Source organism: Ascidiella aspersa, chromosome 9, assembly GCF_963924565.1.
Source record: "Ascidiella aspersa chromosome 9, kaAscAspe10.2, whole genome shotgun sequence".
NCBI classification, from domain to species: domain Eukaryota; kingdom Metazoa; phylum Chordata; class Ascidiacea; order Phlebobranchia; family Ascidiidae; genus Ascidiella; species Ascidiella aspersa.
Genome location: NC_139455.1, coordinates 5,306,754 through 5,372,803, shown reverse-complemented (window position 1 = coordinate 5,372,803; position 66,050 = coordinate 5,306,754). Strand labels below are relative to the sequence as shown.

The 66,050-nt window shown below is 36.2% G+C and overlaps 3 protein-coding genes across 3 annotated transcripts; 2 read left to right on the top strand and 1 right to left on the bottom strand.

Moving 5' to 3' along the window:
• Nucleotides 1–5,938: 5,938 nt before the first annotated feature.
• On the bottom strand, nt 5,939–33,861 carry LOC146132036 (rab GTPase-activating protein 1-like). The gene is made up of 22 exons (XM_083397560.1): nt 33,594–33,861; nt 32,229–32,319; nt 30,990–31,079; nt 29,588–29,843; nt 28,950–29,124; nt 28,461–28,558; nt 27,584–27,712; nt 26,986–27,123; nt 25,620–25,798; nt 24,712–24,878; nt 21,748–21,910; nt 19,950–20,200; nt 18,681–18,869; nt 17,907–18,032; nt 16,455–16,598; nt 15,254–15,424; nt 13,221–13,313; nt 11,809–11,919; nt 9,896–10,021; nt 8,646–8,804; nt 7,430–7,600; nt 5,939–6,346 (listed from the first exon to the last, which is right to left on the bottom strand). The coding sequence occupies exons 1-22, from the start codon at nt 33,678–33,680 to the stop codon at nt 6,110–6,112; spliced, it is 3,351 nt and encodes a 1,116-aa protein (XP_083253686.1). The 5' UTR covers nt 33,681–33,861; the 3' UTR covers nt 5,939–6,109.
• An 11,824-nt stretch (nt 33,862–45,685) lies between these two features.
• Nucleotides 45,686–51,457, top strand: LOC146132035 (dual specificity protein kinase shkC-like). Its single transcript, XM_083397186.1, has 6 exons — nt 45,686–45,690; nt 46,785–46,968; nt 49,414–49,562; nt 50,000–50,449; nt 50,712–50,956; nt 51,276–51,457. The coding sequence occupies exons 1-6, from the start codon at nt 45,686–45,688 to the stop codon at nt 51,455–51,457; spliced, it is 1,215 nt and encodes a 404-aa protein (XP_083253312.1).
• Nucleotides 51,458–55,192: 3,735 nt separating this feature from the next.
• Nucleotides 55,193–64,152, top strand: LOC146132034 (peptidyl-prolyl cis-trans isomerase FKBP10-like). The gene is made up of 12 exons (XM_083396649.1): nt 55,193–55,302; nt 55,384–55,499; nt 56,333–56,478; nt 56,807–56,886; nt 57,206–57,315; nt 58,221–58,366; nt 58,702–58,891; nt 59,759–59,904; nt 60,636–60,849; nt 62,044–62,183; nt 62,551–62,726; nt 63,545–64,152. Exons 1-12 carry the CDS (start codon nt 55,216–55,218, stop codon nt 63,734–63,736), a joined length of 1,743 nt encoding a protein of 580 aa, XP_083252775.1. The 5' UTR covers nt 55,193–55,215; the 3' UTR covers nt 63,737–64,152.
• The last annotated feature ends 1,898 nt before the right edge of the window (nt 64,153–66,050 follow it).

Genomic DNA, 66,050 nt, shown 5'->3' with positions numbered 1-66,050 from the left:
CTGCCAATAAGCGTTTGCAAAACTAGACAACAATACGATGGAGTACAGTTGGAAGTTTCGCAATGACCCTATTTATTTTTAAGTTACTCAATAAAGAGTGGGGACACAGGAGAATAAATAATATAATAAAGCAAACTTCAGGAATGTATAGTCCTTAATTCCTTATTCCACCCCAACCCAAAGTTTGCTGGATTCTACAATTCACTTGCCCCCATAGCCCAAAATTAAGCGCTGGTTTATGTTAACGCCAGATGAAACATAATCTACTTTCAAAAGCTAGACTTTGTTATATTTACTGATTAAACCATCGTTAAATTAATTATTTAAGGGTAGACTATTTAGCTTCGTCATAATATAATTTTAAAACTGGGTGGCAGCGCGTTATAACTACGCTATGTTACCGACGGCTGACGACTTCAACAAGCATTAGCAAACCAACAAAACAAATTAACAGCAATATCAAACGCCCATCAACAGCAATCATAAAAAGCACTGAAAAGGCGATCACCTGCTAGCCTGAGGACGCTTCAAATACTAATCAATTAGCGGCGCTGCACAGCACTGATAACTGCCAGCAAAACGCGTGGTTCAAATTCGAGCAATAACGCTACTGCTGTTGCCGCTTAGTTGCCTTTATTAGCCTAAGCAGGCGTTTTTTTTTTGACCGGTACATTTTTTCGCTAGATTCAAACACAAGTTTTCAAGCCCGCCGTTACGCACCGATAAGCAAGGCGCACTTCGCCGAAAAATGCGAATTTTCTTTTTTCGAACTTTTTGTCTTTGTTTTTTGTCGGTTTTGGCACGCGCTTGTTGCTTTAAAAACCGCGGCTCCTTTTTTTGAACTTCTAAAAACAATTTAAAATTGGTTGAACAAAGCGTGCCGTTATGCAAACACAATTAAAAGCACCAAGATGGGAGAGTTATAATTACCAGCTAAAAGTTTTTTTAGTTTTATACGAAAATTTTCTCTTAGACTTGTAATATTGTCACTCTGTTTTTCCTTAATCGCGTAGTTTTTTATTTAAAAATAGTATTAATTTATCAATTATTCCCGATAAAAGTTCGGTTTTCAAGAGCATGTTTCACTGTGGCTTATTTGTTAAGCGAATAAACCCATTTCATGTTGCTGCATTTTGTTCTATTTTACTTTCTCGAGAAATTACTGACCAGTGATGCTTACCTTATTGTATAAGAGGGTTTTTGAGTACTCCATTATTACCGGTCAAATTTGGAGTTCAAAAAAATGACAGGTGTATTATTGCGTCTGTTGCAGTTTACTGTCTTTTTGCCACATCGAAAGGACCTATATATTTTGTAAACCTAGAACTGCGCGTGGCGCTGAAATTACGCCTTGCGTTATGTGATTTGTGTGTTTTATTATAGGTGATTATTTAAGTTCAACAAATGTAGGTTCTTACAAAACAAGTTGGTGCGCAACGTTGGTAAAAAACACGCAAGAAAGCTAATAACCAGTGTTTTTAATCAAAAAAGTCGCACTGACGGGTAATGGAGGTTCGAACCCCATCTTTAGTTAGTTTTGCATAGTTTTGTCGTCAATACAGACATACATTCTGTCTAGAAATATGATCATTTCACCAATTTGAATAATGACTTAGATCAACTCTGGTTTAGGTTCAAAATACAAAGACTGGGGTCGGGTGTAAGTTTTCAAAAATGAAACTGGGCTAGCGAGAACATAAAATATTTGTATAGCCACTGTTTAAGACAACTGGTCAAGCCAAATTGCATGCCGAACAGTTGGTCAAAAAGAAAAATTCGATGCCAATTTTCCCAGAAGCCAGGCAAGTGTCGAGTTTCGCCCCAAAGCGGCAAGCACAACACAACTTGAAACACATGCGATTGACACCGGCTTGGTCTGCAGCGATTTGACCGTGAGAATGGCACGCGATTTTGTCAAATATTTGCTCTGGTCAACCTCCGAGAGGTGTTGTGCGCGTGCTGCGAAAACTGTGCGCTCTTTGGAGCATAATGTTTGGAGGTTGGAGTAAGACGGGGTAAGAATATCAAAGCCCAGAAAGAAGTATAATTCAGGAATAAGGAGATATTCGGAACGTTCAAAATGCTACCGACTTTTGTATGGGCTTTGGTATTCATTATACGTTTAACTACAACCTCCAGTCATTGGCTTATAAATTATTCGAAACGTTCAAAATGCTTCCCACTTCTCTATGGGCTTAGATACTCCTACTGTGCGCTCGTAAGCCGCAAAATATTGACCGTTCAATTATTTTGGTGATTGGATTACGGTTCCCTAAATTATGATGTACTGTACTCGATGTAATTTTCCGTACAAAAAACAAACGAAAAATCTTGGTATATGGTTTGTCTTATTTATATAGAAGTATATAGTTGTTTTTGTTTTAGCAAATCCATACGCAGCTAAAGCTAAATGCTTATAATCTTCAAAGGCGCTTACAGTTGTTTAATTTGACATTTTATATTTTAATCTTGTCTGTATTTGTAAAAGATCATTCTAATACCTTACGAACATAAAAACGTTCCAGCACAACTCCACCAACAAAATCTAGTTTGTTTTACGTAATTTTAAAATATAATTTTAGTGCAAACGCTTTTAATTGAAATACCTAGCGAACAATCTCCTTATACTAAGCGAACTACTACTATAAACAACTGACTACCTTTTCAACTGCTAAACTAAACACTTCCCTGGAACTTTTACGTAGCGTACTACGGATAAACTATCGCTTTCACTTTTTCCAGGGTACTATTTAAAGGGCGCCCACACTGTACATTTACGTAACCATTTCTATACAAGGGAATGCAATAATGGAGGGGAAGATATTATGGGGGTGCTGAAAATATCACGCACATTTTACTGAAGCTTTTAATTTAACACAAATCCGGCAAATATTATTGCTTGTAAATCAATGGATTTTTTCGTAGCTCAAAAACCGCCATGTATCGTACAAAATCAGCCAGATTACTTACAAAATTAGTCCTTTTCATTAAAGAAAGAAACCATAAAAATGTCAACCCTTTTTCTTGAATGGCATTGGTCAATTTTTTTTTTGAATGGCATTGGTCAATTTTTTGTTTAGTTTTAGTTTTTTGACCAGTGAAAAATATGACCCCCACCTGAGCCAGTGAAGTTACGCGCCCGAATGCAATTACTACAAGCTGGTGTATTGCGCCACGCCTTTGTTGCAAAGCGTTCAACGCTTTAGATGGGAGGGGGTGAATAATAACAACCATCACGAGGCAACGACGCGGAACTTGCAATTGTAATGCGACGAGGCCGAACGAAATTAGCGGATTTGCAAATTAAAACGCGACAACAGCGCTCGCGAGATTTACCGAAATTGGAACAGTAATCGACCTTGGACGCTTATTAGACTTTCAGCGCTCGATTAAGAGGCTTTGCTTGTTGCAATTTTAAGAATACAAAACAATTGTAACTCGCGTGGGGCGGGATACGGTCGATGCCAATTAAAAGGGAGGCGCCGCGTTGACGTTGTTGTAGGGTTTTCGGCGATTAACTGCGATTCCGGGGTTTTAAGTCGATCTCGCTTTTGCCAAATCGATTAAAAGTATCCGCTGGGAATCGATTAAACGGCTTAGGGATCACACTTAGCTTTCCAACCGCGTGATTGCTATTTTTCTTACCTTGGAAACTAACTGTAATAGTTTTCACTTGGTTAAAAATGCGGAGTTGACGATATAATTTGCTCAGTGCGACTCTTACTGTTTTATTGCTTTTTATTTTGCTGTCTAGAAAGGCAGCTTTGTCAAAAATAATGATGAAAAACTAATGGTAGTATAACTTTACGCCTTATAACCCCGTTTGGCATATTATTTGCACGTTCGAGGGAACCAAAAGTGTTTGCTTGATTTTTGGCATGCAAACAACGGGTTTTAATTTCGTTTAGGTGAGGTTAGGGCGATCACCCTAAAAGTTTGATCAATGTGCTGTAAGCCTACTAGCACTAACTAAAATGCTAGCAAGACCTCGTTCGAAATGATAGAAATATTGCTTGATCAGACCCGTGTTAAACGAATACGTGTTTATGTCCATTTTAAACCATACAGTTATTTCTTTCGTTTTTCCATAAGGCCATTATAATGTTGTTGACTCGTACAGCTCAGACGTTCAGTAATTACTGATACATACAAATTTACCTGTAAGCACTCCAAGGCGACATTGTAGATGTATATATATTTGACGTTAAGCGACTATGGGGAAAATATGGTTTCACAGAAGTATCGTAAGTAACATTAACAACAACAACAATAGCAACAACAGCCACCACAGCGACAACATATCGGACTACACAAAAAAAACATGACGTCACCAGCAGCGGTTGTCCGCCACGCATGACGTAACAATCAGAAGATGGCGTAGACGCAAAAATCACCACGGCAATATTGGGAATGAAGATTTCAGTGGCGCTTTTTACATAAAAAGAAAGAAGGGTTGCGATTGCACTTTCTTGCACGAATAGAGTATAGTAGCAGTAAAGTTCAAACATATATAGTAACACGGAAGTTTAAAATCGCTCACGTACACATATTTTATATGGGAACTCATTTCAAATGAAGAACATGGCGAAATTTTTTTTGCAACGAGCGGGTATGACCTGTTATATTTCTTTGGCCAGATTTAGTTTACGTTACATTTTTTGTGAAAATTGAGAGAATAGTGAATAACCGTTGAACCTTAAATGTAAATGTACCGACGTTTGGATAAACTAACAATACTTTTTTCACAAAAAACAACGCCAAGACAACATAGCAGCGTGAAAATGAAAACACGAGTAATTCTAGACAAAAATGCCGGCGACATATGTCAAAATGAACCCCATTACATGCTTATAACGAAAAAAAAGGTATATTAAAAACTCGTCAATTGCGACATTCATGTGGTAAGTACATTAGTGGAGCTTCGTATTTAAAACATCTCTTTTGGGAACAAATACTGACAGCGGAAAAAAAAGAGTTCATTTTTGCTTCAAACATTCGACAGAAGGAACAAAACAATCCATCACATTTACAACACAACTAAAAAGAATCGGTCGCTTTACGTGTTCAAGAGAGCTCAATCGGTCGAGTAACGAGTAGCGAGTACGCCGTTATGTAAAATTTTGCGAGTTCATGTCGGGAAATGTTGATTTTAGGTCACAATCAGAAAACTTCAACGTAACGTAAAAAAAATTAAGCAAGTAGTCCAAAATACTCGTAACCAAAATGAAATCTTGCTTCGCTTAAAAATTGCTATGGATTTTTAACTTGTTTATCAACATTAATTTTATCGTAGAATTTGGTTAAACTAAATTAGATTTTGAAAGAAACCCAATTTTAATATATCCCAGTTAGAAAACTAAATGTTGGATATGGGGCGAACAAAAACATAAGCCTAAATGTTAAATGATCAACTATTCAAATCATATTTTAAGAAAGCAACTCAGAAACCGGGTGCTTCGCCTTGACTTTAAACGCAGAAAAATAGTACATAGGCTTCATTTACTTTTTTGTCACTAGCTATAAACAGACAGAAAAAGCTTCATCAGCGTATGAGAACCAAGAAAAGTGAGCTTCATGCAGAACCAACGGCTTCGAATCTGTATCTTTCGTGGTGAAAGTGAAAAGAACAAGTGCCAAGAGTAGTAAAAAACACCTAAGCTGAAAAACACACGACAGGTCAAACGGGGGCTATGAGAGGTGAAGTCAATATTCAATGGGCGAAGAAACGTGCACCGAATCGAAAATTCCCCAAAATAAGCGAAGATGTTAAATTATACAGTTAAAACTAGCACGCTTTGAAATGCTTGCTTATGATTAAAGTATTTTTTCCAATTTTTTTGTCATTTGGGAACTTTTTTGAAGCGTTGCGAAAACAAAGAAAGTTAAAATCAGAAAGGAATGCCCTTCCCCCCCAAAAAAAAAATGATGACGAAAAACTTTTGCCAAAGTATGACGTCACGTAGTTACACCGCGCGAGAAATCACGAAACAATAAAATTATCCAAAAAAAACAAAAAACAATCGTCTCGTATCCATGCGTCCACGCAGCGACAAACCGCCGACTGAAAAAACAAAACAAGATGACGCAAAAGCTTATCTGACGCCATTGTTTACGTCACGGTCTGACGCTTGCCGCTGAAGGGGGGCAGCTCGGTGGCGGAGGGGCTCCGTGACGTCACGAAGGGCGCAGAGTGGGACGAGGGTGAGATTAGGGGAGGGGTCTGGTGAACTGGGGTGGCACCGGGGTCATTCTTGCGAGTGGTAAGAGTGGAGATGGTTTTCTGGAACCAGGTGTTCTTGCTTGCTTGCAGCTCCTTCGACATGGACGCTATCTGGTGTTCGACGTCCTGAAATTGCAAAAATAGTTATTTAATTTTTTTCTGGGGTTTTATTTGGGTGCAGAAAGAAACTATTGGCACATTAACTGAAGATGATACAAGTTCGTATCGAAACGTCCTAATCAAGAAGATGGGGTCCTGAAATGGGAAAATATTTTTTTGAGGACTAGGGTGGTTGGGTTTTGGGTTTTTCAGGAATATAGGATTGGAGCATTAAATATTGGTATAGTCCGATTATACGATAATATCGATGCCAATCCGACACCTAACTAATATAAGAGTTCCAGCCAAGGTTGGTGGTTCAAACCAATATTTCTACTTTAAGAAGGTAAATAATTGAAACAATTTTTACTGTCAGCAGAGTTCTGCTTGTGGATCACTGTTTCACAATAAAACTCAAACTTTAAAAGCCCGAGTGAAACCAGGATCAGACATTGTTAAAAAATGTATGTTTCGCCTATACTGGCATCGTCACATCCCTATTCAAATAGATTTCCTGTGAAATATTTCTGCTAGCTTTACTTTCGGTTTTTAAACTCTTTTATTTTTTTAAACTAGGTAATGTTTGTATAGAGTATTTTTTTTTATTATTATTAGCCTTTATAATAATGCATAGCTTATAATGGTTACAGATTTGTTAAAAAAAAAAGAAACAATTGGCATACTAAAGCTCTATTTTGGTACAGATTGTGTCTTTGGGAAACAATTATATATTTTCAGGGCATATTGGTTAAAGGTTGCAGGTAAAGGAAAATTGATTGTCATTTTTAGCGAAACTGTGCTGGTGGTAACTTTTTAAAAAAATAAAAACATGCGTTTTTAAAATGTCTGAGAAATAAAAACTATAGGATAAAAAAATTGGCAACTATTAAAGAACCATGAAATAATTGCAATTTAGGTTAATATGAAGAAAGTTGGAAAATACCTAAGAAAACGTAAAATAGTCGTTTATCAAGCTATCTTTAAAATATGTCGGCTAAAAAAAAGGGAAAAAAACAACAAAAAACACATTTTTATACGACATCAAGGGAATAGCTTTTAGGCGAGTAATAACTCGTTATTCGACCAATTCTAGTTCAAATCACCACTCACCTGCACTTTGCACTCAGACTCGACGAGTTTAAGCTTGGTCTGGGCGAGTTCCAACTCGAGGTCTCGAATCTGCTTCTGGAAGCGTTCTTTCTCCTCACGTGACCGGCGTTCCGCCTCGCTGACTTCGGTCACGTGGTTCGTTTCGGGAGCGTTCGCGGTTTGGTTCGCGTTCTGCGAAGCAACGATTCGAGAAGTAAGGACACTAAGAATGTATCAGAGAAATGCGGTGGCATTCCCTAATTAACCAAATGTTTATGAGGCAGTTTACTGGGTGAAGCAAAAGGAATAATTTATTATGTTTAATTTTTGTGTGGTGTTGAGCTTTTACTATATTTAAAATAGGTAGAATGTCAAAGCAAAGGTTAAAGGTTTAAGGAAACGTTCCGCCTTTCATAAGTGAGGTTTTGGATATATTTCACATTAACTGATGATTATACAAGTGCATTTGGAAACGTCTTTGTCACGTTGATGTCGGTTTAGTCGACCCTTTTTTGAATATAAGATTCATTGGCAAGCTACATTACAGGTATTTGCACAGCGTTCCTAAAATAGGTAGGAATAGAGCACTTTTATGACAGCCGAGAAACCTACCTAATTTATTTACCTTAAACCTGAAACAGAGACGTTCTGTAAAGGGGTACTTTTGCTGTCAGATAAAATACATAAAAGGTGAGACTTTAACGCAGAAAGGAAAACTGTTTAGTTAAATAATGCATTTACATAATATTAGCAACAGCGCGAAACGGCAAAAATAATAAACATCGCGGTGAGTGACGAAGCCTTTCCTAAAGTTTAGTAAGTAAAAAGGTTCGACAATTCGAACGTTGATCCGCGAACTAGATTGTAATTTTACAATACTTGCAATACTAAGTATGTTTGTTTCGTCAATCCGATATTTAAGAATGTTGGAATACAGAAAAAAAATTAAATTGTCGAATTATGTGAAGGATTGAAAATGCATGTAACAATAACTGATGATGATACGTGTGTATCGAAACGTCTTGATCAAGAAGATGTCCATTTGGAAATTCATTTTTAAGCTACATTACAGATTCGTGTGTAACTACCTATATGCTACATATTACACGAAACAATGCGTTTTTCCTAAAGCAAAACCGCTGCGTCGAAACAATTAATGCAAAAAATAGATTTATAATTTAAGAGAAAAATTATGTGTCAAACGCAAAAATATTTTCGTCCAGAATAAAAAACACACCTTTCGCACTCTCTCGAGCTCCCCCTTGTGGAGACTCTGCAGGTCCTCGATGCGCTGACTGAGCTGGGAGCATATGGTCTTGTAATCCGCGATGATCTTCGTCTTGGCAACAATGTCCTCCTCCTGGCGTGCCATCTCACGACGACACATTTCTTTCACCTGAACACAAATACACATATAAATATATATATATTTCTTAAGCTGGATAACTTTTATTTTCTTAGATCTTTTATATGAGACAAATTTTTCATTTAAAAAACGGGTAATTTTTTATGCGGTTTCGGAAACCTTTAACAATGTAACAGACATTTTTTTTCGTTTTGCGCGTATTTCTCGTTTTCTACTTGTGCTTGGCATACCATTTAAGGAATTCCTTCTATCGAGATGAACATATACCGAAAGTAAAGGGCATTATTTAACGTGAAGTGTTTGCCAACTTAAACAATTAAGGTTATCCAGCCTCCCAGAAGTATTTCTTTTACATCTGTGCCATGAGACTATAATTTGGCTTATAAGTATGACTGTTAAATCGACCCTCACAGTTTTATACTCTTAACCAGTGCCGACAATATTGCATTTTAAAGCGTAAAATAATTTCCAAAGTGCGACACGCTTTACCAGCAAACAGGTTTAGTCGAACGTCAAAAAGATATGGAGAGGCCCAAAATTGCCAGGCGTCCAATTCCAATCGGTCTTCAACTTAAACTAGTTTGCTCGGTTAAGGGCTCAAAAATCTGGGAGGTACTGGTTTAAACTTTGACTTTGAAACAACTTTCAACATCGTCTTCAAACATGTATACCACGCAAAATCTTGCTTAACGCCTTACAAAATTGTCAATAGAAAAATGGTAATGTACAAGACACTCCTAAAAGAAACAATGCATAAATTACGATGTTTTCCACATTCTTATTCCCAGACTGGGCACGAATGAAAATAGGTATAAATGAATGCGGGGCATTTTTAAGCGACCGACATTGCTCAGTAGTAGGTGCCCTCCCTTGTTCTGCGTTTTGCTAATCCTTTGCTTTAAAGCCGCGATGTGTCATAAACTGGTAATTACCCTACGGAATGACAGCAATTTTGTTTTTCAACAAAATAACGTTGTACCTTTAAAACGGCACACTTTCAATAAAAAAGCCAAATTCCTGCCAAGTCAAAGCATTCTTTTACTTTTAAGTTCGAAAATAGATCCCACACTTTAGGCGGCCACGGTCGACTGGCAACAAATCCGCTTTATGACGTCACAAACCTGCTTCGTCTCGACAATGAGGCGCTGGTTTTCGTCGGTGAGATCCGCCACACTTTGCCTCGTGGCACGCAGGTCCTCGACTGCCGTTTGAAGGTCGCACTGAAGGTCATCGGCGTGCTGCATCGTCTGTGCATATGGGCGGGGTTAGGGCTAAGGATGACCGATAATATCGGATCGGCGCAAAAAACTCGCCCGATGCTAGGGCGGGTATCGGTGCCGACTCGGCACCAAATTGTAGGCATTTTATCCTTGTTTTGGCGTAACTAGTATTCTGTTTTTATCAAAATAAAGTTTTATTTTTTGATATTTTAACTTTTGTGGTTCTTTTTGGATCCTTTTATCCTTATGTATTTCAAATATTTTGTATTTTCAAATGTATGTTTTCAGAAAAATTAAATATAAAACAACCAACCATCAACTATAGCTGGAGATTTCTAACACTAAAGTTAACATTACCCAAATAACATGGAACTTTTTTCTTTTTAAATTTTAATACTTTAAAACAACGTGATTTTGCATCGTATAGGACCGCGGTACTTTCTGTCCAAATATTTTCGGGAATCGGTATGGGAATAAAATAGCAGGACATGGGCTCTTAAACAGGAGTACATATAGGTCAAGAGTGACAAATAAATACATTTTAGGGCTACACGCCCAAAAAACAAAGCACAATGCTAAGAAAAGTGTGGAAATGGATTTGATCCTTGTAACTGCGAGCACTAATTCTTAACTATGTCTCATTTGTAAAGTATGCGTTTGCAAATGTAGTTTTCGAAAGTCCCTTAAAACTAATTAAGAAACGCCGATCAAAATAAATATATAAAGGCGTGATGAATAGAGTAAATATTATACTTTTGATGTGTTTAATCAATCCGGTACAGTTCATTTTAAATTTTTTTTAAGGGATACGCCTCTCACACGAGGTTTATAGAAAGATTATGTAGCAAAAACAATTGAAAACACCCTAGGAAAAACAAATTGAAGTGAAGGGGTGACAGTTACAGGGTGAGTGTTGATTGACGGGGGCTGTGGGATTAAGACGAATGGGGACTTGACACGCGCCCCACGCCAGTGTTGGGTAATGGGTGAGTGATATGGGGTGACCAACTGATTAATGTGTTTGGGCTTTTAGGGCTTTAGGAAAGAACATTGACTTCACGTAACTGTGAATCGTTTGAATACTTTCTAAACAGCGCTTTACATAAGAGCTTGGTTTGTTATAGTGGAAGCAAAATTGCTAACAGGCCATTTTTGGAGTTTTATTGTAATTTTGAACTACAAACTATCTACAGCGTGGTTGAATTGCAAAATGTCAACGTACACGAAAGGGGTAAATGAGACATGGACCTGTTTTAGACGGGGTTTCAATTAAATCAAACTACAGCAGGGCCTAAATTGTTGGATGGAACTTGTTGTCGCACTTCGAGCCCTCTGCGTGGTACGAAGGCTGGTGATCCGAGATCAAAATGACGACAATGCTTTAGTAATTTTGGAAGTTATTCGGTAAAAGTGGGATTTCTGACGATTTCTGTTAAATCATGACTGTAATTCCTAGATTAATTGTTAGCACCGACATCGCCTGAGTATCGACATTGTAGCGATACCACCCCTTGATATCGGGAATCGTCTCTGATCCGATTAATTGATAATTATCTATCAGACATTACTAATTACAGGTTTAAAAAAAGTAACAAAAATAAAAAAAGACATATATTAGCCTTATTTAGTATTATAGTGCCACAATATTCTTATTGTAAAATACATAGGTTTTGGTAGATTTTGTTCAGTTGTATGCTTCATTTTTCACGCAAAGAGCGCCCACTCGCCGGCCAGCATATAAAGAGCCACACATACCTATACAACCTTTCAAAAACTTATAGAGTAAACATAAGAAGTACGAAACCGACGCCTACCCTCTCCAGTTGTGTGCTTAGTGTAAGTTTTGTTGTGTTCATCTCCTGAGCAAGATCATCGTTTTCCATCTCAAGTCTCATGTTCGCCTCCATCAAATGCTTGTTTTCACGCTGATCATACGAATAACAAATTTAAGCACAAAAAGCAACAAAACTTCTTTCATGCCTTTAAAATTAAGCCAAGTTTATTATTTGAACGTGGTACGTATTTAAACAAAAATCGAACAAAACGGTAATTAATAAGCAATCTCTACGTTGAAAATAAATAAAGAGTTATTCGAAACGTTCAAGATGATACCTACTTCTGTATGGGCTTTGATAATCTTATTACGTCTTACTACAACCTCCAACCATTATGTTCCAATAAGCAATTAGTCATTTCAACGCACTTTATTTTTAAAAATTGAGATTTTTCTAGTTGAGTCTATGGAAGACAAGCAAATTTCAACAACTTCATTCTAAAACCTTGCACAAGCCATAATACATATTAAGGATCTACTGATATACACTTCAAGCTGATGTTTTATTAAGTGGTCTAAAAGTTAACTTAACAGTTCCCAGCGTACATTAGGTATTTCCTATAAGTCAAAAACTCAAAAATTGAAATGATGTATACTTAAAACGCCCATTAGCCATTCGGCCATTGAAACTGACCACTCCGAATACAACTACAACGGCATTTTTAATAAAATCACTATATATCTAGTCAAACATTACGTTTCATAAAACTCACTAAATTCAGACAAATAAGTAAAAAGAACGATACTGATTTGTAATATATCAACCAACAACTACACCATATAAATTTAAGACCTCTAATAGTAACACGTTATACCGGACAACAACTAAAACAGTACGCCTACAAAATATGTACAACTGTTTACTGCGTACACATGTACACGCGAGACAGTTAGAGTTTAATGTAAAACATATTGTAAAGCGGTAGTGACATCATACACTTTTGTACAGCGCTCAACATTTGTTTTTCTGTGCATCGTGGTATGCCTGACTTCCTAGAACTATTTTCGACAGTGTCAATGGCGTGCAATGATTCACTTTGAACAACACAGGCCTACGTCGTTTAATCTTTGGAAACAAAATTTAACTCAACTTGTAAAAAGTGTGTCTGTTTTACAGTTACACGCGCTTAACATTTACGCTGCTCAAGGTATCTAAGTTTTAGTTGGGTTGGGTTGACATTTATTTACGTCACTTTTTGCTGTTTTGTTAAGATTTTTACCAACAAAGCGGTGTTAAAAAGTGATGAAGTACGACGATTGGAAAATATACTAAAACTAAGCAAATTAAAAAATATTTCTAATAAAATCTTCAATTTTTCACACAAAAAACACCTTTTACAAGAAAAAGGAGCATCACAGCCCAATCAAGTTTTAATAAGCAAGTATTCTTACCTCAATCCTCACCACAGGGTCTTCCCCTAAAGCGAGGCGTTCCTTTACCAGCTGATAATCCTTTTCGTATCTCAGCAGCTTTTTGGAGGTAACCTATACAACACAAGTGTCCATCACATAATGAAAGAAAGAAGACCTTTATAAAGCTGCACTGGCCAACAATGACATTTAAGGTGAATTTAAATGGCAATCAAGGACAGAAAAGGTTACACTGTACTGTGTTAATGCAAATCACATCCATATACAAGCCATTTGCGATGTACCATGAAGTTACATATTGTTATTTGGACCTCTCAGTAATCGCACTGGCCAGCGGCAAATGTACACAATAATATAAGCTACAAAATCTCTGGAAAACTATCAAAAGTGTGCGGCCTAGGCCCTAGAGCAGTGGTTCCCAAACATTTTTGGCTCGCGGCACACTAAAAAAATCTTTAACTATTTCACGGCACACCTTTAACAGAACAACAATAGAGTCATTATACAATCGCCCTTAACACACGTCAATCTATATGTAACTGTCTTAATATTATGAATTTTGTTATGTATAGGGCGTATTTAAGTCTAAAATGCTTGCGTGTGTGCCTATTTGTACTACAATTACTTTCTTTTTTCGAAATTACAAAAAGTTTCGCGGCACACTTGACAATTTCTTGAGGCACACAGTTTGGGAATCACTGAGAGAGTCGCATTTAATGCCTATAGAATTGACAGAACAAAGCACTAGCGGCGCAGTAACGTAAAAAAATACTCTTTTACTACTCTCGTTTTTCTATAATTCTTTCCCCAATTATTCAAAATTCAAGCAACTATGGGACCTATAAACACAAACATACAAGCATTTTGCGAGAAACACCGGTCTAACTAAAATAGAGCTCGTCTTGCTCGCTAAGTGCGCCGCCAGGTTTTTAGAGGTTTAGAGGTGCACCGTGAGATAAAAAAGATTAAGAAATACTATTTTAGTCTGTTAGCAAGCCGTGATTTGTACGTGGTTAAAATAATAAATGCTAACCATAGGATAGAGAAAGGTTGCTTAACAGAGACGTTTTGTGGTTGCCAAATTACGGCAACACCAAATAGAAAATGTTGTCTGTATTTCGCAAGCGTTTCGACCTCGTATTCCACATGTTAGTTACATTTCCAAGTCGAAAACTTCAGCAATCGAAATATGTGAGGCAGTATTATAAGGTAGTTAAATGTTTATTTGCTTTTCCTATTAATTACTTACATTTTCCTGCTGTTTAAGACCTACCTTTTTCATTCTCTTTTTCCATTTTTTCCAAGACTGTAGCCAGTAGCAGTTAAAAGTATATTTGTGACTTCTTTCGTGACAAACTACTTCTTACACATTAAATAGTATTATACATAATATCAAAGTACTTAGTCCGTCAATCAGCAGGGTGCGGGGGTAATATTCCAAGAGGCGGGAGTTCGAATCTCACGAATTTGGCTATATAAGCTTAATGTGTGGGACAGTTAAACCGACATGCAAAGAGTGCCAGCACGAAGCTCAGAAAGTTTACCTCAAATTTGAAGGTTTATTAAAAATATGACTCGTGACTTAGATTTAAAACTGTGACAGCTGAAGCTTTTAGCTTAGCAGCAAATACCCACAGGCAATGCAAGTCACAAAAGATTCGTGATAGGCAATTTTTCGTTACAGCAAACGAGCATCTCTATTCTCTATACAGGCGAGAGTTCAAGTTGAACTTATTAGTTTTAAATTTTAACTTGTAACTTTAAGTAAGTTGTCGGTCGTTCTTAATCTAGCCAAACTACTAAAAAGATTGATACAGGTCAGCGAATAAGGGTAAGCAAGTTCAAATTTACTGCGTATGCTTGCTATGCAGTCTGTGAATCAACAGAGGATGCAAATTCCCGCGGGCGCGAGTTCGAACCTCACTCCAAGCACCAGAAACCCCACAAGGCCGATTGGCGGACTCGATACACCGATATTAAATATAATAGCATTAAATGCATGTACCTGGCAACGAGCGATCTAAGTAGAAGCAAAGCGACAAGACACCACCCACCTTGGTGTGAACCGCCGTCTGTATGAGTAGTCTGGTCTGGTCGTCGCTGCGGTATTTCTTGGGCAGTTGCACTCGGAAGTACTTTAGAACGCCTTCAAAATCGAGGGTCAGGAGCTCCTGTCGACAGCAGAAGAGAAGGGCCAGGGCGACGCGGAACACGACCAGCTCCCCCTGGGCGCGACACACGGACAAACATAGATACAAATATTAGTTCAGGTGTTAACAAGAATACATGCGAGCTATAGAGGAACAAAAATGGCGTGTAAGTTGTCGGGTACTAAGTTTCAATATAAATATTTTTTGATTAAAAAGCTACGTAACAATGTTTCGAATGTCTACAGAAGTTTTTAATCATACGTCAACATTTTTTTATTTCGGTCATTTTCATTTGGAAAACTGCTGAGTTGGAAAGGTGTAGTTTTAAAATCCCCTGTCCGTAATGACTGCTTTCAGTAACTAAAATAGACACGCGTATATTAGTCCCAAGTTGTTTGTTGCATGAATGATACTGTGTCGTAATTATAAACTTACTTGTCTTGCTAAATGTCTCGCAAGTTAAATCAAACCAAAACCGAAAAACGTTTTGGACGTTTGGCAAACACGGAAGTAATTGGTAAGGCAACAAACTAGACGGCTTTAAAACTACTTAGTGTGCAGTTTGTTTCCTATAGTTGTGATGTAAACTTGAGGTCAATAACGTTAGCATGTGTCTGGTTTGTAAACAACTTCACACTTACAGCAATGCGCTATAAGTATTGTAAATAAGCAAGGTACAATGCAGACTGCAGAGTACGCAAATTAACATTGGATTTTTAACTATGATTTGACATCCAACGCAGCGATTTCTACTTTAAACGGTAATTTATCAACAACAACAAAAACAACAGTAGGTTAACAACTAGAGGTAATTAAACTTTAAAAATTAAAAAAATAACATTAGGGTAAATTTGGGCCTAATCGAAGTTACCTCAACGTGCTTGAAAATTAGCGGAATTTTTAAGAGTTTGTTTAAATTTTAAATAGCAAAGACTCCTTGTAAACACCCAGTACAGCATCGCTAAATAAACAGAATTAATAGTTGAGTTATGTATTAGGTTCTACCAATTCAAACAATGGTCAACCGTGAAACGCAAATCGTTTCTGCGCCGAAAATGTCTCCAAGCGACAAAACCGGTTCAAACCGGATCAGGGCAGTATTTACCTCGCTGAGGAAGATGTCGACGACCTGGAAAACCATGCTTAGCGGGAACTTGGCGGTGAAGAGGGTTAGGAACCACTGGCTGGAGAACATGTGAACTTCGATGGCGAGCTGCTTGAAGTGGTCGTAAAGGCTCGGCATCAGATCCTGTCGGCGGAGAAAAATATTTTAAAAAAATCCTAAAATTAGTGGCCAGTGCTGTCAAAAGACTTTAGTGAACTTTAAGTGGGCGGATAAATCATCGTGGAAAAATGTAAGTTAGTAGGCGAAAGGTGAATAGATGGAATATGGGATAAACTGTGTGATATAAACTATAAAAATGAGTGGGATGAAAATATAAAAATGAGGATACTTAGGCGTAGATGATGGTTAGGATAAATGGGCGCCTGTTGAAAAATGTAATAACATAAGGATGGGGCTTAGGTGTAAGATGGTAGGTATAAACAAACAAGAAGTTGAAAATTAGTGAGGAGTCGGAAAAACGGATGAAGGTCAAAAATGTGGTGGGAATAGTAGAATTAATAAGGGTTGGGTTTGAAGAGTTATAATGTGTAGGATAAAATGGCTTCGATTGGAAAATGGGGAAATCGGAGATGGGATATACAGATTAGAGCGAAGGGTGAAAAACGGTAAGATATATAATTGGGTTCTGGGATTTAAAACTGAAAAATGCGAAAAGATGAGATAAAAAAGGCAAAAGAGTGAGGTAAGTAGATAAGGGTGGAAAATGTTGAAATAGTTGGATGAAAATAAAATACGGGTGGAAAATGTTAAAGGCTGTAATAAAGAGAGGCACAGGGAACTTAAGGTGGAGAATTTATAAAGGGTGCAAAATGTTAACAGTGAAGTAAGTAGATAAATGGTGGAAAATGTTAAAATAGTAGGATGAATATACGGGAGGTAAAACGCTGTAATAAATATAGAGGTACAGGGAATTTAAGGTGGAAAATTTATAAAGGTGAAAATTTTGATTAAGTAAGGCGAGATCATTAAATAAGACCGACTCATTAAGCCAGTGTTTCGCAACCTTTTTTGGCTTGAGGCACCCTACAGAAATTATAAATAGTTTGCGGCACCCTTGCTAGTATTTTTGCTGAGTGGTTAACTGTAACTTTACAATAAACAAGATTGAAACAGCACATTAACTGTACAACAAGGGTGAAAAAATCTTTGTAATTTTTTCCACTTTTATCGTACTCCAAAAATTGTATCAAGAAGCTCTCCAATAGAGCTAACATTGGAATTCTAAATAATTTTAAATATCTCTCGGCAATCTTGAGCGTTAAAAATGGCACCCTAGAGTGTCGCGGCAGCCTGGTTGAGTACCACTGCATTAAGCCAACGCTATACCTAAGGTTGCCGTTTCGAGACCAAGCTTGACAGACACTTCCCATATAACAGTAGATAACTGGTCATATTGCCTAAGCCTCGTCAAAGCTATATGACGTCACTCGCCTCTATTGCGCGCTCCAGCTGGTAAAACTTGACGTGCAAGGCCTCGAAGCCGTTCTTGAACAAATCGCGCATCTTGTAGTCGTACATGATCTTGATTAGGACGCAGAAGGCTTGCTCTTCGGGCATCTGAAGCAAGAGATGGTTTGGAAATTGCAAAAGGGACGTTTTTTTTGCGAAAAATGACCAGGGAAGTATATATGTTGGATTTTTAATGAAATGTCGAAAAGCGAGTTACGCTAAAAATCTAAAGGTGATACCTAAAAAAAATATTCGATTTTGTATTTTTTTTAATGTATGACTGATTTTACTAAAAGCAAGTTACGCTTAAAAAAACGAAGGGCATTTATTTAAAAACTATTCCTTTTTGAATGATTTTTAAAGTATGACAAAAAGCGAGTTACGCTAAAAAATCTAAGGGTATTTATTAAAAAAATATTCAATTTGTTATGGCAGAATATATTTTCTTTCCTGTGTTTTTGTTACGTTAAAAGAAAAAAACTGAAACCTAAAATTCAAAAATAGAAAAAAAATCGATTGAGATGGCAATAAAATACAAAAGACAGAAATATTTGGCAGAAAAACCGGGACCATCTCTCTTCAAAACTTCCAGCAACAACTTATGCCATTTAGAAATGTAAAAAAAGCTTCCGAGAAGGCCACAATTTTTTGCATTTTTTGAGTAAAATCCGAGAAATTGTAGCGCACTTACTTAGAAAAGCTAAAAAAAAATCGTAAGTCACTTATACGACATACCGCCTTGTAACGGCCACTCACGTGCAACAGAAGTGCAGCTGCTAGAAAAGACAGGCCCTGGCAGTATCCGACCTCCTGGTCGTACACCGAGTAGGCCTTTGAGATACGGTAGAGCGAATCCTGGCCGAGTCCTCCCTGTGTCTTGAAGAAGTCGTGTGCGGGAAAGGTCCGGTGGATGTCGCGCTGGATGATGCTCTCCTGGGGCGAGTCCTGGAGAAAGAACAATGGGAGGTGAGCGGCAGGATTTAAAGGAGGATTATTTATGCCAGGAAGTGGCTAAGTTTTTAGCTTGCGAGGTGTATGTCATACAGCTGTAGTGATGTACCTGTACGATAATATTGGATCAGATCAGAGCCGATACCCGATGCTAAATGGTATTATCGGTCCTTATCCATTACTAGCGCAATATCGGTGCCGATCCGATATGAAATATATCAATGTTCGGTGTTGGCAGATTAAAGGGAGATGCTTTGTAAGGGGTGGGCAAACTTTCCAGCTGGCGAGATTTATGTCATGTTCAGCTGCAATGATGTACGATAATATCGGTTTAGAGCCGATACTGCCCAGTGATAGTATCGGTCCTTATCCTGCACAAATTTATGAAAAAAAAAGACTTTTTAAATAAAATTTGTAGGTTTTTAAAGACAGACCTCAATTGGATAATGTAAAAACAAAACAGTATAAATGCCATGGTTAAAACAGTTTTCGATCCGACATGAAATGAGCGTTACAGCAATGTTTTCTCCAAGTTTTAAATGACGCATACCCGTCCTATACTAGGATAATGCCACTGCCACTCCGCTTTGAAATTAATGTTTCAGCTATTAAGTGCGATTTTAGACACTTCGCCTGCCAACAACTACGGTGCAATGTAAATTTGAAACGTTATCTCCCTATGAAAAACGTTTGTTAGTTTTGATAACTGTTTAATATTATACGGTAAATGAAACCATCCCTTTATTGCGAGCAAATTAAAATATATATATATATGGACCATACACGCGCGCCATACCATTATGAAACATTTTCACCCGTATAGGCAACAAAAAAGATTCTAAAATATAATATAAACTTTATAAGAACTGTATTATTGGCTTCCATACATGCAAATGTCAAAAAACGAATAAAATATGTCTACATTTTTTCCTAGACCATTTCAGTCGAAAATAATTGCTGAACAGCTGCAAATAAAGTTGTCCTAAAATTTAGTTATTTATGAAGTTTTAAAAAATCCACGCAAAAATTTTTTCAATCCACGCAAATATTCAAAGCAATTCGCTCAAAACCAACCTTAACGATCAGGTTCCTGTACTTTTCCAACATGGCGTCGCTGTCCTGGCACCCGGCCAGCAGCTGCCAGACCTCCCCCCTCAGGGCGTCAGGGACCCCCTTGGGCTGGCGCACCAGGGACCGCAGGCCGGTCGGGCGCCGGGTGAGGTCTGCGTGCCAACGGGCAAGGGCGTCGCCCCAGTCGGAGAGCACACGCTGCGAACACTCCTTGCTTACTTCGCCCGAACCACTTAAAAGGGGCTCGTCGGTGTCTGCGCGTGTAGGAAAGGTAAAGTTAATGCTAGTGATTGGGATGTCCGATAATATCGGATCGGAGCCGATACCCCCGATGCAAAGTGGTAGTATTTGTACTCGTCCGATACTAGGCTGGTATCAGTATCGGTGCATTGATCAATTTTGCTAAATTGGCCATAGTAATTAAGTCATTTGGTACAGAATCGGGTGTGATCGCGATACTTTTAGCCCAAAATATCGGGTATCGGATATCGGTATCGGATTCAGAATATTGGTAAAAAATAAGAACTCGTCCGATACTAGGCTGGTATCGGTGCCGATCCGAATATTTTAGCGCATTTCATGAATAAGTTTTCATAATGCTAATAACAGTCTAGCCCCAAGCGCTTTTGTAAGAGAAAAAAATTACGCTAGCAACATTCTGAAGCTCTTTAGGGTAAAGAAAACAGCGCATTTGGGGCGGGGGCGAAATTTAGCGATGATAAGATAATTCTAGAAGCATGGCGGACGTCCTAGTTAGAAACAGGATAACATTAGATAACATCAGAAGTTTTTTTTAACAATTTACCATATTTCATAAGGAAAAAACATAACGTAATGATCATTCCAGCAGTAGTTTGTTTTTGGCTGTGCATTGCAAAATGTTCATATTAGTAACATATAGCGGCATATTGGTTTTGTTGGCATCGAATTTATTTAGATTGTTAGCATTTCATGTGTGAGCATTCCCTTGCTTACCTCGCCCGAAACGCTTAAAAGGGGATCGTGAAGGAAAACAATAGGAATGTTTCAGCGCAATTTATGGATAAGTTAATTAATGCTAAGAACTTAAGGGCAACACGAGGCCATGGATCCGTCCCTTGCACCAAATTATGCGAGTAAAACGTGAACAATTTTTTTTTCACCAGGTAACACAAGAAGTTTAAAATGATAACCCATCAATTTAAACACATTTGCAGATCCGGGTTTGGACTGCATCACATCACAAAACATGGAATGCAGAATGTTGAAGAGGATTTTTGCACTTTGGTTAAATATCGACTTTCGGTGTGTCATGTTGTAAACAATGACTCGGCACTTTTTTTTTTGTCAAAAAGCCCAAAACGTTTTTCTAGAATTTAAGCTTCGTTTTGTGTAAGTACAAAATGCTATTTTTTTTAAATGTCAGTTACACTTAACCGCTCTTCAGAGGGAATTAGTAATATTCTAACGCATTTTGGGCAAATTTAAATAATTTCAACACCATTATAGAAAAGTCTCGTTTGTGTACATGAAGTACAATTTACAAGAAAAATGTAAAATGCATTAGAAAGGGTGGTTAGAAACATTCTAGCGTGTTTCGGGTAAAATTAAATAACGTTAACACCATTATAGGAAACTCTAAGAACAAGAAAGTTCATTTTGAATAAAATTAAATAATGTTAACACCATTATTGTAACATTATAGAAGAGTTACGTTAAGCCATCTGTCGATAAAATCAGGAAAAAAAATCAACTAGAGCATAAAAAAAACGCTGTGTATAAAAATAAAAAATATGAAAAAAGTGCGGGAAAACTTTCTCACCATCATCATCCTCCTCATCCTGAGGACAAGTGGAGCTGAGAGCGTGATCCGGATGCGGGTGGCTCCTCTGGTGCTCCTGCATCATGGACCACTTCATCCGGGAGGTTTCGCTTTGGATGTTCTCCACCTCGTACATCTTCTTGCTCAGCTTCTGGCAGTCGGACTACGCGATAAATAGTCCAACATTTATGTCACTGTACTAAGTGGATAAATACTTTTGTTTTAATCATAGGCGCCGAGCGTGGGTGTGCGGAGCGTTTTTAGACGCCCTGGATTTCTCATAGGGCGTCAAAACGGCTAGGATTTTGACAAAGTTATCAATAAACATGCAAATAATTCCTGTAGCAGCCTAATTTACCCAAAAGTGTTTCAACCTCAACTAGCATATATGCACGAGGCCACATAATCTCAAAACTATGTCTTTTATGTTTTATGCAATTTTTTTCAAATTATTGTTACGTTTTGACCATTTGAATGAGAACTTTTTTAGCCTAAATGTAAATAAGTTTATAAAGGCGAAATAATTGGCTCAGTGCGGCTCACAATTTTTATCTACTAATAAGCAATTTTACACTGTTAAGAAAATAACGTCGGGAAATTTTAAAGTTTGGTGCCCAAGATTTTAATGCAATACCAACGTAATAAAAGTGCTTGATAAGTGTAGTGAAAAGCAATGCTTTTACAACTGGAAGTAATGGCGCTGCACAGGCAACGAGTTGGGGTCGCGAGTAGGGCTAAATCAGTTTCACGAAATCTAAGTGCATTGTTGTTTCAAGACTTTTGAAATGCAAATGTCATTACTATTGAAAAACTTGATATAATGTGTATGCATCTTTTATATTAAATGATATGGTACTGTAGACCCCTTCAATGTGAATTGGCTTGTATTAACATAATGTAACAAAAATGTGCCAGGAAGGGTGGCGGTAATTTTGACAGTTTCAATGGAGTCCCAGAAGTAAACACTTTACGAGGGCCTGATATGAGTTTCAGATGTTAGGTAGCTTTGATAAAAAAATATATTTATCTAAATACTAACATCAATAAATCAGTTCGTCCCTTTATTCACGACCCTTTCTATTTTATGATTTTTTTTGTTCTGCAAGAATCGTTTTATCATAATAGTTTTGATAAAAGAAAGTATGTATAAATTAAATACGTTTTTAAATCAGTTCGCACATTTCTTTATGACGCTCCTTCCGACTTATAATACATTTACAGTATATTTTTGCAAAAAAGATTTATATGTTTAAAAGAAAAAAATAACATTAAATTTACGCTCATCGAAGGTCTGTGACCCAGTTATTTCACATTCAGTCATTTGATCACTTTCCTTAGATGGCTGCTCACAGTTATTTATTCAGGAAACAGTTGTTGCTGATTTGGTGGCCTGATGATTAGGACAATAATAGCACGACAATTTGCATGCTGTAACACTGACAGGCCGAAATATTTTGCATAATTTATTTGCTTGACAACTATGTAAAGACAGCTGCCGCACAGATATGGTGCATTTAACAGTCAAAAAAGGGTAAAACAAAAGTTTGGGTACTGACTGATAGTATCAATCAAAATTATGATTTTAAATTAGAGTTTTTTGTTGGTTGAACATATTTAAGTAATATAGGGATGTTCAAAGTAGAATCCCAAGGTATTCTAGAATAATAGGTTTCAAATCTAGAATAACGAATCCAGAATAGCGAATCCTAGTATATTTTTATTAAATTATTTATCCTCGATTTTGTTTGGGTAAGGGATTAATCTTAATCTACCCTACAGGGCCCACAATCACAGCAATAAATCGCCCAAACAATTTTCTAACATGTGTAGTTGTGTACATTATAATAAAAAACTCTCTCATATGTTTAACATTCTTAACAACTGTCATTTGAAAGTTGTGTAAACTGTATGTGTCAACTGTCCAGGTTGTGTCCAAAACTTATATTTTTGCCAATAGTGAGAGAATGCAACACTGCACACAGAAGTCTTAAGCAATTCGGTCCTTATTTTGAAAGCATTGTTAATCTTATTGCTTCTTTTTTGACTAACATGATCTGTTATGCAGTCAAATGATGTACTACAAAGAATACAAAGTTATTATTGACATAACGAATTCTTGACAATTACGTTGTGCATAACTTCCCTGAATATTGGCCTAAAGTTGACCTTAAGTAACCCCATAGCGCATTTTGTGGACGGCCAGCACGTTTTGCAACGCTATGTTACTTTCGCAACTTAACGCATTTAGGGAAATTGCGAACTCCACACCAGACATTACACGTTAGTCGCTCGCCCAATAACGCTTGATTGACACTTAATTATTAGACGAACGTTATCGCGAGACGTGGTAATTGGTCGCCCGAAAAAACGCTGACACTGCACTACGAGGTTGCATTTAAAGCAAGCACTATAAACTGGTAGCCGCGGCGACAGGCCAACTTACCACACGCGTTTGTGCAATTAGGTGCAACATTCCGAGGTAAAACATTAAATTATATCGGTTCCAATTACCCGAAATAAATGGCAGAATTGGATTCGAATCTCATCTGGATTCGAATCCAAGGATTCGATATTCTACTTTGAGCATCCCTAAGTAATGATTTACAAAATGTTGAAAAAAATACAATATTTATATTGAATTTTGATGACTAATTCATACGGAAAAAATATTTGAATTTTTTGCATTTTGAAATGGTAAATGTAAATTGACATAATCTTGATAACGATGTTTAGATACGCACTTGTATCATTACCAGTTAATGCAATTCAAGAAACTGATAATGATAAATAAGACTTTATCAAGAAAATATAAATTTACTCAACCTTTTTGGATTTGGCATTCATTATTGAGCTACATTACACAGATCTGTGCATATAGTGCCTAAAACAGAAAATGTAAACCAAATCAATAAGAAATCAGGAAAATTGTATTTTCCATAATACAATTTACAAGAACCAACCCACCTCTTTTAGACGCAGAAAAAAGTTTTCGTGAAGGATCTTTTTGCCAAAGTACCAGAACTTTTCGTTCTGCGGAAAGATTCGCGCCTTGGTCTCGATGAGAAATCGCACAGGTTCTTGAATCTCTTGAACCACAAGATCAACGGCCACACTTAGAAAGACCCTTGTGCCTGAAACATAGGTCGAAATAAAACATTACAAGATTGAAGGAAACAGATTGGAAAAATATATGTACAGAAAATAGGGGAAAATAAAATAACAATGTTACTGAGCTAAAGAAGTTTAAATTTTAATCTTCAGTGCATTTATGATAAAGAGATAAGATGATATTTTATTGGTCCATTATTTGAAATGTTTACACAGAACAGCTGTCAAGGATTGTAAAACTATATTATTGATGTTTTAGGAAAATTGTGTGCCAAGGTATAAGAGTGCCTTTAGATGGGTATATTACTGTAGAGATGGCTAACTTTGCTGGAATTAACCAAACAAAGGAGATTATAACTGAAAAAATATTTTTTTTTTGCAAAATATGGTAAAAAATATATACAAACAAGTATTTTATTTTAGTGTTTCAAATCGTTTTTGTGTTAGAGGGAGTTGTTGTAAAACTATTTTAGATTCAATGGACCACAGTCCTTATTTGAACTATTTTTTTTTTTTTTTAAGAAAAAATGGTGTATTTCTCAAGCCAGAATTGTGTGTAATCTACTCACAAAGCTTCTCTTAAAATTTGCACTGAAAACAAAAATTGTCCAAACAAGTTAAACTAAGCAATACTTTGGTGTGCCAATACACATTTCCAAAACAATAACTTAACATGAAAAAAAAAATAAAATTACAAAAGTTTTTCTTTAACGAAGCAACATCTGAACATTAAAATAAAAAATGCCAAAGATTAGATAAGCCACCTTTCTGGGTCTCGGAGTTGAGCAGTGAAAAGTGGGCAATGGAAGGGTCCCAGGTTCCGACAATTGTGTGGATTCCGATGGCCGTGTTGTCCTCGTCTGGAATGGCTCGTTCCATGTCAAGCAGATGCATGTCGCTTTGCTTTACGTTACGTCCAGGAGTAAGAAGCAGGCCAAAGCACCTTGGGTCAGAAATTCGATTGTGTAAGCTTATACTTTACTCCATGATTTTTTAAATATTTAAATCAGGGATAAGATCTCAGAGTCGGACTCGAGACTCAAAGAAGTGCTGGTGGTGGACTTGGGACTCCAGTAAAACTACCCTATTCCTGAGTCCGATGTGCGCATGAGTATTTTAAAAAATTTTGAAACTGACAAGGCTGCAAACTGTAAATTATAAAAGGGTAAAATAGCAAATGGTGGAAGTTTTTCCAACTATGTATTGTTGGTGGTTAACTTAAATTATGTGACAGACATATGAGTGGATTGCATAATACTCACACTATTTTAGTTTTGTAACTGGGTTAAATACAGGCTGTAGAGTCAGAGTCAGACTAGGGAGAGACGGAGTCAGACTTTTCTGGCAAAATCGGACGCGATTACTTTTAACTTACTCCGCAGGCCTGATTTAAATTTGTTTGAGTAATGTTAGTTTAGAGTCAACAAATAATGTTTGGTTGTGGTATTACCACTAATGCCATACTAGACTATAATTGGTGCTAAGGTAATTCCCAATTAGTCAAAAAACACACCAATGCTGGATGTTGGGGCAACTAATTAATCTCATTAAAAATGTTGTTATGATGTACAAAAAGTTAGAATTAATAGTAAGCCCATACAGGAGTTGGTTTTTGGAATGTTTAAAAAACGCTACCAACATATGTATAGGCTTTTATATTTATTCTACAACCACAACCTCCAACCATCATGCATAAAAGTATAATAAGTTACTTTGGAATTTACATCCTGCTAGTCCCTCTAATAAGCCTATTTTTCGGGATGCAGTATTTAGCATGAAATAATATGCTTGTGGGCACACCTGGTATAACAGTAAAAACAGAAGATTCTCTGTTGTAGTAAAAAATCAGGTATGAAATTTGACAATATGCCATTTATTTTTTTACACAATCAGCTATTGAAATCTGCTGCCAAAGCAGTATTGAAATTAATGTCATGTAGGAAAAAATTAAACAAATATACAGCTGTATATAATTTATTTGTTAACAAATTGTACAGCTATATAAAAATATGTTGTTAATCAAATAAATCAGTTAAAATCTAAATATTCCAAGTTAAGTGAAAAAAATGGTGTGGTGTTACAAAGAAAATCTATAGATGCATTATTCAGTGCAGAAACAAGTAAACTAACCTTTCAATGGTTAGTTCAACATTGGAAGTCTGTGTGACAGTAACAATGACCTTCTTTTCTAAGTTACGCCTGAACTTAAAACAGGAAGAGGTTTTGTCCCAAGGCACCGTTGCGTGACCGCCTTTTCCATCGTCCTCTCTGCAAATCGGATAACAAAAGAGGCTTATTACATCACAACTGCCTTTTCATTAATAGAATGGCACCAATAATGACAATAACTGTGCCATGTGCTGCGTGAATCATGCCAGCCTAAATGACGGCATTTACAATAAACTAGATTATATATTGCGATACAAGATAGAATTTAAAACTTCATTTTACACAGCAATTTCATGACAATAAACATTAGATAAAAAAAATCATTTCCTGGTATTATTAATGTCAGCTACATTAGAGTCACCATAATTCAAGTCAGCTTTATAATAATAGTTTTATAACACTACTGTCAATGAATGTAATCTGTTATTTTTTTTTACTGCATTTTTTTGTTCAAATAAAAAATCACAATTAAAGTTTTAAAATAAACCGTTTTTTAACCTTAGGTAAACAGTTAATCAAAATAAATGCTAATAATAAGTGGTTGTTAAAGGCAGCTCACTTAATTTCAAGAGACACAGTAAATCCATATATTTCCGCATCAGCCAATGGTTGAAGGTCTTCGTCATTCTGCGTTGGTGAGCCCACAATGCCGTGTGACACCACTGTTTCACCTTCTGACACCTGTGATCTAGAAAGTAAACACCAGATGTTATTTACATGACAAGCAGCAGTCCTTGAATAAGCATAGAATTGATAAGTCACACTCAAACTATTAAAGCAGTGCTTCTCAACCTATGGGTCGCTGTTTGATTTGGTTGGGTCGCCAACCGCAGTAGTCACATGTTTATACTAATTGAGAATGGTTCTGAGCAAAATTTCTCAAATAAGAAAATTGATGAAGCAATACAAATAATGTCTTATAATTAATTATTTAAATTCGAAATACTTTATGCTAATGCCTAGTTTTTGTTCGTTTACAAGAAGCTAGTTTTTATTTCGCTAAAATCAATTGGGTCGCCAAAGCTAATCGTCTTATTTACGCTTAATATTTGGGTCGCCGCGAAAAAAGGTTGAGAAGCACTGTATTAAAGAAACCAAAAATGAGATGTTACACATTAGATTTTGTAGTAAAGTTGGCCAGAAGTTAGTTAACTGTTTGAAGAAAGACATACAGGATTTAAAGCAGGCTGTTACACATTTTCAGGAATTTCAAAAAACCTAAAATTGTTTTACCCTGTGTTGGGAAAATAATTCAAAAGCAAACCAGTATAAATGCAATGGTCAGTGAAAACCATAGTTTGAAATTTTACACTTGGCCACTATTTAATCTAAAAACACAACTTAAGCTGAAAATATTTACAGACTATACAAAAACTTATGCAAAAACAAAGACTTTTTAAATAATTATGCAAATCAATTCAAAGCAACGAGGGTACCTTTTAAGTAGTTGGATGCCGTCAGTAAGTTGCTCTGCTCGTGGACTTTTTGGAATGCTGCGAAACGCCAACTCAAAACTATAAAGAACTTTGCGAACCTACGAAGAAAACATACACATTGACAGCACAAGCACTGGTAAGTACTCATTACTTACTTTAAAATGTGTTTGATGAAAATTTAAAAGCAAAAATGTTGTTTTAAATTGAACAACATAAATTCTGTGAATAGCATTTTCCTTAAATGAGACCAAAACTTTATGAAATTTATATTTAAAAATACCCTTTCTTTAAATATGATGTTACCAGGCATAGTATTATAAAAATAAGTTCTTATGAAATTATTTTAATACCCTTTCTTTAAACGAAACAAGTTGAGCATTGTTTTATTTTTACCTAGGTAAAACAAAATTCCTCTAAACACTTGGGTCAACCCAGCCACTGTTCAACTGCAAAATTAAAAGCTGTTTTAAATCTAGTGGAAAAACTTACGGCTTCAGGAACGTCGCATCTGAACACATGGCACTGGAAAATGCCGGACGACTGGTGGGACTCTGTGAAAGCGAAGCAGTCACGCTCAATGCTCTCATCTGCTCCTCGGACACAGAACAAGATCGTGTACAGCTTAAAAGAACCAATTACTGCAGTGCCTTCGGGTTCCAGAAGCCTTTAAAACAAAAAATAAACAGGCTTTCCAATAGAAAGTCAAAAAACAACTTTGTTTTAAGGCAGAATAAGTTATGGACATCAAAATTAATGATAATGACACTTTTTTAGGTATAATTGTAGCATTTAGCTCTAAATTTAAATATTCAAACCTTTTACAGTTTATTTATGTTTTTTTTTTAAAAAAAAAAAAAAAAAAAAAAAAAAAAAAAATATTAATTGTTAAGAATACAACACTTTGCTGTGGATATTTATCCAAAGTATAAAGTAGGACATGTTTCATGTGTTTGGTTTAAGCCAGCAGTGGACAAACTACTGAAATTAAATGACCTACATTTTGACTTCTTTTTTTTCAAATTAATACACTAATCAAAAAAATTTTTTAATACATTAAATAACAAATTGTAAGCACTTAAGGTTTAATGCCTTGTCTATATTTCTGAAAACCAATCAAAAGTAGGTACCTAACGGTGCCGTCTGCGCGACTTGGAATGCTGAGTACAATTTCAATTTGCTTGCTGGAGTTTTCCGACCCACTACCGGGCAGTTCAACAGCACGATGCAGTTCAGGAGAGGGGACTTGCTGTCCCCGAAGTATCCCAATAGTGCGGAGCGCCTCAGATTCGCTCCTGGGCGCGTTGACTGAAGCACAGCCAAGGTAGTAGACTCCGTTAAACAGGATGCAGTCTTCGTCGTCAGGAATCTGCTGGGGCGACGTTTCTGCAATTGGACAGCTCAATGTATTGGCTGTTTCCACTGTTGTAAACGAGTCATTTCAAATTGACTTAAGTCCAAGTCAAGTTTTTTCAAAAAACAGTGAGTCAAGTCCTAGTCCAAGTTATCAGTTGCCCAAGTCAAGTCCCAGTCAAGTCATTTTTACAGCAACTCATCTCCAAGTCAAAAAGTCATTTTACGGCAAGTCATCTCCAAGTCAAACCGCTAATATAATTATAAAACGATAAACCATTACAATAGACAAACTCATCTGATTATAAGCCATAATTCAACTGAAAAATGACAAAAAACAACATGTAGCATTTCAATCGTTGTGTGTACAAAACTTGCGATAAATAGCTCAATTTTTTAATAAAATGCTAAATGAAAACCCTTAATTTCAACCCAAGATATTTGACCCAATGACGTCTAAATCAAGCCATGTGTCTAAAAGACTTAAGTCAAGTCAAGTCAATTAAACAGAACGACTCAAGTCAAGTCATTTGAAGACAGTGACTTAAGTCATTACAACACTAGCTGTTTGGAAAGTTATACCTCAGTCTCAGAACTGAGCACAGAGATTAATTCGCATTTTTAAGATTGTTTAAAGAAAATATTTTAGCCCCAGTTCTAGTAGTTTTTACGGTGTAATCCCACCTTATGTGTTTTAGAGATTAGTCAGTTTATTCGAAATGTTCCAGGAAGCATTTGCCTCCAATAACATGTTTCAGACCTAATCCCGGTCATGGCCTTTTTTGCGATAAATTCACAGTTTCAGAAATGCACACAGCATTAACTTTGAGTTTTTTTTCAGCAAATCTTTCAACTACAGTTTTCGGTACTTTTTGTAGTTTGGCACTGTTGACAAATTGTATTTCACTGTTGACCATCTTTCGCACAACCGTGCTTCTTTAAGGCACAGTAAAAATGACAACCAATAAAACAAGCAAATTAAAGGGAGAAACTTACAGAGTAAAATGTGATAAAAGGTAGATGGTCATAAGATAATGAATATACTGCTGCTGCCAGGCATTGTATTATTTATAAAGAAGGTTCTTCCGACAATTATTTATTCTGTACCAACGTTTCGATAACCTATCCAGGTAATCTTCATCAGGGCATATAAACTTGTCATAAGATAATGTTTCTCACCTGAGGAGTCAAGTTCTAAAGATACGGGCCGTAGAGATTCTGCTTCAGGTGTGGTTGCTTCTTCGGTTTTAATCTCTTGAAATTCTGATTCTGCATTTAGTAAAAGCATCATTTCAGTACAAAAAATACATTAGACACACCTCCCAGTGAAGGAATCTAACAAACGATTTGCTATATATTGATTACAGAAGCAAGACAATAAATCAATGACAGTTACACCATGGAATGTAAATGGTATATTGATTACCCATGAAATGTAGACTTTTATTTTGCACAACTAAACAAAGACTTATATGAAATAAGCTTATATAAAGACTTATATTTTAAACATTTAGGATTCAAATATTGATTCATAACCAAAGTTGCATGATTTGACATACTTATGTCTGCAGGACTTCTAAATTAATCCTATTATCCATTGTCGACTTTTTTTATTAAAAATTCAGCCAGCTTAATCAGATGTTTTCACATTTGGTGATTTCTAATACGTTCGGTTGTAAGCAAGTTTTTTAACACTTGGATGGTATCAACATATTACCGTAAGCAGACAGCTTTTAATACCAGCCAAACAAAGGTATATATAAAACTTTTAACAGGAAAACCAGCCTTTCGTCAGTGGTTTTACCAAGACTGTTAGTTTACATTTCATCAGTGGGTAGAGCAATGGTCCCGTAATAAAATAAAAAAATTCAGAAGCCAATGTCTTGCTAAGAATTACCGTATTTTACGGATCATAAGGCACAGTTTAAATCCTTTTTTCCTCATAAATTGAACGTGGGTACCGATAGACGAAAAAGAGAAGCGCGGAGATAAAGTGGGAGGAGTAGGAGAAAGAGCGGAGCGGTTTACCACGCGGCTGAAGTCTCGGCTTTTTTGTGGAGGCCTCAGCGTGTAGCGGACGCCCGAGCGATTTGGATAAATTGGTTGTGCGCCTTATGTATGAACAAAAATCAAATCACAGCAATTTATTGACAGTGCGTCTTATAATCGGGTGCGCCTTATGGTCTGTAAAATACGGTAAATGCTTGTTGGCAAACTATAAAACCATTTGATATATGGTTTTTAGGACTTTCCAACCTTTCTGATAATCATACTGATGTTCATTTATAAACCATTTAAAAGTAAAAACAAATTAAAGTTGGGCCTCTTTATATCTATAAATTAAAAAAGTAGAACAATTCAGTAAACATATTATATATATAACGTTTTTTCTAAACAGGAATAAATATATATATATACCAGTCTCAGAGGAAGTGAGTGTGTTCTGGCTGCTTGCCATCGTGTCTTCAATGTTTTGCTTCAGATCCGTTTCATTTCCATTTCCTGCAATCTAAATACAAAGATGGCTTGGTATATTTACGGTTCTACACTTTTTTGTGCTATTTTAATTTGTAATTTTAAGTCTGCAGCTGTACAACTATCTTGGTTGAAGTGTTTTTTTTTAACCAATAAAGGTATTTAATTTTTTATGGTCGCACATAAAATTAACAAAAAATATAGAAATTTGAAAATATTACTGGCTTTGCATAATTGCAAAACTTTTTCTGTAAATAATTTTTTTTTTCTTATCTTTTTTGACAGTATTAACCCTGGCTTTATTTTTAAATTACACAAACTAAAAAAATATTTTAAGAGGTAAAATGACTAAAAGAGCATTCTTGCTATATAGAACAACTGAGTTTATCGTTTGAGATTGGTTAGTGAAAAATATTTTAACATTGTTATGGTAAAATATAAAAGTTGGGGGTGACTCAAGCACATTAAATAAAAGATTACTACAATCAAAATATACAATAGTAGAACTGAATTAACTTGTTGGATAATGCTTAGAAGACTTTTTTTTAGCAGATGACCGGATAGAAAATGCTAAAACTGAAACTCGCAAGTATAACATATAGAATACCAGGGTGCATATTTGTTTTTATTTGAGTGGAAGTTTATAGTCTGTTAAAAACCTCTTACAGCTGCACTTGCTGTACTTCAAAAAGTGACCTAAGATCCACTTTAATTTAATTTTAAATGTTATTATTTAGGTTAGCCTTTGAAAGATAAACCAGTAAAAGAGGAAAAAGTGGAGAAAAACAAAAAACAAATGTATTTTGCATAAAAAAAATTAAAATGAGAAAATTGGGTGCTAGTCCAGAATCCTACAACATTTCCGTCCAGGAGTTTATTTTGCTAACATTATTAGGGTTAGAGTAAGCATTCCAGGTTGGAAAGTAAGACCACTCGCTCAGCCGCGGTCATAGCCGCGCAATCGCGCATTTAATGTAAACTCAACGTAAAAGGTGGTCAGCCGCAAAAAAATGCATAAACGCGCAAAACTTTCATCGCTCTACCGGTTTTCAGTATAGTACTCCATTTTTAGCCGTGCAAATTTTACAAATAACGTTATACAGCCGCGCAATTTCAAACTGCAAAATCGTCTCCCCCGCGTAAAATCCGTTTCCAATCTGGTTAGCATTTAAGTTTGGGTATTATTATCAAGTATTATTATTATATTTATTTTCTCATATTTTTTTCTTTCTTGTCATTTCAATTTTTACAGCTTATTTTGTGCTTACATATTTACGCATGCCAATGTCATACATTTAATAGAAGTACCTTTAATCCAGTTTCCATTGCTTGTACCACTTCAAACTCGGAAGATATGTTGTCAGAAGAGGCGCTGTTTACTGAAAGCTGATCCATTGCTGTTTTAAAACATGATAAGATCAATAACACTGACCTAAAGTACAAAAAACGTGTTTTTAAACGAATTACTAAAATACTTCTCAAAACCAGATTATTGCGGCTGATATGTGAAACAGTTTTGTTAAATATATTTTAAGAATGCTTTATCAAACATATAGCAAGCATCGCATGAACAACAAATTTGGGCGCTGGTCTAGAATCCTACCACAACGAAACACCATTTGGGTTAGGGTGCGGGTTAGCGTTTGGGTTAAGGTGGGTCAAGTATTATTATTAAACAAAGAATATAATAATACTTGACCCACCCACACCCGAACGCTAACCCGCACCCTAACTCAAATTTTGTGCGTTGATTTTAGAACTGTGGTAGGATTCTAGACCAGCGCCCAAATTTGCAGTTCACATTTCTGTGCAATGTCTGTTCAGTTAAAATAAACAACTGGCCGTATATCATTAACCTGGTAAGTAAACAAACAACATCAATTTTTATTTTAGCAAAAAGTTTGGCCATTGTTGCAACTGTTGAACAAACGTCAAATATCTAATGAGGTAAACCATGACCCACAATGTTTTAATCGTAAGATTTTAGCATAATGTGCAACAGTCGACCTTATTTTACACTAGTACATCTGGACTAAACACACACAAGTTAAAAAGAGAAGTAAAAGCGACGAAAGTTGTTTTTTGCAAACATTTAAGGTAAAATTATTAACCACTACTCAACCACAACAGCAAACGTAGGAGTTCGACGTCAGTAATTATTTACCAGTTGCAAAAAATCTGTTACGGTCTAATAATCGCAAAATCGATTTTTTTTTTGTTAAAAATCTTGTTATAAAAGGCGGACGTTTTTTGATGTTTTTTTAAATATGGTTTAATACTGCAGTCACCCGTTTCTGTTAAAGATACACCTTTAAGAAAACAAATAGTTTGCTGAAGATGGTTAATATATGTATACTGACTGTCGCCGGCTCGGTTTTATGTGTTTCATACGCGCTTACTTTTTTTCATGCAAATCAATCATTAGGGCGATTTCGTTATTTTTTCATCAAATTAAATATATATTCTTTGCCCAAGAATTTTAAAAGAACTTAAATTCACAAAATTTAAACGAATCAAAAATGAATTTATTTTAACAACGCATTCTGTTGTATATGGATGGCTTCATTGGACTTTGGATTTTGCTGAAGACCGCGGTGGCTTTCCACACTAAACGATTGTGACAGATCTAACGCAATTCAAATCACGCATATTTTACAAAACTTTTTTATAAATTTTACAACAAAAATTAAATCATTTGGCCAAAAAAGAACGGACACAATCAAGTCCAACATTCGTCTCAACATATCAGTGATTTAGTCGCATTTTACAGATCGGGTTCTTTACCTTGCAAATTGCTTGCTTAAGGCAGTGGTCGGCAAACGCCGGTTCGCGGACCGGTACAAAGTTGGTTACCGGTCCGTAGTAGGGTTGTCAGATTAAAATTTTTGTTTCAACACGAACTGTACGTAACCTGGTAAAAAGTCAAAAATAATTAAATTTATTTTTATATTTAAAACACATTTACCTTCGTTTTAATATAGCCTATACTACTCCATGAATTATAGTATCAGCTCTCGTGAGGTTCAAAACAACTAGTGTGTTGTGGCCATATGAGTTACACAGCACGTTCACAACATCCATATTGCATAGTTGATTACAAAATCCAACTTCTAGTACCTACAATATATCAAAAAATGGGCCAAAATGTCATGGGTTAATATTGAGTGTGCTCACTGTAAAGTGCAATAATATTTCATGCAAACAAGGTTTATAAACTATGTCCCATTAGGCAGGAAAGGTTTCGAAAAAACGTATGTATATTATCTAGCTTTGACTCTATAGTTTTAGAATCTAATCAAATAACAAAAAAAGCCTAATGGATTTTCTGACATCAACCACGTCAAAAAAGCAATTTTGGCAAGCCTTGTACGTATGTCTATCCTATAATTTTCAGGTGTCGGTTTGTGGTTCGTACTTTTTTATATTGCCATTATTTTTTTAGTTTTTATATTGCGTAGGCTAACTTTTAAAAGTGTCGTGTAAGGACTGGTCAAAAATGGGATCATACATTATTATATGCCGCCCGCGGGCTTCAGCAAGTTCAATAATTCTTAGATGGGAGAACCTCTGTGCGGCTAAACAAGCATAAAGTTTGCATTAAATTCCCTTTTCTAAACATTTGTTTTTTTAAGGCCGGTCCGCGACAATATTTTAGTTTTAAACCGGTCCGCAGTGCAAAAAAGGTTGCCGACCCCTGGCTTAAGGGTTTATTCAGGTTCATTACACAATGGAAATCGACACAATAAATATAGGCCTTTAATATGTGGTAGTCGTGAAGCAAAACTTCCCAAATTGGGAGTTGCTCGCCAAACTTTTGCTGCCGCCACTGAGCTTACATTAATTTTGTGTTACATCTTTATATTTTAAAATCAATATGTAGCCTAAATTTTTATACAAAACGAAATGCCCCAAACGTTGCACAATACCTCAACAAATGCGTGTCGAACGTAAAACAAGAAATGTTCTGTTCATAGCTATAATAAAGTATTTCGTAAAGTTTTACTTACCACCTAAACCGTATTTTTCTTATACTGCGTAAATAAATATGAATTAGGTTTTTTGTTAAAATGGTTTCAGCCCAAATAGCCTAAGGCGTCGTGCGTCTTATCGTACCTTTGAAAATAAAAGTTATGGCCAAAATAAACAAACTGAATGGGGTTATGACGTCATGTATGGATGTAGTTTTGTCGCGTCACGTTATGATTAAAGCTAATTTTTTCATTTCTCCTAAATCAAAATCTTAGATTCGCGCCTGGTCGCTGACAAAACGTAGATCTGGTGTGGAAAAGTAAAAAAGGTGATCCCGTTCAATCATTACAACAGCCCTGAGTGTACAATGCCATTGTGTCTGTTTGTCCATTGCGCCGTCACAAAGGGTCTCACACAGGTAATTGAATCCCTAAAGGACAACGCATTGTTTTAGTTCGAAGATAATAGAGTAAAAATATCGAATGGTATGGGGTCTTCATATTAACCGTTGCTTCCAGGAATAACGTTAACATAAGTATTTCTGGCGCTTGTGTTTCAGTATTAGGCTAGATGTGTTTGAAAAAGACCTAATGACGATTGTTTAGAAAAGAGTCGTAGCAATTAATGCTAGGACTTTAGTTACAGCATTCAATAAACCACACACTTCTGTATTTTATATAGCACAGAATATAAAGTATAATTTTAAGAATAAGAAAGATAAAACCTATAGTAAACACTGAGCTTAAACAACATTTAAGAATTCGTGTTTATGCAATAAACAATTTAAAATTAATTCAAATGTTGTTTAGAAGACAGACTAATTATACAGGCATTTTCTATAAAACAATATGTTAGTCAAGTTATAACTGGAATTCAAATTATCAATTAAATATTTTTACTTTTATTATGGATGCTATTATGGTATTAATAAACATATTGTCCTTAGATATTGTTGCTTGCTATATAGGTATTGTTGTGTGTTCCCTTAATAAATCAATTTTTAACGGAATCAACCAAATTAAAGGTACTTACGGCAATCTTTTTTTTCATTTTTGGACTACATAGACGTAAAAGCAATAAAAGGTAAGAAATACAACGTTTAATATGGTGAGTTTTAACTTTTTTATTGGTACGTTTGGACTTGCGAGTTTGACGATGGCAATTTCTTCCGTGTCAATGGATTCGTGGGAAACAGTTGGAACAAATTACTCCGGATTGTTTTTGAAATGTTTCAATGATACTTGCACACGAACAATAAACGGTACGATAAGGACTTTCGGATATTAGTCTTTTTAGTATCCGAATTTTTGTGCTTTAACCTAACCGGTGAGCCGGACAATAAAATCTTTTTTTTTAACTATCGTATTTTTGACATTTACGTGAAAATACTATTGGAAAATCACCCTACAGTAACACGGTTTATGTTAAATAACAAATCATGCTACAGAAATGAATAAATCACACATTGTGAATACTTACTTATTATGAAGCACTATATACGCTTTAATTGTCCAATCTTGTCAACGCGCCCTCAGCGTTTCTTACAGGCTCGATATAATGATTGAATTAAGTACGCTACTCAACAGTAGATCAGTCATCACTAACATCACTGCAGAGCAGGGGTTCTTAACTTTTTTTACCGCGGACCCCTGAAATTTTTTTTGTCCTCCGCGTGGACCACGGTCGGTAAATAAATTCCAAAATGACATCATAAATTGACGTCACAGTAGACTTCATAAATCTGCTGATTTCGGTCCAAAAATGTGAAGGTGAAATGGAGTCTTAATAGGATTCAGTGCAAATCCGTTTTATTTTTAATCAAACTGTTTTCTTTAAAGAAAAGATTACTTCCTAAATATAAAAGCCTGAAAAATCAGTCAGCAAAGGTCTAAAACTTTTAATACAAATGTGCATTTCGCCATATAAATGGCATCATCAGTTTGTCTGTACAAATAAATAGTAAAAACCTAAAAATTTAAAATGTAAAATAAATTAATAAAATACATTCAAGACGAACAAAGACAAAGACAGTCTGCGTATAAACGCCAACCACCAAAGAAAAAACAAAAGCAAAAGGAGCATGCGATACGTGTAGGGGCCGCAGAAGGCCACTTATAAAAACACGGCCACGGGGGGAGCGGTATGAGCCTAAATACACACTTATATTTCAAGTAGGCCTTCATGGATCCCCTAAAACTAGTTTGCGGACCCCCAAGGGGTCCATGGACCTCAGTTTAAAAAACCCTGCTGTAGAGTGTATATCAACTGCGAGATTTTAGTAGACCTATTAGCCTCCAGTATCCGACAGTAAGGGAAACTTTCCTAATAAATTTTATAAACTTAATAAACATTTACGATAGTGGACTGAAAATATGTAAAATCAAATTGATAAAGTCACTAATGTTTTTCGGTTAACCTTATTATTATTATTATTATTATATTTTTTTTAGATAGCAAAAAAACCTCGGTTGACTGGTTAACAACCAGATAACCGGTATCCGTAAAGTAGTAGCCTGCCCCAGTTAGGATAAAGCTTAAAAAAACTTTCCTTTGATTAATTATAAGAAACGGTAACTAAATCCTTTGTTGCAGTGAAAACAGGTTTCACCGGATGCCTATTGATTATTTCTATCGTTTTACAATCAATAGTTGTGTTTTCGTTTTTTCACGATATTTTTACAAAAGTTGATAAAAACAAATCTTGGATTTCTCGATGGTGGTCTGTTTCCAGTGAGTATAACTAAACAAAAGTTTACGTAGAAATAAAAATATATTCTTTATTTTTTACTTATATGTAGATTTACAATCGAATAACATGGAAATCTTTTATTTTCCTTTGCAGGCTTGTTAGTGTTAGCGTCAGACATTATTTATACTGGACTGTCACTGGAACAAAACGAAAAACATGATTTATTTGGCCCGGCTTTTAAAGTTGCATGGGCGGCGTTTGCTACAAATCTGATAACTTACATTCTCTTCGTTCTTCGTGAAAACTGTAAGTAAGCTACGATTTCACTTTAGACTTTAGGCCGGTTTATATGCACGTTTTAGCCGGATTCGAATCCATTTCGTTAATCTATTCTCCCATGTTTGGCGCTGGAATGGATTATTAAGTTGATTTCGAACGCTTAGTGATTTATAGAACAAGATGACGTATTTATTGTTGTGGACTCATCATATTGAGTAAGACGTTTTGATAAGAACAAATAAATCAAAGCATCACTTACATCCATTGCGTTCAATCCTTTATAAGTGATGCTTTGGTCTACTTCTCAGTCACATTAAGAGAGGATGATACAAGCTCGTATCGAAGCGTCCTAATCAAGATGATTTCGATCTACTCGACCTTTTGGGCTTTGCAATTCATTATCAAGCTACAGTAAATATCATTTAGTAAACTGCCTTGAAAACACCCATTTTACTTATTGAATTACAGTCCCTGCCAAGCCGCAAAGCCTTCAGAAACAACGCCTAATTGTTCCTTCAAAGATATTAATCCGTTGCAATTCTATATGATATTGGGACTATCCAGCTATTATCGTATGATAATGATGAGCAAAATTAACGATCAATCACAATACATCCAACACCCTACATTATAAGCTAAGAATACTTATATTGCAAAACTTTTGAACCCAATGCTAAATAGACCGTCTGGTAAAGAATAGCCGATACAGAGGGCAAATCAAAATTTGGCTGACACTTCAGTGTTTTTGTACGGGAGATTTACAAAGTAAATAAAGGCTTATTCACTCTCTGAATTTCGAAATAAGTCCGTTTGAAAAAAAAAAGCCCAATACTTGACACTTTATTGTGATACCGATGATACCCAAAACTTTAGACAATATTTTTTTTCAAATATTTACACAATGTAGACGAGAGGTTACGCAAATTAATTTACGGGTGAAAACGGCTACATATCATACCCTAGCAAATTCTTAAGGATAAACTTGGCTTCTTGTAAAATTTATTTCCAATTTTTGCGTTATGATACACATAAGTAATATGCAGCTCATTTGCTAACATTCTCGCTAAGTTGTATATAGCAGCCCTGAAAAAAAAACACACATTAACTGTACACAGCGTAGAAAAATATTTGCCGATTTGTTGCAGTCTAACCCTACACAAAAATGTATTAAGAAGCTTCCTAATTAAGCAAAATCAAATTTAAAATACTTTGGAATATCTATTAGCGTTAGAAACTTCACCTGTTGGAAAATACTGGGTATAGGAGGATTAACATAATTAGGCTATATTTTATTTAAATGCTATATTTTCTTTTTGATAGGTAGTTCAACGAATGGAGTTCTAATAAACAAATCCCGTGAATACCTTTACTTTTTCTATGGTATGGAGATCATATTTGGGTTGTCGTTTGCCCTTTTCTTATCTGCAGTTGTATCACCATATTGGATGATCTATCCAACTTATTCTGTTGGACTATTTGATTGCCATACACCATATTGCGATGGTATACCTTCAGGATAGTTTTGCACTGATTTACAATATATTGATAAATGATAAGTAGGGCCCGCAAAAGTCAGTAAAAAAATTTTTTTAAGGACCTCTGTCCACGAATCAAAGAAATAAAATTGTTTTCAGCTCTTAGGGGACCGTTTCTAAGAAGTTTATAGGTCAAAATAAAGTTAAATTTTTTTAATAAAGTCAGAATTTGTCAAATTATGGCTTTTGACAAAGTATTTGTGTTTCTTGAGAATAATTTTTGTAAAAACCGTCGTGGAAGCATTGTAAATCAGGAACTGCGACACAATTAAACCATATTAAACCGTAAAAGCAGGAAATATGTCAGAATGCCCACTTAGATCAGCAGTAACTTTTATCGCAAATTGTCCATTATTTTTATTTATTGTTACGTATTTAAATAATTCTTATAAAACACTTCATCTTCATAAACGCGGTCTTTTCGAAGATCAATAGTTTGAATTTTAGGAATAGCCTACTGACATTCTGTAATACAAAAATGCTTAAATCTATCGCCAAACAACAAAATATACAAAAAATATTATGTTTGGGTAACTCGACAAAATATTATGTTTGGGTAACTGGCATCAATTCAAAGAAGAACTGTGGCCTCTACAAATAAACAATTTCGTTAGGTAAAAATAAAGTTAAAATTTGATAAAAAATAAAGTCAAAAATTTTTTTTTAGGTTAAAGTAGAAATGGCCCTAATGATAAGTAATAATTGTTCATTGCTTCTCAAACTTTCTTGCTCTGCAATTTCTATGTTAATATGTTACTCGTTGATGGCTGTACCTTATATAAAGTCAAGATCTACAGTTTGCGAAACCCGGAATAGACAAATGTGTATTAGTTTATGTACTCCACAATTGCATTTCTGCTCTTTTGTTGATAGTTATTTATTCTTTTGCAGTGACTTCAATCAGTTTAACAAGTTCAGTGGCGTGGTATTACATTGTTGGTACCTTTGCCATGTTGTTTAAGGGAATGAGTTGTTCCTATCGAACCTGGTCTACATTCTGTACAAGTAAGCGAAATCCTTAAAACAAATCTGATACGCAATATATTAAAATGTCGATTATAAATGACTGAGTTGCAGGTCAAGTTAGTTTATTTGAACTACTGAAGATAAGACATGTCATTTGCAAACAGATAAATCGGAAACGAATATCAAAATGTTTTTTTTAGCAAAAAAAGTTTAATCCAACCTGTTTGTTAAGATCAGTGCTCTTTTACCCTTGTTTCGTTGTACGCTATGTCCATAAAATAAAATAATTAGTTGTTTGGTATAGTCTACTATAGCCACAAGCATAGAGCAATTGCACTTTGGTTAGGATGTCGTACCTTAAAAAAGCATTCAAAGAAGGCCAAAATGAACAAAAACATTTTCTGTCATTATTGTAATATATGACTAATACCCGGAAATATTTACCTTATTCGTTATGCTTATCAGTGTTATGACTTAAGTGTGTAGTTCCAACAATGTTTTCTACATTCTATCACAGCCTTTTTTTAATTAAAATCAGTAAGCAAACCAAACCCCAACTTCACCTGTACGAACTGTTTTTTGGCAAATTTTTGAACCTGAAGCGTTTTGTGGGAGATTTAAAGAAGCCTAACAGAAACTTAAACGGATACACCAGTATAAAAACAATTTGCGGCAGGATGTCACAACCTACAACTCACAACATAAAGAAACAAGCAATTCCTATAAGCACAGGATAACTTTTTAGTTAACCCAATTTTTAACATCCTGGTTAAAAAAAAAAAAAAAAAATTAAGACCTTAAAAAATGTAAAGCCTTAAAAAATCTTGTTAGTTTCGCTCAAAATGGTCACAGACAAGAAAGTGGTGTCCCAGTCGGAAATTTTTCCCCGTTTATCCCCGGGCCATCACGGAAAATATTTATATCCGGCTAAAGGTATATAACCCTGACAATAATCGGTGATATATGACATATTTTTCTGGGTTATTTCTGTCGAAGCTTCATAATCATCGGCGCTTCCCAGAATTTTGGTGATAAATGTGGTTTTCGTAACTTATTCGGCGATTACCATATTTTCTGGGAAAAATCGAACCTAACCACAAAGTTTTTTTTTTTTACTTTGTAGACTCGCCTATTTTAACAGTTTCTTTGCTAAACCAAAATTTTAACCTATATCATACACATATGTAATAATGTTTTTGGGGTTACTATTTTTACTTGGGTATAAGTTAGCCGTTATAATCTTTATAGTTTTCTTGTTTAGGCAACATATTTAGCAAAGTTAAGAAGGTGTATTTAGATATGCTGAAAAAAAAGATGTTAATTGATAAAATTTATTACATTAGTAAAGGTTAAGTTGCCTGAACACAAATCTTTTGGAAAAGTACAATTCGTACCAACGCTATACACATGGTTTCCTACTGAAGGCAACAATACTGGCTAGGTTACCCGCTGATTCAACTTCGCGCCGACCTTTCCCCGCTCTGTCATTGCAATTTATTATATTGCGGTTTTTTTTTACGAACGGCGCGCATATTTTTAAACTCCAGACTTCCGATTGGCCGATATGCGGATGACATCACAATCGAGTTTGAACGTTTATTGTTAAGACAATTGAAATCACAAATCAGTTGAAAGCTATAGGGCAGCTGAGTGTTAGACTTTTTCGTCAGTTGTTGTTTTCTTTTTTTACCTGCCCTAAAATTTTTACCTTAGCCGTAGAGATCAGGTTAGCTATCAAATATATGTTTAGGATAGTGTAGGCTAAGCTATATTTGTAATTATATTTGAAGTTTTATATCAGAATAAAAAAATAAATTCATTGAATAAAATAACTTTTAGAAAGAACTAAATTTGTATCTAGACAAAGTAGGAAACAAGCTTCATTTTACATCTGTTGACAAGTTTATTTCTGTGGCAGGTGCACATCCCAGATTTTTTACGCAATCTAAAGTCACATCTAAATATTTGTATTAAGTGAGCATAAAATCCTGACTAAATACCTGGAAATCTTAAAAAAACTAAAGATATCGACATTAAGTGCCAATAAATGCCAACACCAACATGGCCTCTGGGATTAAAAGCTGATAGATGTTAAAGATTTTCCTAATTGGGGCGGCTGCTTATCAAAATTTGCAGGTAAGTTAGTTAAATATCATACTGTATAAGGCGCATGTGATTTTTATTTATTATTTCATATGTTGGGCTCTAATGTTTTGCCAATAGTTTTTTTTTAATTTTGTAAACGAATTATGTGTATTTTTGACTGATTTTAACTTAAAATAATTTTGCTTGTCAACAAATAATAATCGCCCTACTTATTAGTTACAAGTTAATTTTTTAGGCGTTCTGTTCATCGGTCACAAAGACCAAACTGCATCTGTTATCGACTACAAGGTGCAATAGACTGGGATGGTGGCAGAGGTGCAAGAAGACAAGCCAATTCCATTGCTAATAAAGAAAACACAGAACCTGTGATGACCACTCCCTGCGAATCAAGTCCGATATAGCTGAACCTGTGTTGACTGACTCATTTTCAGAATCTATATTTCTGACAGTGAATAAATCATACAAAAGGAACCTTCAGACAATTATTGATGTCTTTTAAACTGCAGTTTGTTATTGCCTTGTACAGTTTCTATTTCTGTGTTTCTTTTTGTTTTTTTCCATATTTTTAACGTGCATGAATAAAAGCTCAATGTAAATTTACCCATGGTGTTTTGCAGATTTATAGTCGTAATTTGACAGGATGCCCAACCATATTTATACCTTATGGCCATAACTGGGCCATGTACCTGCCGGTGTTGAATTTCCGTGCTTACATAACCGATTTATCACTGAACATATGTAGTTGGCCCTTGCAAGGCGAGGGGATAAAACAGGCATGGCACATGGATAATTTTCCGACTGGGACGTATAGGTTGCAACACAGCAAAAAATATTGCAAAAACGGTACATATATTCATTGTTTTGTTTAATGATTTAAAAAAAGATTAATGCTTATTTTTTAATACTTTAGGGAAGTTGAGTAAGATACAGTAGTTAATCTATACACTTTTGAACCCCATGCTGTTTTGGTTTTACGCAACTTATATTGAATCCAAACCATTTCGAGATAACTATGGTCAAACCGGAGCTAAACCGGAACTTTAGAGTCATCCGGAACCGAAACCGTTCTTGAATCGAATTCTGAAAAAAACCTTGAAACTGATCCGAACCTGAAACTTGAAAATCGAATGGTTCGACCTCCTGATTAACATATATAGCCTACATAGCAGATTTAATTACCAATAATTTGGTAGCAATTTTGTTTATACTCTTTTTTGTATTTTATTCAGCAATGTATTGTGCACCAAATAAATTTATTAGGGGGAGTTTAGTTTTGAATACCTGTTAACGGAGCCCACGGAATGGTAAATATTAAGAATCACTGAACGGGGTATTGTTTTTTTTGATCGACACGTTTTTAACAATTTTGCTATAAAGTATTATGCAGTATAAAATTTAACCTGTTTCCTTTGTTATTAACCTATTGCTTCACGCCTTGTTCACAGGTGCTTTGACTTTATCAATATGCGTTAGATACACTATGTTTGCCTACCAAGAAACAAAAGAAAAGTTTACCTTTGGTGATGGATATTTCCTTTGTTGGACCACGTTTGGTGCAAACCTAGTTCAGTTTTTTATTTACTTATTTTACTTCTTTAAAGGTATCCAAGATATAATAGCTTGGTTTTTCTTAACAAAATGCAAGGTTGTTAATCAAACCATTCTGGTTACATTTTCAGGGAAAGATTTTAACACTTTTAGCCGATGTGAAGTGGTATCAAACGCTGTTTTAGCATATTTGAAAAACAACCCGATATTCGACCACGATCTTCGCGAAGATATGAGATATCTAGATGTATCCGTAATACTTTGTTTTAGAAAAAAACACGCGGTGGTTTTTCATTTCATTCCTCTAAATGAGGTATTAAGGAACCTGATGTCAATTGAACAACATTAACATTAACGATACAATCGTTAAATAATTCAGTTCAAATGATTAACGTATTTGGATTCAAATAAGAATCAACACGTGTGTAATATTGTTTTCAGTGGAACTCGGCGTTTGATAAAAAATCTCAAAAAAACTTGGAAGACAAATGTGATGCAAATCTAAAAAAGTTACTAGCAAAATTAGAAACAACATTTGGCCATGTCAAGCGGCAAGTGGCCTCAAAACCTAACGAACTTTTATCGTTTGCAGTAAGACGAAAAAAGTTTTCCTTCGGACGCACTAAAGTGAATGCAGTGATCAGGTATATGTGGTTTAGTGTTTATATCTCAGTGCCAAGACAAACCCTCTTTAAACTGTTCCTGGATGTTTCATACATGACATTTTATTCCGATATCGAAAACTGACATTCTGGAAATATGTTCTGCATGAACATTTTTACCAGGTAGACACTTTTTTAGGTAAAACATAAACAATGTGGCCAACAGAGACATGTTTCGTTTTACGCACAATTTGGACAAAACATTGTTTAGCAACACAAAATCATGCCTATAATTTCGAAAATAGAGCCACGTATTTATTAAACGATTCTTAAACTGGAGGCGTTTCCTCTGGTGGGTGTGAAGGGCTGTGAAGAGATATACAAAAGACCCTCTGAAAAGACTAGGCTTACAACTTATAATGCAGATTATTCCTAATTAAAGGTAAACACTTTTGGGTTTTTGGCTTACAGACATAATAATGGTAGACGTGGCTTGAGTTTCGAAAAAAAAAATGTTATCAACTTTGTGCTTGACTTGGCGCTGTCCAAGTGGCATATTTAAATGATTTATGTAATCCTTTAAGGTGGAAAGACCCAAATTCAAATTCTGCAGAAATTATTTGTTATGCAAAAAAAACAAAACTTGTTTGCGAGCGGTTAAAAAAAGAAGGACGCTGGCTTTCGGAGGGTGACGGAGGACGAGAAAATAATCGCGTCACGGCGAGTAATGAGGCAAATTCATCGTAAGACAAAGTAAAGTAACAATATCTTAGACTTTTGCATTTTAATTGCGTACCGATCACAGGCCGCCAGCTTGCCAATCGAACGACCTAAACGAAAGTTCCGTTGCTGTGGAGATTATAAACGAGAATTTTTCGTTACAAGACCCAGGTATTCCGAACTACTCGTGGAAATACAAACTAGAGGGCGCAACAAACTTTATTGAGTATCCAGACTCGGCGAACATCGCAATCGAAAAGGGCTATCAGGTAATCTAAACAAATATTACATCAACAGGGTGACGCTTATCTAAATAGTTTCAGAGGTTTTTAAATCTTTTTCTAGAAAACTCTGATTTAATATTGTTAAAACATTTTTAATACATTTTAAACTCTATTATAATGTTTTTGTATACAAGAAATACACCGAAAAGCCACACTTTCGGCGATGTAACGTGGAGATCGATGTAGATGGTAATTTTGAGCAACATTGTGTTGACTTTGTGTCAAACGAAGTTGTCTTCTCTGATTCCCGTGCAACGGTTAAGAGGTTTACAAGAGATTGTGATAGAGGTGAACTCTATTTGTTTCAATATGTGGTTTCACTGGTTAGGGGTGGATCAAGGATTTTTGTTTGGGGTCATGAAAATTTTTAGGGATGGCGTTACAAAGTTACGTCAAAAAACATTTAATTTTAAAAACTCATCTTGTGCTTTAACGAGCTTGTACAGCTGAAGTATAATCTAATCGCGCAAAGCGCAAAACTATTGCCTTTATTTGATTTAAAAACTGCCAATTTAAAAGTGTATAATATATTAAAAATAAGACGTTAATAAAGGAAATGAAGTAGTTTGTTGTAACGAAAGTCGTTTATCAATACATATAATTATGTTGTTTTTGTCAGCATACAACTTCAACAATGAGCAACATATCAAGGTAAAAGTATAGACAATAATTTGTGGTATTTCATATGTTCTATAACGGTTTCCGTAAAATAAGACTATAAAAATAAAAGCTGTAAACAATGTTAAAAACCTCGTATAGTACTTAAAATAACTATTTTATTTATTAAACAATTCTAAAAACGTACAGATTCAAATTTATTTTTTTAATATAGTTAAGTCATTTTTGTACGTCATATAATTATAAAGACGTTATCTTTCATTTGGGCAACTTTTTTTTTAGTAACAACACTTAATCAAATAGCGTGTTAACCCATCCATATTTCATTAAGTTAAAAAAAATAAATTGTAGCTAAATGCACTTATGACTTTAAGCTGCTGTCACCGTAGAGCAGGGGTCGGCAACCCCTGGCACGCGTGCCACTTGTGGCACGCAAGATGATTTTGCATGGCACGCCAATTAAATTAACGCGCACGTTATATCACCTTACGAAAGTACAACCATTACATCACTACCACATTATTAACATTATTATTACATCACTAACACTAGCGTTAACTAAATGGTTGCACACATTGCCAGTTCGTGTCACAAATAAGTGTCTTAACCGTGTTGTATTTAATATTATTTTTTGTGGGCGTACTTGTTGTTTACCACTAACCGTTTGTATTACGTCACAATGTCCCAAATTTGGCGTAACGTTTGCTACGTTAAGCAGGGCACTCTACATCAGTGGTTCTCAACCGCCGGTCCGCGTCAACTTTCCTGCCGGTCCGCCAAGTATATTACAAATTTATATCTTAATTGCAAAAAGCAAGATGTTGAAGGCGGCCTGTCCATCAAATTTAGAACTTAGCCAGTTCCGTATAATTTGCAGCATTGTGTCGTAACATAGAGTTAACGGTCTACTTTAGACTTCATCTTACGTCACATTAATGCCAAGTGTTGTGTCCAACTATTTAAAAGTAGGCTGCAACTCGTTTAAATCCTAAACTTTTGTACGTGAAAAACTTCAATAGAACCACGCATAACACGTATGATATCAAAAAGACAGCAGCAAATTTCTCATTACATAGAAGTTTTCGTTATTTGCTTTTAAGTTGCATAATTTTGTCATAATTACATTTTGGGTTGATTTTAATGTTTGAAGGTCCACCGGTTCGCATAAATAGTTTTAAAATTGTACCGGTCCGTAACCTAAAATGTTGAGAACCACTGTTCTACATTAAAAGCAAGCACGTGTGTTTTTGTGTGACTGAGAAACCAACAAAAAGCGAAACTGATAGTTAACACTTCTAGATATCGGTTAAAAGCTTCGAAGTATATTTCAAAAAAGATACGTAAATTGGATGTCAGATCACAGCAGGGCTGCTGAGTCGGACTCGGGAGTCGAGTAAGACCAGGTAAAACTACCCGAGTCCGACGTGTGCGGCATGCGCAGTACCAAATTTCGAAACTGATAAGGCAGCGCAAACTTGAATTGTTAAGGTGGAATAGCATATGCTCGTGGCATATTTTCCATGACCCTAGAGTGAATTGGTGAAATACAGAGGCTGAATCGGGGCGTGATGAAATCTGATATTTTGCCGGAGTCGGACTCGGGTTGTTTTTAACCAAATCCGCAGCCATGATTGCCAGTGCGAAACCAAACATAGAAAAGTGCTTGGCACGCGAGTTGCTAATATTTTGACATTATTCATAAACTGGCACACTGCGTACGAAAGGTTGCCGACCCCTGCCGTAGAGCTATTGCTGGCCACATTCGTAATCACCTGAATGGCTTTAAAATACGAAACTTCATTATTCGAAAAGGTTGAAGCTGCAGAATTGCAAACAAGTATAGACGAAACTGATTATATTGGTTCTGGAAGTTACGGCGCGGTCAGGAAATGTTATCACCCGGAAATGGGCGAAATTGCCGTGAAATGTTGGGCCAGAAATTCGGAACAGAGCTGCGCAGAGTAAGTCTCCTATGAACGTATACTCGCATATTATGTTCAAGTAAGCGCTGTACTAAATTTTTATATTTTTTTTGAAAACCTATAAAAAGGCATAAATTTATCTGGACCTAATGTGCGACATATCCTATAATTTTTTTTGTTACCATAAGATACCAAATTACTAAGTTGCTTCGTTAGGCTAGTCGGAAGCACTCGACCTCTACGGATTTAATAGAAGGTAAGTTTAAAAAAAAAAAGTAGTCGATCTCAGTCCTCTTGCTTGGCAATTCAGTAGGTATCATTGTTATGGTTGTTCTGTGCGACTTTTTAAATGGGTGATCTCAGACTCTCTGTTACGAATATATAAATGATTATATCGCTTCGATCAAAAGAAAAACTACTGAAAAACTTTACTTTTTGCTGTGTAAATTTCGGCTTTAAATTTGTTCTGTTTACAGTTTCAACCGCGAGGTTGGATTGCTGGGCCGTTTCGTACACGATCACATAATCCGAATACTTGGAACTACGGAATGGCCAAAAGCACTTGGAATGTTGCTAGAGTGGGCACAAGGCGGAGACCTGGATACACTTTTGCACACTGACAAAGTCGACGATATTCCTTGGGCCTTGCGCATTCGGATAGCTTACCAGCTTGCATCTGCTCTTGCCTACTTGCACGGTTTTACGCCTCCGCACTGTCACTGCGACGTGAAGCCGCAAAACATCTTGCTAACCGAGAACTTGGCAGTCAAGTTGGCCGATTTTGGATCCATGAACGTCATCGTAGCGACCGGTGTTGCTCGCTCGACGATCGAACGCAAAACTGCTCGTTGGACGAGGTTTTACATGGCGCCAGAACTTCTGGAAGACATTCTTCCTGGAATGAACACTTCCATGGACATGTACAGGTGACCACTCCAATAAAAATCAGCAGGGAACCGGTAAGGTTCAATATTACAAAACTAAGGTCTACATTTTCGGCCTATATGAAAAGGTCAAATTAAATAGCCTTTGATTTCAAATATACCCGTTAAGCTATACCTATACTCGGAGCAAACAAACTGTGGGTCGGCTTCAACACAAAATTAGGCAGATAAAATATTTTGCTTTAAAACTATCGAACCCGGAGAGCATCGGCCAACATCAGATAAAGCATTTTTTTCGCCGCAGCTATTCGATGGTGGTCTACGAAACTATCACGCGCACACAGACTTTCGAAGAAGCCAGAAATCACCCGAACATTGATAACTTGATCAGAAAAGGAACTCGTCCGGACATGAAGAAAGTCGAGACTTGTCGGGCGAAGCTGAAAGACAATAATGATTCTTCTTCACTTGACCACCTGGACACGTTAGAGAAGATCATGGAGGAATGCTGGAATCCTGAACCCGTCAAACGCAAAACTGCTAAAGAAGGTCAGTCGGGCAAGTCTAACAATAATTGTTGCATTTAAGACAGACCTATAGAGCAAAAAATAAAAGTGGGAAGATCAGTGTTGTAAACAATTCATTTGTGAAATAACTCAAGTCAAAGTCATGGCTTTTTGAATTAATAACAAGCCCAGTACAGCTCATCAGTTGCCCAAGTCAAGTCATAATTCGATTAAGTCAACTTCAAGTTTAGTCCTTGTTTCTAACTAAACATTAGCAAGGAATTTTTTTATGTACAAAAATTAATATAAGTACCAAAAAAAGAGATCCGTGACTAAAAATTCAATTCAAATCTTTTCTAAAGTTGAAGAGCTGCTGGCTGCGAGTGTGAATCAGATAAGAGTGGACAAACTGAACGACGAAGTCAGCCGCATTCTGATGTCCGTCGGACGTGGTCAAGCCACTGAGAAAGCAGAGATGGGCACACTGGACCGATTTTCCCATCCTTTTAGGAGAGCAGCATTCATGCAAATAACGGAGTTTTAGAATGCAAGATATATTTTCTATTGCCGTTGAAAGGGCACTTCGCGAAAAAAAGAAAAACTTCTAATAACCTTGTTCCTAATATAGGCTAACTCATTTTAAAAAGCGTTCCACAACTCGCTTTCTTGTAATTTAACAATAAGACTTAGCCACTAAACGCAAGAAGTACTAGGCCAGTCACGCCGTGTACAGCCTGACCATATATTCTAACAACAAACTTCTCATCGCATTTGTCAATTCGCTCGCCGAATGCAATGTTTCTGTTAATGTCAGGGCTTCCCAACCTTTTTTACACCGTGGCCTCCTTTAAAAATTTTGAGAAATCAATGGCCCCCATATTTTTTTAATCTTTTTAAAAAATTAATAAACGTAATTTTAATTAAAAAAATGGTTTATACAGTAAACTGTAGATAGAATGAATAAGACATAGAGATAATAAATTAAAAAACATTATTATTTTTAATTTTTTATGGCCACCTTGAAAAAAGCTCATGGTTGGAAACCCCTGGTTTATGTCACCAAAGGCGCATTTCTGCGAAAATCGAACGCCACCATATAAGGCCAGGTTTACGGTTAAACTCATTCCAAGTGCATTTTAAACAGCATTTCTGTTAGTGTTTGTATACTGTTGGTAAATATAAATGTCTGATTTGTGCATTCCCACTTTTTGTGTGTTTCTTTTATGAGTAGACTGTCGTTAATTAAACCTTGCATTTGTCGTTAGACTGTTAAATTTGGTTCAATAGGTCCTTGAAAGGGTTTTTCATTGCTTTGCAGCGCTATAGCCTATTCGCTAACACTTGTATATTGGCGTTAACAATTAGGTGTATCGTGTATGTGAAATATGTAAGAATTGATTGCAACGTACATTTTCATTTACGTAACGTATTTTACGGTACGGTCTTAATACCAGCTCATTCTTTTCGATAGTTAGGCCTATTAATTGCAATTTTCTCTGGCGTTATAAATATTGAAAAACAATGTGTTATGTTACCCGTTTTCCACAATTTAATTCGCAACATTAAACAGAGAGTGGTCAATTAAAGATCGTCGTAAAACAGGAGTCAGGAACCTTTGTCTAGTCGCGGGCCAATACCAAACTATGTAAGGTCTCGGTGGGCTGTAGGCTAATAAATTTTGTTATAAAAATAATTCCATCACAGTAACTTTGAACCTAGGGAATTTTATGAAGTGGGTCTCAATACGCACAAGAACTTGGGGTTTTCATGTGCAAGGCCTGTTAGGGGTGAGAAAATTCACTCAACAACGCATATAACTAAAAACAAAAGTGAAGTCTCGCAAAAAAAATATGGGGCATTGCCTTGTATCCAGTTTGCAAGAGGTCGCGGGTGGGATGATTAACATTAAAGGGCCAGATCCAGCCCGCGGGCCGCAGGTTTCATACCCCTGTCGTAAAATAGCAACTCAAAATTGGGTTACATATATTTTCTTATGTTTTAAAGTAGGCCTATCAGGTATACGCCTTTTTCAAATTTTATTTGGTTTATTGAATGATGCCATACCATTTAGTCGACGATAAAACAATTAGCGACCTTCATTAGCCCATGAACAATGCACACACATATTATAAAGTTCGTTATATGCGCCCCGGTCTATGCGCAGAACGCCATATGAGGCTAAATTCTTGTAGGGAAACGCGTCTCCTATTTCAGCCTCTTAAACAACCACACACAGTTTGAATTTGAAACTTGTTGTTGATCTGAAGAAAGAATCAACGAAGCTGGCACAATACGGGAAGGAGACGGTTTCTACACAAAGGCAACGTGTCAAAACCAATTAACTCGTAGTACAATTTCAAATATTATGCTCACCAACTATTTGGGGAACCGGGAGAATTCGAAGCAATCAGCGTCACTAACTTATCAAACGCCTAAATAAAACAAGCAATTTAGCAAACAAGGCCTCATTATGACGTCACACACATAAACTTACGAAGACTTAAAGCAAATTTATGTAGTCAAGAAAGAGTGAGATTTCACTCTGATAAAGTTCACAAGAAAAGGCACTGCAAAACAAGAGCAGTGTAAATACTACATAAATGACGTTATCATATACACGAAGCCATATTTTGGGCGAACTGACTACTTGTGGTATAGTAAATTTAGCAAATGTTACTTTACATATTGACATATTACCAGGGTTGCAAAACCACATTATACACAACGCAACTCACCAAGAATAATCTTTCGAGTAACAAATACTTCATTTTACACAAAACAGCAGCAAAACAACTTCCACCACGACAGTCAGGCGAAAAAGAAAAAACCGCATGTATCGGAAAGTAAGCTCACAACGGTACAGCACCAATGTCTCATAGAAATAGGTAATTACTGGCAAATACGATGTAACACATATGACGTGTAACAACTGTGATGTAACCCTTCTTCATAAGCGAACTGCCAAAATTATCCAGCACTTTATTGTTTACATCGTTACGCCCCAATGGCGTTTTTGCACGTGCTTTACGCGTGACAAACTCTGGCGGTTCCGTCATTTGCCAGACTGCAGCATTCGCGCGATTTGGGCAGCAGAAAAGTTGGTTTCCTTTTTTGAGATGCCTCGCTGTGGGCCGGGGGTCTGGCCAGGTTGCAACGTGTACTTTTGCGGACACGCTCGGAAGCTTTCACCGGCGTTTGCCCTCCTCCGTCTTGTATAAAACAGAACAGTGACAGCAAAAAGCCCAGTTCCACCCAATAATTTCTTAATGCGCGATTGCTTGTTGAAATAAGCATGGTAAAGTTAAAAGGCTGCGATAGGCAACGTCCTAAATGAATGACAACTTTGTGGATCAGTATAATAGGACTAAAAACTTATATAAAATACGAGCAAAAGTACGCATTTAATAGACGGGACTAATTGGTGAACCTTGAAAAAAAATAGCGGATTGTGTAACTGCGTGATGAATAAATTTTCTTTGTAAATGGTCTATTGCTGCAGCGCAGTTGGGCACCTTAAAAGTACCCTAGAACTACGAGGGAACATTGGTGAAAACGTTTGTGACGTTAAGGTGCGATGTTTGTTCTTAGAAGGCAGCTCGAACTTTCAGGCCAAAACGGTGTTACTTTTGACGCCTCGTGGTAATTTTTTGTCGCCGCTAATTAGTCTGCAACCAACTGGGACGTCTGTATACATTTCCTAATAAATTAAAACGTGCAGTATTGTTACAGTTAGTTTGACTTAAAGTTTTACATCTGGCAAAGCAGCTAACAAGGTTTTTTGCATTTGGTAAACTTTCGTTTTAGTATGGAATAAAGAATTGTCTGCCAATAGGATCTAGAGTAAAATCTGTAAGGCTTTTTGAAACTAATTAGCAATATATAAAAACTATGCAAGCTATTTAAAAGCTGGGCGCTGTCTAGAATCCTACCACAACGAAACACCATTTGAGTTAGGGTACGGGTTAGCATTTGGGTTAAGGTGGGTCAAGTATTATTATTAAATAAAGAATAATATTACTTGACCCACCCACACCCAAACGCTAACCCGCATCCTAACTCAAATTTAGTGCGTTGATTTTAAAACTGTGGTAGGATTCTAGACCAGCGCCAAACGCTGTCCTGAAAGTTATCATATTTTGTAGAAATACCTGTATGTACGAATAATTAAGTTTGCTATGTAATAGTCATTTTTTAATTCAAATGTGCTTTAATTTCACATTACCACAACCTATGCCTCGGTAATTGAAACCTAAAAGTGTGACTTTATTTATCGGCTTAAACTTAGGACAGGAAACTAACATAATGTTGATCTTGGGATGGCTGTTAACAGTTGTAACTTGCTTTGGTGTTAGCATTTCAGCCGAGGAAAATACAGACACAACTATTGATGTAAGTAATGGTTACTTTTTTGTATTCTCTACATAATTGGTACCGGTAGGTTAATAAATAGAATATTCCATTTTTCAACAGATCAAGATAGAAGTTATATGGAAACCAAAGGAATGCATCCGTAAAGTTGAACCCAAAGACTTTGTCCGATACCACTACTATGGCATGTTAACAAATGGTCACCAGTTTGACTCGAGGTAAATGAGACTTCAAGAGTTGTATCAAGGATGAAAAAGTATTGTATATGCCAGGGGTGGCCAACCAATAAGACACCAAGAGCCGCATTGATTGCTTGGTTAACTGCAAAGAGCCACACGCTAAACATGGGCATACGTCAATATCACCCTTTATATTTGTTACTTACAGAGCCTTTGCTCAGCTAGTTTTATTATAAATGTTGCACACTAACAATATTGCGTAGGCTACATTTAGCGATTTTTTTCACACTGCAAGAGGTCTTGAATAAATGCCACCACGCAGTTAAAGGCTTCTAAATCGGAATTGATTTTACAAAAAAAAAAAAGGTTCTAAGAAGGGAAGGATCTCGTAATTTTGTTTAGGGAATGTGATAAAAATGTGCCCCCATAAAATAAGTCCTGTTCGGAGGCACCGTATTTTCTACTAGGATTTTTTTAAACTTGCTGAGACATGGAATGTTAAATGAGTTAAGCGCAAAGCGCTTACATTTTTTTCACTAAATATAAATACAACATTAAAGTAAGAGCCGCAGATAACTGGGTGAAGAGCCACGTGGTATATGCCAAAATGCTTTCAAAACATCTTGTGTTGTATTAAAATGTTATAGAAAAACATAGTATCCTAGGTACAGAGATCTGTAATGTAGCTTAATAATGAATCTCATAAAGCCAAAAAATTCATCATCTTGATAAAGACGTTTAGATATACGTGTCAAAATGATGTCGATTTACTTGACCTGTTTGGCTTTGAGATTCATTATCAAGCAACATAGTATCCTTTTGATCATTCTGTAAGTTCAAAAATCTAAACCAGTTTATTGCAATGCTTGTAGCTTTGAAAGAGAAGGAACATATGATACTTATGTTGGAACTGGTTGGTTAATCCCAGGAATGGACAAGGGCCTCATGGGAATGTGCGTCAACGAACATAGACTCATTACCATACCACCTGAACTGGCTTATGGAAAGGAAGGAACAGGTAACACTTTTCTGCCGCAGCCCGCAATACATATTATGCGATGCTTTTACTTTTCCATGTGAAGAAATGCCTTGTTAAAGACTGAGTAGTGCCAGCAGTTTTTAGTCAAGTTGTAACATAGCGTTCCTATGTTGAAACAGTACAATTTTTTTAACAATCTAGTTCTTTGTTTTGAAATATTCTATATTTAAAAAAAAAACTTTTTTTTTAAACAATTCAACTTCAGCAAAATTGTTAAAGCATGGTAAATATTTGTTATTTACAATAATAATTTAGTATATAATGTGTAAGATACTAGTACATATGTAAATAACTTGACTTTTCACAGAGGACTCCGTTCCACCAAATGCTACTCTTATCTTTAACACTATTGTGCTTGACGTTTGGAATGATGACGATATCACTAAGGTATGTTTCTAATAAAATATATTTTGCATTTTATAAATCATCTATTTTTTGTAAATGAAAAAAACTGTAGTTTTTCGTTGGTTGAAGACAGTTTATCCTGTATTAGGGCATTTAGTAAAGTACAGATAAAAACTTTGTTTAACAGTTTAGCATGTATTGTTATAAACAAAAATTGCCCATGCCGAGTAGGTATCCTTTTGAATGTTTCGAATAACTCTTTATTCTTTTCAACATAGTCAACCTTTTTTTTTTTTTATAAACTTAATTTAATCTCTTATTTCTGTTTTTATGTCAATTTAACACCATATTTCTGTTTCAGTATACTAGAGACTTTATACCAGATGGCTGCCCAAGACAGATTAAAGCATCTGATTATGTGAGGTACCATTACAATGGCAGCCTGCTAAGCGGCAAAAAGTTCCATTCCAGGTATAAAAATTTGCAAATTTTGTTTAAAATTTTTTCACGTTTCATATAGGACTGTCACAACTGTGATAGTAATTTTTTTTCCAAATTTAAAATGATGATAATATATACTTTCAGGTTTTGCCCTACCCCATTTACATTTGTACTATTATGATTCATAACACCCATTGCGGCACTTCTATGTTACTAATTTACAGTGTTGTAATGACTTAAGTCATTGACTTGACTTAAGTGCACTTAAGTCACTGTTTCCAAATGACTTGACTCAACTTAAGTCTTTTGACCAAAATGACTTGACTTGACTTAAGTTTTTTGAACAAAAAATTTATCTCAAGTTTTGTACATTAAACACTTTAAGTACTGTATTCTGCGTTTGTGTTATTTTTTTAGTTAAATTGTTGCTCATATAATCGGACGATTTTGCCAATTTTAATAGTTTAACAATTTACTTTTATGTCAATGACATGACTTGAAATTGACTTGCTCTCATAATGACTTGACTGGGACTTGACTTGGGCAACCCAAAACTTGGACTTGACTTGTTATTTTCGCAAAAGACTTGACTTTGACTTAAGTTTTTTTTTTGACATGACTTCACTGGGACTTAGTCATTTCAAAATGACTTGTTTACAACACTGCTAATTTATAGCAGAATGTTAAACTCTAATAATAATTAATAATGCAAATATATCATATTTTGATAATTTTGTGTAGCCTATTGTAAATGTAGAATAATAAAGTATGACATGATATACAATTGTTTATAAAATAGTTTAGCAATACCTTTCAAACAGAGCAACCATTTTTTTTCTATTCATGCATTTTTATCTATTCATGCATTTTTCATGCTTTCAAATGCGACAACCTTAATTAGACCCACAACAGATTTCCCCTATTTATTTATACAGCCACGATGAAGAATCAACCTACAACACATATGTGGGTCAAGGATGGGTCATTAAGGGAATGGACGAGGGTCTCCTTGGGGCTTGTAGGGGTGAAAGAAGAACAATTGTCATACCCCCTCATATGGCTTACGGAACGAAGGGCGATGGTAAGGGTTGTTTAACGTTTAGTAGAAACTAAGTAGATAAAGGTGTTACTGAGAAAGTTCTGTTATGTGAACATCTCAAATAAACTGTAAATTTTTTTTAACAAAGAATATTTATCTTTTAAAGTAAAAAAAAAGTAAAAAAGAAATTTACATGAGTCATTATTTGTTAATTTAAATTATGTACTTTTGTTAAAGATAATTAATAGGTTTTGTCAACTGTGGTCAATTTTTTTTCACTTCGGTAACAGTTTCCTTCAAAAATTTCTGATTGGTTAACATAAAAATGCCAACCAACAGCAAAAAAAGAGGAGACACTTATCAAAACTCTTTCGCAGGAAAAAACATCCCACGCTCAGCCACCCTCGTATTCGACATTGAGATTGTGGACTTCCATAATCCCGATGACACAGCCGAGGTGGTTGTGGTAAAAGAGGTGGAAAATTGCGAGCGGAAGCTAATTGACTCTGACTTCGTCCGCTATCACTACAACGGAACCCTCGCCGATGGAACCGTGTTTGACACCAGGTAAGTTGGCTTGGTGTAAAGTAGAGGTTGTTAACCAAGGGGAAGTTCCCCCTCTAGGGGTGATTTTAAAGTTTCAAGTGGCAAATTGAAAGAGGCACGGAAGCAATCATCATCTTTGGGTTCCAACAGAATATAATGTTTTAATTATTAGCCAGTTAAACCTTGTGGTTTTCATTATGACCTCATAGACCTGTGATGTTCCATAACATATTTTGTTAAACGTGAACATGGAGCAGAAAGTGTTAAGCGCCCATGGAGATTTATTTAGTTTATTTGGTTGATCCAACGGGTTCAATTAGTTAATTTAGTTGATCCAGCTTTTTTTATAATACCACAGTTGTTCATCGTTATTTACTAGGACAAAGTTTTTTATTTGGCTGTTTTAAAAAAAAAAACTTTACTTGGACTTTAGTTATTTAATTTTTTTGTGATAAAAAATGATATGGATTTAATCCGTTTGCTGATGTAATTGTCCATATTTTTTTATATGATAATGAATTTTACTTATTGAAAGCAGATTTCTACTTAAAACGAACACAGAAGTAGGTAGCATAACAGGAATAGTATAATAAAAATAAGTTCTTCTGGTATATAATTTGTTAAACCAACGTTTCGGGAAGGCTTTCCGAATAGTTAGCCGAAACGTTGGTTTAACAAATTATATAACAGAAGAACTTATTTTTAATTAGATAGCATACTTCGAACGTTTCGAATAATACTTAATGCCTTTTCGACGTGTTCGAAATATGCTACGTACTTTTGATGGGCTTTGATATTCATTCTACGTCTAACAACAACCTCCGGCGATTATGCTACAAAGATTTTAATTCATTCTTGGATCTTCAATTCCTTTTTGTTATTCGTCAGCTACCAGCGCAACCGCACCTATGACACGTACGTCGGTTTCAAGCGGGTCATCTCCGGCATGGAAATCGGCCTCCAGGGGGCGTGCATGGGGGAGTGGAGAAGCATCACCATTCCACCGCACCTGGGTTACGGCGAAAAGGGAGTGGGTGAGTAAAGGGGGTTTGAGTGGGTCTGATGGGAGGGTAAAGCCAACCTACAAAAAACTGGTGTTGGTGCCAAAAAGTTAAGTATCCAACATTATGGGAAATCTTTTTTGGCTGCTGACTTTTTTTTTCTGGAAGATTAAAAACGACAAAAATGTGAGTACCTCGTTTTACTGAAGTCGTTTACTAAGCTGCAGTGCTTAAACTGTTTAGGTGTAGTTTTTTTTAACAGGCGCATTTTATTGCCGCTTTGCCGGATATTGTAAAAAAATGACACGAATTTGGTTGGAGTAATTTCATTTTGGTGCGTTATTTGGTACAGCAAATCATGATTTGCAATATTCCGGTTTCAAGGTTATTTTCACCAACTAAAAACGTATGCTATAAGTTATTCGACTGGGAGTTTTTTGAAACTCCGATAATATATCGTTAAAAATTCCTTCAAAACACTGCGAACTGTTATTGTAAGATGAAACCTTTTACGTGCCTGTGTGTCATATTTTTATTGAGTAGAAAAAAAAGCTAAATTGTTTAATTTGCGATTTAAACCACCGGTGTAGTGTTTCTTTTGTTCCCAAAGACTCTGTTTTTATAAAAATTATTTTTATGGGAAAAACGTAAAGTTCAATTTTTTCACCTTTCAAGACAAAATTCGGCTCTGACATGAACAAAAAGCGTATCCTATGATTTCAAACCAAACCCAGCCTGACCACATCTCGTTGTTATCTATATAGGCGATAAAGTCCCGCCTAGCGCCGTGATGATATTTCACGTGCACGTGATCGACTTTCACAATCCCAAGGACACGGTCGTGAGCAAGATCACGGAGCTGCCGCTCGAATGCAACGATCCCGAAACCCGGAAGGCCGACAAGGACGATTATGTGACCTTCAACTACGTCATGAGACTGGTGGACGGAACCGTGCTTGACAGCAGGTGCGGTGCATTGTATTGTGGATAGCGGAAGTGGATTGCCAAGTTCCGCCAAAAAATAACTGGATCACAAACCGTGACTAAAATTTTAATGTTAATTTGGACACCGATACCAGCCAAGTATCGGTCGATACTAACAAACTTGGTATCGGGTATCGGATCCGATCCGATAGTATCGTACATCCCTAGTCAAAGCAGCCTTAAGTAAGTTAACAAATCACTAGTTTCCAGTTTTGTAAACAAGTCATTTTGAAATGACTTATAAATAACAAGTTCAGTCCAAGTCAAGTTTTTTTTTTTTCGGCGTGATTTTTTATTGGAGTCTAGCTATTTTCTAGTGGACCACATGCTGTCTTCGTTTACTGAGAAAAATGATTTACTATATATAAGAATCCTACAATATCGGATTGAAACCGATTACAGCTTCTATAGTATCGGTTTTCGTTTTACGATTTGTAAAATGTTTTAACCATGGTTTGCGATCCAATGCAGCGTTACTTAAAACGAAAACTTCTCGGGAAATGTTTAATAACAATAAGTGGTTCAGCCTTTTAACGCCATAAGTATTATTTTAACTCCAAGTCAACTTTCGCAAAAAATAAAAATAAACAAGATGGATTTTAATAGTAATTTTTGAATTGTTAAAAAATCGTACCAAATAAAAATTATTGTCAATACTTTCTTTCAGTATTTTAAATAAACGTTGATTTTTACTTTTATGAAAACGAAAGCTTTCACAAAAAAGTGGACTGTAAAGTGTTTCTCGTTATGTATTAAAAAACATAGGTTAGCTTAAATCGTTGATCAAACAGCAGCTTCAATAGCGCTACAGCACAGTGTTGTTAAACACATATATGTGTGTATCTTTCATGGTTAATGATATGCTACTGTACACCTCTGCAATGTGTAATTGCCTGTAATAACAGAATGTAGCAAGCATTGGCGCCATGGCTGTTTCTCGACTCGCTCGCTCCCCTTAGTTGGTAGAGCGACGGTCCCGGTATGACCGGAGGTCGAGCGTTCGAACCTCACCGCAGGCTTGGTGTTTTTCTAGCCTGCCTTGCTTGCTTCATTGATCGACAGATTCGGTCTGTGATGGCTTGCGGTGTCCGTTTCAACTTTGTTCCTTTATTCGAAAACGTGAAAATCCTCAATACAATAAACCCCATACCACTCCCAGAAAGCATACAATTCATATATTTTCAACAGCGATACTGGGGACTTCGGCAGCTACATGGGTCGCCAAACCCTCCTTCCTGGGGTCGAGATGGGGCTGATCGGTATGTGCGTGGGTGAGAAGAGGGAGGTGGTGATTCCCCCGCACATCGGCTACGGCGAGAAGGGAAGGGGTGAGTAGAAATAAAGTAGCAAGTGTGACGTCATCTACCCTCATCATTTAAGTTTTGTGTAATACTTGCGTTTTACCTAATTTAATTTTGTTGAACTGCTCGCTTAAGAAAGATGCTTAAAATTACTATCTATTTTTTAGTTTCTCAGCGACTAAACATTTTTTTAAAAAAGTACCGGTTCCTGTTTGTAAATCTAGCTTGTAAAGTCTCAATTTTTTTTAATTGTACATTTCTCCCGACAGATAGCATGGGCGCAAGCGCAAACAATGCCGATGTTCGAAAACAAGCCGCCTGTTTTAACCCATTGTGACGTAACCATAGGTTGACATCTTGTGTTGTGATTTAAATTCTGTATTTCTCCCGACAGCTAGCATGGGCGTTCCTGGCAGCGCTGTGCTTATCTTCACATTCGATCTTCTGAAGATCGAGGACTCTCTCCCGGATGGCTTCCAGTTCGTGTGGACGCACGATCCTCCATCCACCGAGGAGGAGATCTTCGTGGTGATTGATGAGGACAAGGATGACAGCATCACTCTTCCAGAGGTAACTGATAACTGTGTTGTAGGACTAATGTGTTGCGGGCATTTGTATTATTAAGAGCGTCGCTATATCGTCTTCAACTTTGACAATATAACCACTTCTTCAAATAATCGATGATAGTTAAACTGTACTTTCAAGTCCATAAAAAATTATAGATTTGCCGTTGTTGAAAGGTTCAAAAATTCTTAAGGATTAGTTAATTCGATTGGACAATCTAAACATTAGGTGTCGCCAGAGTACTCCCCGCTTAAAAACCTTAAAAAAATAATTTGGATGCGCAATCGTTGAGTAGGACATTTTAAAGCAATACGCAAAATGACATTTTGATTCAATTTTTATGCAATAAACACGCATATTCGCATAATCTCGTGTTTCACGTTTTGTGTTATTGTTTTGTTTCGCGGTCGCAAAAAAGGTTGCCATTACTGTAAGATCTGATTTACTACTATAGTATAAAATAAATACAAGTTTGTAAAATCAAAGAGTCCGCTAAACTACTTGAGAGCCCGGTCTTTCGAAAAAGGTTAGCTCGGCTACGAAATTGTTCTGTTACTGCGTTTCACAAAATCCTAAAAAACGTAATACCTAAAACATAACGTTTCTGTGATCGTCTGCTCGAAACTACCACGAAAAACTAATTTAAAGAAAGATAACTTAGTAAAAAAGCTGTAAATAGCACTGGCAGTCTCAACCTTCAGCAAATAAAATTGCGCTGAAACTCCAAACCGTTACACAAAATCACCAACGAACATTCAGAGACGTACAAAAACATTCGGGCCTCCATAAAGTTCGCTTTAAAATCAGTCACGTGTCCGTTCCAGTTCACCTCCTACGTGCTCGACCAAGTGGAACGCGGTCACGCGCGACTGGAGCCGGGCCGACCGAGGGAAGAAGTGGCCACCGACCTCTTCAAGTTCCAAGACAAGAACGACGACCAGCAGCTTACCGCGCGCGAGTTTCAGCTACTTTTCGAGCGCGACCCTTTCGGTTCCAAGGCCGGCGACGAACTGTGACGTCATCACCGACGCACGCCGGTGACCTCATCGTGGTCGTGCTGCGCCCTCGCGTTGCCAAGAGCTGAACGCTGTCGGTTGATGTTGATATTGAATTTCCTTCACTTTTGCGGCAGTATTACTTTGCTTCTATAGACCTTTTTCTACATTTTTTTTGGAGTACAAAATTGTTCGTGTCTGTTGGCTTCCAGTTCGTGCACAGTTTGCTTTTTCACATTTTTTTGTAAACGTTTTTTTATACTTTTTGCAGTATTGCTTTGAAACCCATCTCTTCTGAATTAAGAGGCGTAATTTGATTGGCGCCTTGGTACGCTATCACTCCATTGTATTTGTATTTTGGGCTGCTATGCATTTATTTGTTGTAAACTTGTAGCAACTGCTACCACGAAAATATAATCATGACACACGCTTATCTACTTAAAATATTTTTGTTGTTTTGGACTACCAAGGCTACAAGACCTATAAGATAAGAACTGGGATAACCCCGTGCTAATTCATTTAACAACGATTTTTCAATTTGACATTTCTGTTTGACATTTCCTGTCGGCGAAATCATGTAGTTCCGCGGTGAAATGAAAGGAATCTCTGGGTAAACTGCAATTTTAGGACAAAACCAAGACATTTTGCAATGTTGGATTAGCGATTTTACTTCTTGGTTTAATTGTCGCCTCAATAGGGCTGATCAGTCATTTTATAAATTGAATTAAGGGAAAAAATCGAGATCGTAAATACTCAAACTGGTTGCTCTTTTTCAGGGAGTCGAACCGGAACCGGAACCGAACCGGAACTTTATGAACCAGTTTTGGGTCAATTTTTTCCGAACCGTAACCGAACCTGAACCGTTTTTTATACGATTTTAAGGAGCCGAACCGGAACTGAACCGAATAATTTGTACCTGAACCTTAAGCGAACCTGTAAACAAAAACGGTTCGCTCCAGCATGACGTCACTACTTCTATTTTACAGAGTCAAGTTACGCCATGTTCAAAATTTTATAAAAAAAATATGAATATTGAATAAAAAAAATCGTTCATTTTTTATTTTTTAGATAAAATAAGTCACGGAACTTAGACTAGAAAAGTCAAACGGTTCGACTTCCTGCTCTTTTTTGAGCCACAATAATTATTCCAACGGACGAATTAATTCTTACGCAACCTTATCACGGTAGACAATGGCAAAAGTAACCCTTTAGTTTCTAAGCGTCTTTACGTCTCCCGACCAAAAAATAGCTGATAAAAAGGGTTAGTTGCTTTCTAAAAATTACGGAACAAAAAAGCTTTTGTCATGGGCATTTGCGTTCTAATGCGTCTCCCGTTGTGTAACAAAGCAAAAAGGCAAACCGAATTTTATATACATCTCAAAACGTTCTGAAGCACTCAACCCCCTACACAGGGCTTAATTGATTAACCATTAGGCAAAATAAGCACGAGCTTAGGAAAGGGGGAAAAACAGAAGTTCTTTTAGCAGAATTTTTAATGTTGCCCCAGAGTTTAATGAAATAATTCGAGTTGGTCATACGACTTAGACCTCAATAGTGGCGCGAATAAAATTCTTTAAAATTTCTTTTTTTTTATTTTCTTCTTCAAGTATCTGTTTAATTCTTTCGTAGAGTTAGTTTTGATTACCGAATTTTGATGGATAATGATAATACTGATAGTATGGTCTATTGTGCCTATATTTTGAATAAAACATATAGGGTACCAAATTCTTATGCGCTAGGGCCTCTAAAAGGCATATAATACGGCCCTGTCTCACCCCTACACCGACCGTCCTTTCGAGATAGGATAGGCGCCTAAGAAAACTAGACAGCGACGCTGTAGTGCCAACGGAGGCCAAACAGCTGCCAAAACGCTGCTGGCGAGCCGAATAGAGTATTTTTTGCCCTCAAAAGGCCCAGGAACGACCTGTGTGCCGCCGACCGAGGCGCTAATTTGTTTTCCCAATCGATTTTTCGTTCCAGTCGGTGCGACTGCTTTTTCGTCAGGCCCCTCTGCGAGGAAAAGCCGAAACCGACCGGTTCCCTCGCGAGCATTTCGCCCGTCCTTGTTGTTGTTATTTTGGGAAACAAAAAAGTGGAAGTAAATTTGGAAGCCTTGCTCAGGGGTTTTCCTGCGTAGGTCGCCGTTAAGTAAGCATTTTTAACGGTCCAAAGCCACATTTGACAGCGCTAGATAGAGCCACGATGTACACTTTTGCGTTTGTTTTAACTTTTGATGCTGTGTGTTTGGCCTAAAAGGGTTTGAGTTAAACTTAAAGCATGAGTTTATTGTAAAACAGAAGTGAACACAGATGTTTTTAAAAGTTTGTTTGTATCT

Excerpts from the sequence above, each read along its gene's own strand:
- LOC146132035 (XM_083397186.1), top strand. Across the intron at positions 46,969-49,413 it reads CAATCGAAAAGGGCTATCAG|GTTGAAGCTGCAGAATTGCA; the intron begins GTAATCTAAACA and ends TTATTCGAAAAG. Across the intron at positions 50,450-50,711 it reads ACTTCCATGGACATGTACAG|CTATTCGATGGTGGTCTACG; the intron begins GTGACCACTCCA and ends TTTTCGCCGCAG.
- LOC146132036 (XM_083397560.1), bottom strand. The coding sequence starts at position 33,680 with ATGGATCAGCTTTCAGTAAACAGCGCCTCTTCTGACAACATATCTTCC. Across the intron at positions 15,425-16,454 it reads TCGACATCTTCCTCAGCGAG|GGGGAGCTGGTCGTGTTCCG; the intron begins GTAAATACTGCC and ends TGTCGCGCCCAG. Across the intron at positions 8,805-9,895 it reads TCATTGTCGAGACGAAGCAG|GTGAAAGAAATGTGTCGTCG; the intron begins GTTTGTGACGTC and ends ATTTGTGTTCAG.
- LOC146132034 (XM_083396649.1), top strand. The coding sequence starts at position 55,216 with ATGTTGATCTTGGGATGGCTGTTAACAGTTGTAACTTGCTTTGGTGTT. Across the intron at positions 55,303-55,383 it reads ATACAGACACAACTATTGAT|ATCAAGATAGAAGTTATATG; the intron begins GTAAGTAATGGT and ends ATTTTTCAACAG. Across the intron at positions 58,892-59,758 it reads GGAACCGTGTTTGACACCAG|CTACCAGCGCAACCGCACCT; the intron begins GTAAGTTGGCTT and ends GTTATTCGTCAG.